The 72,089-nt window shown below is 42.4% G+C and overlaps 3 protein-coding genes across 5 annotated transcripts in view; 2 read left to right on the top strand and 1 right to left on the bottom strand.

Moving 5' to 3' along the window:
• Positions 1–3,507, top strand: part of LOC121968292 (uncharacterized calcium-binding protein At1g02270-like) — a 3,771-nt gene extending 264 nt beyond the window's left edge. The window contains exons 2-10 of one of the 2 annotated variants that reach the window (XM_042518729.1): positions 11–109; positions 187–292; positions 1,814–2,034; positions 2,126–2,202; positions 2,271–2,385; positions 2,490–2,615; positions 2,775–2,885; positions 2,962–3,069; positions 3,184–3,507. In XM_042518729.1, the coding sequence (XP_042374663.1) occupies positions 11–109; positions 187–292; positions 1,814–2,034; positions 2,126–2,202; positions 2,271–2,385; positions 2,490–2,615; positions 2,775–2,885; positions 2,962–3,069; positions 3,184–3,405 (1,185 nt within the window). In that variant the 3' untranslated portion in view covers positions 3,406–3,507. Of the gene's footprint in view, positions 1–4; positions 110–186; positions 293–1,813; positions 2,035–2,125; positions 2,203–2,270; positions 2,386–2,489; positions 2,616–2,774; positions 2,886–2,961; positions 3,070–3,183 lie in introns of both variants that reach the window. The other variant, XM_042518728.1, reaches the window with a different exon arrangement.
• Positions 3,508–31,291: 27,784 nt separating this feature from the next.
• LOC122056488 (60S ribosomal protein L21-2) lies at positions 31,292–33,227 on the top strand. Its single transcript, XM_042618465.1, has 2 exons — positions 31,292–31,614; positions 32,791–33,227. Exons 1-2 carry the CDS (start codon positions 31,378–31,380, stop codon positions 33,046–33,048), a joined length of 495 nt encoding a protein of 164 aa, XP_042474399.1. The 5' UTR covers positions 31,292–31,377; the 3' UTR covers positions 33,049–33,227.
• A 2,418-nt stretch (positions 33,228–35,645) lies between these two features.
• On the bottom strand, positions 35,646–59,786 carry LOC122056487 (ras-related protein RABC1-like). 2 transcript variants are annotated; one of them, XM_042618463.1, is made up of 7 exons: positions 59,658–59,786; positions 59,325–59,548; positions 59,138–59,206; positions 56,283–56,348; positions 48,208–48,329; positions 36,490–36,618; positions 35,646–36,016 (listed from the first exon to the last, which is right to left on the bottom strand). In XM_042618463.1, the coding sequence occupies exons 2-7, from the start codon at positions 59,467–59,469 to the stop codon at positions 35,903–35,905; spliced, it is 645 nt and encodes a 214-aa protein (XP_042474397.1). In that variant the 5' UTR covers positions 59,470–59,548; positions 59,658–59,786; the 3' UTR covers positions 35,646–35,902. The 2 variants fall into 2 exon arrangements, with proteins under 2 accessions (XP_042474397.1, XP_042474398.1); XM_042618464.1 differs by lacking the exon at positions 56,283–56,348.
• Between the last annotated feature and the right edge of the window lie 12,303 nt (positions 59,787–72,089).

The raw sequence follows: 72,089 nt of genomic DNA, 5'->3' as shown, positions 1-72,089 counted from the left end.
TTAGGATCAGGGTTGCCGGGAGAGCCAGTACAGGAGCTACTGGCTGAGCCGGAACGAGAGCATCATCGACCGCCTCTTGGGAGATCGGTCCTCCATCATTTGCCTTCAGGTGAAAATACCTGTTCCTTTCCGACGTTTAGGGTTTTCGTCTCGTAACTCGCCCATTGGTTGATCGGTATTGTTTAGGAGGTTTGGTTGGATAACGAGGAGCTGGTGAATCTATACGAAAAGAGGCTTGGAGATGCAGGGTATGTCAATTTCAAGCTTGCTCGGACGAACAATCGCGGGGATGGTGCGTGAGCTTCTCGTCGTCGTCTTCTTGTTGCTTTTCCCCCCTTTTTTTGTTTTTTTTATCCCCTTCAGGTGTTTCATTACGCTTCTTTATTCTATCGATGTTCTCAATTGGACAGAAATAAATAGGCTCCTTAGTCATCAACTGATTCTTTAATTATCTGCACGTAAGCCTCTACGTTTTATTTCCAGGGGCTAGTAAACTTCTAAGATCAAACTCCTCCCAAATATGGATTTGAATTTTCTACTTTTGACAGAACAGTAATCCACTTTGCTGCTGTATTTTACTGACTTTTTTTACTTTGCCCCTCAAAATTTAAGAAATTGCAGTTTACCCATAAGAGTTTGTCAAACTGTATCGTTTTGCCCTTCTGATTTAGACTCTGTCAAGTATATATGTTTGTCAACATTAACTTCGTGTTCATGGAGAGTCAGTGTTAACTGTTAAGTTTGTGAGATTATTTTGTCTTTAAATTTGACCAAGATGTTGATCAATGCTACAACAGATTCGAAAATTCTAGGTGATAAACTGATATTTTGAATATTCTAATGATGGAATGATAAATTTTGGATCTAAAAGTGAAATTTTCTCTAATTCTATGTTTGAACATTCTATAAAAGTTTTACTGAGTACATTCAATGTCAAAAGTTTCAAATACTATAGCCAGTCCCTTTTAAAGATCTGATAATAATTTTAAAATATGAATTTAATATTTTTGGCATATAGTCAACCACTTTTGGGTTCCATTTCCTTTTATTTTGTTTATTTAAAGCCTTCTTCCCCATTCTAAAGTATCACTCAATCATCATCATGAGGTAAGAAGTTCAGATCACACTGGACCAAGCCTCAGTAAGCTTGAACTAGACTCTAACTAGGATGACTGGATGAAAATAATAATAATAAAAAAAAAGTGCTCATTGCTAGCTGAGAATGATCATGGATCCAATATATAATTTTGAAAAGGTGAACCAAGAGCAGTTGAAGCTCCGGAACAAGCGAGTAAGCCTTTAGTTTCTCATGTTTATCTGGAACAAGAGAGTATGCTCTGGAAAAGTGCTTAATGTTACCATGTTTAATAGCATGTATGAAATAGGTTTAGGTGAATGCATGAGTGTCTTCGTATAAAACATCAACTTACCTCCTATGCAAACGTTGTAAGATATAAATATGAAACATTTGAGAGAATCTTTTTGGTTGCAAACATTGCCTTTGCTATGTTTCTTGGACTCAATACAAGTATCAGAAAAACATATGAATCTTAGTGTCGACAAAAATTGTTTCCATGAACTATCTATACATATTCAATAATGATCTATGTGTTTGACTTCATAACATTTGTATTTTCTAAAGTTTGATGCTTCACCTTCAAAGATGGGCACACGTTGATATATAAATGTATAATTGGAGAATAAAGATTCATTTTCATAAGGCTATTAGTTTCATTGGAATTTATCTTTAGATTTTACTGATTCAACTTGATGTTGCATCACTACTCACATCCAACTCATGTTTTTATTACAGGTCTCCTCACTGCTGTGCATAGTGAATATTTTAGGATTATAGACTACCAGAAGATGCTCTTTAATGATTTGGGAGATCGTGTTGCACAGCTACTACGTGTTGAATCAGTTGTTCCTTTATGTCAAGGGTGTACTAGTAGCATAAATTTACAAATCATTATTGTGAATACACATTTATTATTTCCACATGATGCTAGTCTTTGTATAGTTCGGTTGCAACAGGTACTATATCCTTGTTTCTGATTTTCTTGGCTTTTGAATTCAAGTTCTTAAAATTCTTATGGAAACCTCATCATGTTGTTGTAATTGTTAGGTATACAAAATACTTCAGTGCATAGAAACATATCAGAATGACAACAATCTTAGTTCTATTCCGATTGTACTTTCTGGGTAAGTATTTCTGTTTTTTAGTTTTTTTAGTTAAATCTTATCTTCACTAATCCCTTCATCCGATACAGAGATTGGAATGGAAGCAAACGAGGCCATGTCTATAAGTTTCTTAGGTCACAGGGATTTGTATCATCATATGATATTGCTCACCACTACACTGACAGTGATGCAGATTGCCACAAGGTAATCTTCATAAGTTTAGAAATGAATTATGTTAGTCTGATGTAAGTGCTTCAATTTACATGCTTGTAGGTTTTCTTTCCTCTTTCTATATCTCATTTTTTTAGTGGGTTAGCCACCGCAATCACCGAGGGAACATTTGTGGAGTTGATTTTATATGGCTTTTGAATCCAAACAAGTTTAGGAAGCCCCTTCGAATCAGCTGGAAAGAAGCAGTCTTTGGCATTATTAAGGTGAATACTTGTTGCCAATTTCCTGAAAAATTAGGATGGAATTCTTGAGTCATTATTTGGACATAAATTTGTTTAATTTTGAATTATGGTTTAACCTTATATTGTCTTGAAATTTAAAATCATTTAACCGAGCTAATTATTTGCTCTTTGTTGCTTCAGTATCTCTTGCATTCAGCTTCTCTTTCAAAAGAAAATGCCTTTGCTTTCCTTAAAGTGGATAGTCCTGGCGACTATATTCATTACACCGGGTTTTGTCAAGCTCTCCGTCAGGTAGTCCTGTTTTAGAAGATTGGGATACTTTTTAGCAACATTGAAATGAATGTTCTCATAGCTTCGACTAATGCAGTGGGGTTTAATTGGCCAACGCGATGGCCTTTGTCATGAAGATGTAAAATATTTGTGGGCTCAAGCTGATATTGAAGGAGACGGTGTAGTGGATTTTGAAGAATTTCAGGTAAACTGCATGTCACTAAGCACTTTCCTCAACATCATTGGGTGCTATATAGTGAAAACACTTCCAAACGCTCAATGACTTACAATTTGCTTCATTTAATGGTATCATTTCCAGCGATGCATTTGGAGCCCGAGATGGTCTGAGCATCCTGACGAGAGCTCAGAAGAATGGACAGAACTAGGATCAGGCACAGAGACACGCATGACCTTTGGTTTCAGCGTAAAGGACGCAGTTCTTTTTCCTCCAGAAGTTGAGAGAGGGATGTGGCCAGAGAATTATTCTCTTTCTGATCATGCACCATTAACCGTAGTGTTTTCACCTGTGAAGTTATCGTAACTTCCGGCGAATTACTTGAGCTCATGGGAGCCAATTTTACGAGCGACTATGACTGCTACGTAGTTTAGCATTATGCAAATAAAGCATAAGAAATTTTGATTTTATCTTTTTACCGTCATGCAAGTCTCTTGTATTTATTCGGGTAATTATGTCTCTTGAGTCTTGAATATGCAACTTTTGTCACATCCCAATTTAGCAATTCAAGCATGCAATAAGTTGATCACAGTGACAAGTAAAGATAGACAAACACCACTTAAAAAAAATTGATTCTTATTGATAATTCTCCCTGCCAGAAAATATTAGAGAAATCTTAGAAAAAGAATCTAAAAATTAAGGCACACAAATACTAAAATGTACAACAACAATATAGTAAAAGTTATACGCTAAGGTTGTTGATCGAGGTTGAAGCCCAGAGTTGCAGCACGTCATCGCAGCAGATTGAAAAGCACAGACCACAACAAGCACAGTGAGTACGAGTAGAAAGACTAGTAGCAAGATGAAGAGTTGTTTGAAAGCTCTACCTCAAGGCTCCTTATATAGAGCTTATTCGATTGTTGATATGGCATACTTCCAGTTGACTCAAACCTTTCTACTTGATTGGAAGCTGCTGACATGGTTACAATATTTATAGATAAATAATATCGCCTGCGGTCTTCGATCGATTGGAAGCCCTTTGGTCACTTGGAGCTAGGTCAAGATCTTGACCGACTCACCGGATCGCTGGATCTCATCACTATTGGTCTCTTGGAAGCCATTTGATTGCCTCAAAGCTACGATCGATTACTCCTTGCTTTTCTTTCCTGGTACCTCAGTACTCTGTCAGTCGAAAGTTATCCCTAACCAGTCGCTTGGACTCCCTTATGGTCTCCTACGATCGTTGAACTTTTCTTCCCTGCATTTGTTACGTGTAATGATTATGATATAAAATCTAAAGTTACTCGCACTTTCCTTAACAAGATATTCAGCTCCCCAACTGACTCATCTAGTGTGAGTTGCCAAGATTTAGCTTCCAACATACTCTACTTAGACTTATTTGCGAAGATTTCAACTTCCAACCGATTCTACTTGGACTTGATTCACCTAGTTTCTAACTAAAATTTACTTATTCTCAACTAAAATTTAACTTCTACCTGATTCCCAATCAAGATATTAGTTGCTTAGTCTCACTAGGACTTATCTAATGTCTGATTTTCAATCAAGACTTCTTCATCTATCAAGTAACCTGCTCCTACATTCTTAACATAAACTCATTAAATCTACCAAATCTAACTTTTAGTTTAGTTATACATCAAAACCTTGGGTTCAATGTGATGCTACCAGAGCCCACATTAAGTTCATTTATCTTATGTAAAATGTGAAATTTGATGTTTGAAACTTCACTTATTTAGTTGAAAGGAGCACTAGCATAATTAAAACTTATATAAAATATATATTGATATCCATGCAAATCCGATCCATATGGAGCAGACTCGATAGCCCGGTTATAACTTGGGAGCAACCTCTATAAAAAGGACAGTAAGACTACGGTAAAGGAGAGTTGTCACTATTCTTTTCTTCTTTCATTTTTTCCATCTCCATTCAGCTCAGTGTCATCTTGATCATCGGAGGGATTATGCCAGCTATGTCATTGATGGATGTTGACATGCAGATACAAAAGCTTCTTCATTTTTTTTTTGTGGAAAGGTCACACAGGACTGCAACTTTGCACACTTTGAAAATATCCCCAACCATAAATATCCCCACATTATTTATTCATTTTGGGAATATCCTTGAAAAAGGTCATATAGAATTTCAGTCATGCATATTGATCCGGTTGTAAGAACATAGAACCCCTGTCCGGTGGAGTCAACGTCACATGGAAGTCAAAGTGGCAGGAGTCTGGCCGGAGAGGGGTGGGTCCGACTAGCCGGCCGGTCGGCCGGTGTCTGGTTGATGGTTAAAGGCGCCGTCGAAAAACAGGGTTCCGGCGCTCAGTGGACAAGATCGCAGGGCCGAGCGGACTGCACGCTTGGCCAAAGTCATAAGGTAGCATACTGCTAATAGTCTCCACAAATCGTGTGATTAAGAATCTCCTCGAGTAAATCACCGCATACGTCTGGCCGGATGTCGCGGAAGCTGGCCGGTCGGACGCCAGATCGGGAGCAAAGGGGAAAAGGACAAAGGACATCTTTCCCTGACAGCGGGTATGTTCCACATGTAGGTCATACTCCGAATCTTATGACAGGGGGTTCCGCTGTCCCATCGAGGACATGCTTGGACTGTAGCAGTATGGGTCAGGTAAGCTCACTGACAAGCCCTTACTAGGGTATGGGCCGCGGACATGTGTACACTCGCTTCTCCGCTGCCCTATATAAAAGCCCTCATCCTTCGCCGGAGGTACGCGTTCAACACCTTTGGAGCCACTTTTTTCACTGCTTGCTTGCCTGACTTGAGCGTCGGAGGGTCGCCGCCGGGAACCCCTTCCCGGCCCGACTTTTGTGCAGGTTCGCCGGAGCGCCGTCCGATCGGTCGAAGAGCTATGTCAACAACGAGGAGAGCGCCACGTGCCCAGCGTCCGTTGATTCAGCATTCGGACAGGATCAATTTGGCGCCGTCTGTGGGAACTCTCCTGCATCCGAGCGGAAACAATGGACGAGGCTGGACGATAACATACGGTGACGCTCTCCACGGATAAACTCGACGCTCTGATCGAGTTAAGGGCCGCCAAGCTTGTGGAGCAAAAACAGAAAGCAAAAGCCGAGCGGCCGGAGCAGCAAGCAACGTCCGCGTCCGGTGGCCGAGCGGAGGCACCGCAGGCCACCGTTGCATTTCATCGGGCCTTATTACGCACTCCTGAAGCCGCAGCAACTAATCGGGATCGGGGATCTTCTTCGGATGAAAGGCCAAGACGAGAAGACAGAAAAGGGAAAGCCCCCCGAGCGGACGCATCGCCCGAGCGGATTAATCGCCAATTCTCAGAAGCCATCTTGAAGGATCCTCTGCCAAAGCACTACGTGCCCCCGACGATCGGCGAATACAATGGGACCACCGATCCGGATGATCATCTGGGTAAATTCGACAACACTGCTACCCTTCACCAATATACGGATGGGATGAAGTGTCGAGTTTTTCTAATCACCCTCTCTGGATCGGCTCAACGATGGTTTCGGAGGCTGCCGGACGGGTCCATCACAAACTTTAAGGATTTCCGAACGGCCTTCCTCCATCATTTTGCAAGCAGTCGGCGCTACCAGAAAACGAGCGTGAGCCTGTTCGCCATCAAACAAGAAGCCCGTGAATCGCTCTGATCTTACATCCAGCGGTTCAACAAAGTGGCCATGGACATTCCAACGGCCACCTCGGAGACCATGATGAATGCCTTCACACAAGGCCTAGTGGATGGGGATTTTTTCCGATCGCTCATTCGAAAGCCGCCCCGAGACTACGACCACATGCTTCATCGGGCCAACGAATACATCAACGTGGAGGAAGCCCAAGCAGCCCGAAAAAAAGAAACTCCAACCGAGCGGGCTCCTACCGCCGAGCGGAAGTAGCACGCTGCTCACCCACCCAGAGGACCAAGAGCCGAAGCAATCCGCTCCCCCCATGCCAGGTCCCAAGTGCAGGAGGTAGCTGTCGCCCGGCCCAAACCCAAGAAGAAATGGACCCCGATGTTCTGCTCCTTCCACCAGACGGATACGCACAACACAAGGGATTGTCAAAGTCTTCCCTTGATTGCTCATCCCGTTCCTCGGAATGATGGTCGAAGATCTCCATCTGATAGGCGACAGAGACCACATGAAGCCGAGCGAACGCAATCTGATAGGCGACAACATCAGACTCCCGATCGGCATCGTTCTCCGAGGCAGGAGAATCGCCACATGTCAAGGGAACGGTCTCGACCGTCCGCTCGGGAAGAAGAAAATAGAAGTAATACTTCCAGAGGCGAGATAAACATCATAGCTGGTGGTCCGACCGGAGGAGATTCCAACCGAGCAAGGAAGGCGAGCGTCCGATAGCTCCAGATCCATGCGGTCGGCTGCAGTCAGGAAAGGGCGAGCGGACCCGAGATAAGCTTCGGGCCCAAAGACTTTGAAGGAGTCGAAGTGCCGCATGACGACACTCTCCTCATCAAAGCGGTAATAGCGAATTATACTATCCACCGCGTTTTTATTGACACAGGGAGCTCGGTCAACATCATCTTCAAAAAGGCATTTGACCAACTACAAATTGATCGAGCCGAGCTGCTGCCCATGACAACCCCCCTCTATGGGTTTACGGGTAATGAAGTCTTGCCGGTCGGACAAATCCGTCTGGCCATATCTCTGGGAGAGGAGCCGCTCAGAAGGACTCGCACAGCAAACTTCGTCGTGGTGGACTCTCCGTCGGCCTACAACGTCATATTGGGGCGACCAGCCCTTAGCGAATTTCGAGCGGCCGTCTCCACCTTCCACCAGAAGATCAAGTTCCCCGTGGATGACAAAGTGGGAGAAGTACGGGGAGATCAACTGGCCGCTCGACGATGCTACATCAAGATGGTCCGAGCAGAAGCCAATTCCGCTCGGAAGACGCCCCGGATCGAGGTAAACGCCATCACTGATAAGCCTCCCTCTTTAGTTTACTAAGAAAAAGAGGAAGTGCAGATACACCCGACCCGATCGGAGGCTACGACCTTCATCGCGTCCGATCTGGAGGCGAATCAAAAAGAGGAGGTGATCCAATGTCTCCGAAGGAATCACGGTGTCTTCGTCTGGTCGACACATGAGCTGCCCGAAATTTCACCGAGTATAGCACGGCATGAGCTCCATGTCCGACCGGACGCTAGGCCAGTAAAGCAAAGAAAAAGGGACTTCAGCGCCGAGCAAAATGTCATCATCCGGACGGAAGTGGAGAAGCTTCTGGAGGCCGGCCATATATGGGAGGTGCAGTTCCCGAGCTGGTTGGCTAACGTAGTATTAGTCTCCAAGCCAGGCAACAAGTGGAGAGTGTGCATAGATTTTCGGGATCTCAACAAAGCTTGCCCGAAAGATTTTTATCCTCTGCCCCGAATAGATCAGTTGGTGGACTCTACGGCCGGCTACGAATTAATATGTATGCTGGACGCTTACCAAGGCTATCATCAAGTGCCGCTCGCTCGAGAAGATCAAGAAAAAGTTAGCTTCGTTACAGCCGACGGCACCTACTACTATAATGTGATGCCGTTCGGATTGAAGAACGCGGGAGCCACTTACCAACGCCTGATGAACAAAGTATTCAAGGAGCAGATCGGGCGAATCTGGAAGTGTACGTGGACGACATTCTCATCAAGTCCGTCCGAGCGGCCGATCTCTTGGAAGACATGCAGGAGACTTTCCGAACGCTAAGAAGGTATGGAGTTAAACTAAATCCCCTGAAATGTCTGTTCGAAGCAAAAGGAGGGCGTTTCCTGGGTTACATAGTGACCGAGCAGGGTATCGAAGCAAATCCCAGCAAAGTGAAAGCCTTACAAGATATGCCGCCCCCAAGAAATTTGAGGGAAGTGCAGCGCTTGACCGGTCGGATAATGGCTCTGTCCAGATTCATCTCAAAGACCGCCGACCGGAGCCTTCCTTTTTTCAAAATCTTGCTCAAAGCCACCAAGTTTTACTGGGACGGAGAATGCGATCGGGCGTTTGAAGATTTGAAGACGTATTTGAACTCCCTCCCGGTACTAGCCAAGCCTGTTGTGGGTGAGCCGCTCTGCATCTACTTATCTTCTACTGAACAAGCCGTCGGCTCAGCATTAGTAAGGCCGAGCGGAGAAGAGCCAGTGTATTTTCTGAGCCATATTTTAAAAGATGCCGAATCTCGCTACACCGGGCTCGAGAAACTTGCTTTCGCTTTGGTCCTCTCCGCTCGGCGCCTCCGTCCTTATTTCTTGGCTCATACTATCATCGTCCGGACGAATAGCCCATTGGGAAGAGTGCTGTTGAATCCCGAAGCGTCCGGACGGCTCATCAAATGGACAACGGAGTTGAGCGAGTTCGACATTCAATTCCAGTCCCGGTCGGCGATAAAGGCGCAGTCCTTGGCGGATTTCGTCACCGAGGTATAAAGGCCAGAGCCTGAAGCCGTGTGGAAGGTATTTGTAGACGGATCGTCCACGGGGCTCGGGAGCGGTATTGGTGTATTATTGTTGTCTCCCCAAGAAGAAAAGATGCATTTATCCGTCCGGCTGGATTATAGAGCTACGAATAATGAGGCAGAGTATGAAGCCCTTATAGCTAGCTTACAGGCCGCCCGACATGTAGGGGTCGGACGAGTAACGCTCCATTCAGACTCTAAATTGGTCGCTCAGCAGCTGACAGGTACTTTTGAAATCAACAACGCTCGGCTCAAGCTTTACGCTCAAGCCTTCGAGAAACTCAAGGCCGACTTCAAAGAAGTTATTATCCAGAAGATACCCCGAGCGGAGAACCAAGCGGCTGATGAGTTAGCCAAACTTGCAAGTTCAATAACGCCGATCGCCATCCAGCAGCCAATTGAACAAGTATCTTTGGTGGCACACGTCGACTGGATGGAGGGCCTCACATCTCCGAGCGACTGGCGGACACCCATCATGGAGTTTCTCCGCTCAGGTGCTACATCGTCCGATCGGGATGAGGCCCCGCTACTGAGGAGGAGAGCCGGTCGATTCACACTTATTGGAGATCAACTCTACAAGAAGGCTTTCTCCCGCCCGTTACTGAAATGCGTGAGCTCGGAAGATGCGGCGTACATCCTCCAAGAAGTGCATCAAGGATCCTGCGGTGGGCATCCGGGCGGACGATCGCTAGCTAAGAAGATCCTGCTGGCCGGATACTTCTGGCCAACCTTACAAGCAGACGCCGCTCGGACCGTGTCGATGTGCCTATCCTGCCAGAAATATCACAATGTCTCCCACCGACCGGCGAAGGAAATGAAGGCCGCTACTGTCTCTTGTCCGTTCGATCAATGGGGAATGGACATTGTGGGTCCATTTCCTATGGCGACCGGACAGCGAAAATTTTTACTTGTGGAAGTTGATTATTTTTCCAAATGGGTGGAGGCCGAGCCGCTAGCCAAGATCACCGAGCAGATGGTCAAGAAATTTATTTGGCAGAACATCATCTGTCGGTTCGGCATCCCCCGTCGACTTATTTCCGACAACGGGCGGCAGTTCACAGGAAAATTGCTTGAAGATTGGTGCAAAAGCTTCGGCATTGAGCAACACTTCACATCTGTAGCCTACCCCCAAAGCAACGGTCAAGCCGAAGTAGCCAATCGGGAAATTCTTCGTATTCTGCGCGCTCGGCTCGACCATTTGGGAGGAAGCTGGGTGGATGAAGTGTCAGGCGTCCTATGGGCCATCCGAACGACTCCAAAGGAAGGAACGGGCGTCACGCCTTTTCATCTGGTATATGGCGACGAAGCGGTGATTCCCGTCGAAGTCGGTGTCGAATCCGTTCGGATCCAGAGTTACGATGAAGGCAACGCCGAGCGGAGGAACATGGAGCTGGATTTGGTTGATGAAGAGAGAGCCAAGGCGTCCGTCCGGCTTATGGCGTTCCGGCAACGGATGAAGCAAAACTACAACAGGCGCGTGATCCCCAGATCGTTCCAGGTCGACGACCTTGTCTGGAAGAAAGTCAAGCCGGCCGGCGACGTCGGCAAGCTGGAAGCTCCCTGGGCAGGCCCCTTCAAGGATATCGAAAAGCTCCGCTCGGGCGCTTACTATTTGGAGGATGAAGACGGACGGCAACTGGATCGGCCATGGAGTGCGAATCATCTCCAGCCTTATCGTGCCGGATGAAAGGTGCACTGGTGTAACTCATATTTGTGTATATTCTAGTCGCCCATGTCCTTGTAATGCAGGAAGCAGAAATGAAGCAGAAATGAGATTAAAGGATGGCTAATGTGTTTGCCGAGCGGAAGACCGTCGAGCTCCGACGTTAAATATCGAGAGACGAGCCGGCGTCTATAAATCATCCGAGCGGAAGACCGTCGAGCTCCGACGTTAAAGATCGAGAGACAAGCCGGTGTCTATAAATCATCCGAGCGGAAGGCCGTCGAGCTCCGACGTTAAATATCGAGAGACGAGCCGGCGTCTATAAATCATCCGAGCGGAAGACCGTCGAGCTCCGACGTTAAATATCGAGAGACGAGCCGGCGTCTATAAATCATTCGAGCGGAAGACCGTCGAGCTCCGACGTTAAAGATCGAGACGGCCGGCGTCTAAATCATCCGAGCGGAAGGCCGTCGAGCTCCGACGTTAAATATCGAGACGAGTCGGCGTCTAAACGTCCGAGCGGAAGACCGCCGAGCTCCGACGTTATCGAGAGACGAGCCGCGTCTATAAATCGTCGAAGCGGAAGGCCGTCGAGCTCCGACGTTAAATATCGAGACGAGCCGGCGCCTATAAATCATCCGAGCGGAAGACCGTCGAGCTCCGGCGTTAAAGATCGAGAGAGCCGGCGTCTATAAATCATCCGAGCGAAGGCCGCCGAGCTCCGACGTTAAATATCAAGAGACGAGCCGGCGTCTATAAACCCTCCGAGCGGAAGACCGTCGAGCTCCGACGTTAAATATCGAGAGACGAGCCGGCGTCTATAAACGTCCGAGCGGAAGACCGTCGAGCTCCGACGTTAAATATCGAGAGACGAGCCGGCGTCTATAAACGTCCGAGCGGAAGACCGTCGAGCTCCGACGTTAAATATCGAGAGACGAGCCGGCGTCTATAAATCATCCGAGCGGAAGGCCGTCGAGCTCCGACGTTAAATATCGAGAGACGAGCCGGCGTCTATAAATCATCCGAGCGGAAGGCCGTCAAGCTCCGACGTTAAATATCGAGAGACGAGCCGGCGTCTATAAACGTCCGAGCGGAAGACCGTCGAGCTTCGACGTTAAATATCGAGAGACGAGCCGGCGTCTATAAACGTCCGAGCGGAAGGCCGTCGAGCTCCGACGTTAAATATCGAGAGACGAGCCGGCGTTTATAAACCCTCCGAGCGGAAGATGCCCATAAAAGGGATGCAGTTGCCCCAGAAACTCGCCTTCAATATTGTTAGATTGTCTCTATGGTCCGCTCGGCCCAGCACCCATGGGTACTTCATCGGTATCTAGCGTACGATTTTAGCTATCAGAGGGAATATTAAATAGTCGAAATGTTACATATTTAGCCGAGCGGAAGGGCGATGCCAAATACTTAGTTAAAAGCCCTTTCGCATACCAAGGGGGTGATAATTGGCGAGTAGGCAACATACATATTCACTAGCAAAGACAGTACGTGAAAGGAAAGCATTACATTAAGATTAGAACTTAAGGCCGAGTGGCCTAAGTACAAAAAAAGGATTCATTTTTTGGCCGATCGGCCTAGTTACATATAAAGACAGTCTACTCAATGTAATCATAAAGGTCCTTGGGGATGTTTTCCAGGAGCACTACTTGGTCGCCGGCCGGAATGGTAGTGGACTCCGGAAGAAGACCCTTAGACTTCAGATATGTAGTGGTGGCGGTCATAGCCATGTCAAAGGTTGTGTACATCCGCTCGCAAATTTTCTCTGAGAATTCAGGCGACCGGATGTAGCTCTATCTCAAGGCAGCGACCCGACTCGGCTCGGCCTCCTGATATTCCTTGAAAGCCGCCTGGGAGCTAGTAAGGGCCTCGTTCAGATTCTGAAGCTTGTCCGCGTCGGCCGAGCGGCCCGCCTTCTCCCTGTCGAGCTGCTCCATCAGCTCCTTTACCTTCAGCTCTAGGCCCCGAGCCTCCACGTTCTTTTTCTCCAGATCGGAGATGGCCGTATTTTTCCGAGTGGTGGCCAGGGTTAATTTTGTGTCCAGCGACTTGACTTGTCGCTCGGACTCGGCCAGGGCATGAGCCTGATCGGCCGCTTTCCTCTGCTCAGCCGCCAGCAGATCCTGAGCCTTCTTCAGCTCCTTCTACAGCTCGGCATACGAAGGGCCCTGAGAGCCGGACGGACCGCTAGCCGCCTTCAGCTGCCTTAACTCCTCGTCCACCATGGCTAGGCGGTTAGAGACTACGATCTCCTCCACCCATCTCTGGCAAAAGAAAATTGTTAGCAGCCGATCGGAAAAATGCAGGCAGAACTTCAGAGAAAACGATCTTACCCCCGTGGCCTCCTGCATGTGGCTATTGGCCAGGTTGCGGAGGGGGATCAGCGCGACGCGCTCCCGAGCGTCGGCCCACATCTCGGCTAGGGGCCCCTTCAAAGTGATGGTGTGCTCGGGCACGGTCGGGCGGTCGGCCTCGGGCAGCAACTCTTCAGTCGGGAGATGAAGAGAGACTCGTATAGTGCGGCCGTGGCCGGGGATCGTCCGACCGGCGGTTGGAAGGGGATCAGAAGCCGGCGCAGAAAACTGGGAATGAATGGTTGAACGTTGGACGGAATGACGAGCGGGCGAAAGGGTGCTCACCGGAGTAGCCTCAATTGGAGCAGCCGGCTCATCCCATTCAGAAGGCGTCCGGTCAGACGAAATGGCTTCGACCTCTGGCGCCTTGCCCCGAGCAGTCGCGGTGACCCGCTCGGATGGTTGGACCGCGGAGGTAGCCGACCGAAGGGGAGTCTCCATTCGACGTCTCTTTTGTAGAGGTTGCTCCTCCTCCCGAGCGGAACCTTCCTCGGGGACAGTTGGTTCCCCAGGGGGAGTGGCTACACGGGCCACGTTCTGTTGAGAAGCCGGAGCGGTTGACTCAGCCTGAGTCCCGCTTTCTCCTTCATGGGATCCGACCGGCTGGATACCGAGCGATTCCATTTCTTTGGCCGCCGCGGCCTCCAGAGCTGCCGCCTTTCTCTTCAGAATGCCGGCCATTACCGACTCCATGACGATGTCCGCTGCAAAGGAAAGGAGAGAAATCAGTTAGCAATTAAAATAAAGGACCAAGTAAAATGCTTACCAAAGCCGCTCGGAAGGGGAGTCCGCATTGGACTCAGGCCGAAAATGTACATCACTCCTTCGTGAAGAAGCTTATTGATGTCAAGCCGCAACCCGGCTAGCATATTTGCCGCAAAGAGGTAGTCCGGTCGAGTCTTGAATTTCTTCAGCTCGGGAGTGGGAGGCAAGCCGACCTGCCACTTGGTCGGGAAGTTGGCCTGATCGGGCATACGGATGTAGAAGAAATAATCCTTCCAATGTTTATTGGAAGTTGGCAGTTTGTTGAAGAAGACCAAGCCGGGCCGAGCTTGGAACATGAAAGTGCCCGGCTCAGCTTGCTTGGGGTAATAGAAATAAAAGAAGACTTCCGGTCGGAGGGGGATGTTGTGAATCTTGAACAAAACTACAACACCACAGAGGAGACGAAAGGTGTTGGGTATCAGACTGCCGAGCGGCACACCGAAAAAATTACAAACATCTATGATGAAAGGATGTACGGGGAAACGCAGACCAGCGGTAAACTGGTCGCGGAAAACACAGAACGCTCCGCGCGGCGGCCTGTGCGGCCGAGCGGAAGGACCGGCTAAAAGAAGTTCAAAATCTTCGGGGATTTCGAAATTGTCGGTCAGAACATCAAAATCGCGCTGGTCGAATCGGGATTGCATGGTGGTGTACCAAGTGTCACGCCCCGGAGGAGTCTCTGTCCGAAGAAATTTCGGCAGCATCTCCCCTGTACGGCGGACAATCTGAAACTTTTCTACAAGCACTATATACCTCAGCCACATGCGGCTGGAATAATAACAATAAAAGAAAACAAACACCACGCAGTTAATATCAAATTCAGCCTCTGGCTGACATAACCACGCAGTTAAAAATAAAGCAGCCCACTCGGCTGTACCAAAACCAAAACACAAAACTGCTAGCCGGCTAGACTTACACAACCAATAACATAAATACAAAATACCACATAACAACGTCAACACTCCAAAAATAAAACCAGAGTACAGAGCTAAACAAACTGACACGTAAAACAAACAAAACATACGTGAAACCGATAAGTCTTCTGATGTGACGTGGGGACCAGCAGACAGGATGCTCCAAGCGACACCATAAATAACCTGGTACCTGAAAAAGATAATATCAACGGGGGTGAGTTCAACAACTCAGCGAATACCAATGGACATGAGTAGTAAGATATATCTAATAGCAATAAAATAAAACTTCCTAATCATATATAGGAATATGCAAACCGAAAGGTAACGAGGAAGTCAGACTCACCAGAACTCCTATCCGCATAAAAGGGTCACAAACCGAAGTGTCAATAATCCCGTATGCAGTCAAAAGTATGCATCCAACCAAAATGCAACAACCAAAGCAAACACAATCACAATAATATAAATACATCAATGCATATGATGCTAATGATGCGTCTGGTCACCCCAGTCCTCTCACACACAAATGGCGAGACCGAGTGGGTAGGGCTATGACAACTGCACTCTGCGTCACCGCTCCCGATGAGTGACCGAGTGGACGGATGCTGTCGGAGTACTCCTCCTGTGACCCCAAATCATGAATGGGGAGCTCAATGCTCATCTCCCAGACATGACGGGGAGGAAATCTCTGCCGGCTACCACGCTGAGTCACCTGACCAACGGAGCCAAACAGAGTCCACCGTCTGCCGGCTACTACGCTGCTACACTAAATGCCAGCGGAGCCAAACAGAGCGGAACTGACTGCCGGCTACCACGCTGAGTCCTCAGACCAACGGAGCCAAACAGCAGAACCGCCACACACCTGTCTGATATACCACTAATCCATGAGTGGTGGTGTGTGCAGTACATGTAACTGGCGATGTGCTCAACCATAGTAGAGCCGACAATCGCGCAGCATGCAATCATGATGCATGACACTAAGCATGTCATAAACTGATCAACATAACCATATCCATACATACAAAATGAGTACTGTAAAAGCGATGGTCACATACCAAGATCTAGAGTACACAGGTCAGATAGAATATCAAAAACCCTATGTCCTGAACATAATAAGTATGGAATATCCTGATCAGCATAGAAAAATCCATATATACATAATATGGGTACCACAGTATCAGTAAGCCAAATCCACGGATCTAGGGTATACAAGTCCTCTAAGGTATAACAACCTAGACCCAAATCATATCCCTCTTCCATAGCATATGTACCAACAATATACACAGATCAAAGAATCAGGGTCTAAACACCCGAATCATATATGATATACAAATAGAGGTACACAAATCTGATATGGCACAAAAACCTAAGTATTAGATAATCTAGATACACAGGCCAGAAACAACAATCCAAATCCTAGTCCTAACCTCAGTAAGCATGGTATGTCACTCTAGAAACTAAGATACTCATGGTAACAAGATAATCATGGTAACAAATCACGAGATATAAGCACGGATACATCACAGGTGACAAATCTAACATGCTACGGATATCAAACAGTAACATACCAAAGGCAAACATGTTCATTGCATGTAGTTATAAAATACTATGCATATCCAATGACAATATCATAAAAGATAAGTCAAGAGGTACCCGCCTCCGATAAGAAGATCGTATCCGGTCCAATCCAATGTCGAGATGCTCGTCTCGCGTCGAAGTCCTATGCCAACAATATATATACATTTTTATTTAGCTAAAATTCAATAAATAGCTAAATAAAATCCCTACAACTAATTTAGAGTAAAACCCTAATCACATCATACATATAAACAACTAATTATACATTAATCATTTCATTACCCTACTTCTTACCTTAATCTCACAGCCACTAATACTGATCCACCGCCAGGTAGGGTATTGCCGGATAGTGTAGCTGCTGTTGGAAAACCAAGAAAACACCTTAGCTTGTGATAAAACAACCGGATACCCCACTAATCCACAACCACAAGGCACAACCTCACCTGCCGGAATCACCACACTCTTCCTCTTCAATTACAGGTGCTGATCCCAAATCTAGCGATGTAAACGTCCAGCCCATAGTGTTGTGGTCGCTGAAATCAAACAACCCTTCTCCAAGATTACTGCTACCATCATCAACCAAAGAAAGAAAAGATGAATCAGCACTAGGGTTAGGCACCAAGTCAAAGAAAAATCAAGAGAAGGAGGTTTGGTCGAAGCTAGCTTACCCCCTGAGCCTTAAATGTCCACCCTCGCCGGCGATCGGTTGGTAGCCGCGGAACCAGGTCAGCGCTAGAACAGAGGAAATCGCGGTCGGTGAACAGGTGCTTCGGATCTAGGTCTTCCTCGTGGCCGGCGATCGGTTGGCGTCGCTGCGCTGGGTCGTGCAGGAAAAACCTCGGCCGGCGGCAAAAATCTAGGGCACACGGAAGAAGTGGCCGGAGAAGGTAGCGGCAGTGTGTGGAGAAGAGAAGAAAAGGAGAGGAGAAATCACAGCTTTATGCTCGGGGAAGGAGAAAGGAAACTGACGTGTGCGGTTAGGGCTCGGGTTCGGCAGGGGAAGAAGAAAGGCACGGGCATGCGGGAGAAGGAAAGGATCGGAGGAAAAAGAAAAGAAAAATAAAGAAAAAGAAATAGAGAAGGAAAAAGAATTTAGAAATTAAACATTTCCTCACAAAAACGGGGTATCCTAAACAGGCTTTCCCGAACCCCGTTTTTATCCCCGCAAACTCATCCATATGAGCTCCGAAAAATTCCCGAAAAATTTCCAAAAATTCCGAAAAATTCCCTTATTAATATTCGCCTATTTTCGGTATTTTACATTCTCCCACACTAATAAAAATTTGGTCCCCAAATTTTCGTTATCTACCATCAGCTAGTACTAACAACAGATATATAGTATAAATGCTGAACGGTAAATAAATCACATACCTCAAGTGAAAAGATGGGGATATCGAGCTCGGATCGTATCCTCGAGCTCCCAAGTAGCCTCCTCATTCGAATGATGCTGCCATCCGACTTTAATCAGCCGGACAGTCTTGTTCCGCAACTGACGCTCCTTCCGGTCCAAAATCCGTACCGGAATATCCTCATAAGTAGCATCAGGCTGAAGGGAAACTGGAATATCTGTCAGTACATGTGTCGGGTCATGTACGTATCTCCTCAGCATCGATACGTGGAATACATCATGTACGCCTGACAGGGACGGTGGTAGTGCTAACCGGTAAGCTACCGCTCCGATCCTCTCCAAGGTCTCAAAAGGACCAATGTATCGCGGAGCTAGCTTACCTCTGAGGTCAAATCTCTTCACCCCTTTCGTGGGTGGAACTCGCAGAAATACATGGTCGCCAATAGAGAACGCTAGGGGTCTGCGTCTCTGATCAGCATAACACTTCTGGCGATCCTGCGCCTCTAACATCCTCCGTCTGATAATACGGACCAACTCTGCCTCATACCGAGCTCTATGAGGTCCTAATAACTGGGCCTCCTCAACCTCAACCCAGAGGATGGATGTCCGACAAGGCCTACCTTACAACGCTTCAACGGTGGCATTTGGATAGCCGAATGCAAACCGTTGTTGTAGACGAACTCTACCAATGGCAAATGGTCCTCCCAACTACCTCCAAAATCCAACACACACAATCTCAGCAAGTTCTCTAGAGTCTGAATGGTCCGCTTTAACTATCCATCTGTCTGAGGATGGAAAGCTGTACTGAAACATAGCTGCGTGCCCAAGGCCTACTGCAGACTCTGTCAAACGAGACGTGAACCAGGGGTCTCTATCCGAAATAATAGTCAACGGGACACCACGTGATCTGATGATCTCCTGGCAAAATAGATCCACCAATCGATCCAGGAAATCAGTCTTCCGGATCGCTAACGAGTGCACGGATTTGGTTAATCGATCAACGATTACCCAAATCGCGTCATGGCCTCGTCGTGTCCTAGATAGACTCACCACAAAGTCTATGGTAATATGTTCCCATTTCCACTCAGGAATAGCAATCCGCTGAAGTAAGCCGGCAGATCTCTGATGCTCGGCCTTCACTTGCTGACCGACAAAACATCTAGCTACACAATCCACGATGTCTTCCTTCATGTCGTTCCACCAATAAACACACCTCAAATCTTGGTACACACGGGTACCGCCTGGGTGGACAGCAAATCATGAGCGATGAGCCTCCGGAAGTAACTCCTATAAGACCGGATGAGACTGAAGTACGCATAATCTGCCTCGGAAGTGAATAACACCCTCCTTGTCTCGTGTGAACTCGGTCTGCTACCCGGAAGCTATCTGGCTGCAAATAAACTGCAAATACTGATCAGCAGCCTAGGGCTCTCGTATCCTCGTCCTGATCAACGATTGAGCAACCATGGTAACCAGTCTGTGACCACAACTCGGTGGCAAGCCAAAGTCACTCTAGACTTCCAGCTAAGCGCGTCAACAACCACATTAGCTTTTCCTAGGTGATAGCTAAAGGTACAATCAAAATCCCTCAGGAACTCCACCCATCTCCTCTGTCAGAGATTAGGTTCCTTCTAAGTAAAACAGATATTTGAGACTCTTATGGTCAGTGAGAATCTCAAATGTAACGTCATATAAATAATGTCGTCAAATCTTCATGGCAGCTTCAGATCATGTACAGGGTAGTTCTTCTCATGCTTCTTCAACCGACGAGAAGCATAGGAGACTACTCTATCGTGCTGCATCAAAACAGCGTCCAAACCCAGTAGAGATGCGTCGGTATAGAGCACAAATTCGTCCTCTCCAGAAGGTACAACCAAAAATCGGAGCCGACACTAAACTCCGCTTCAGCTCCTAAAGGCTGGTCTTGCAAACCTCAGTCCAAGTGAACTTCACGCCTTTCCTGATCAGGCGTGTAAGTAGCATAGCAATCCGTGAGAAACCCTCAACGTATCTCCGGAAATATCAAGCCAAACAAAGGAAGTTGCGAGCCTCTTCTATAGACTCCGTCTACTCCCAACGGTAATAACCTCGATCTCCTGTGGAACCACGGTATACTCCTACTGGTGACCGTGTGTCTCAAACATCTCACAGAAGACAACCAAATCAGCACTACTGATAATCACATATACATGTTCTCGTCGAAACATCTTTAGATCTAAGCAAAGGTGGTGTACGTGACTCACCGCGGATCCGAAATAGATCACAACATCGTCAACAAAGACAATGGAAACCGATCCAAACATTCTAGGGATACCCAAATCATCGAGTCCATAATAACATCTAGGGCACCGCAAGCACTAATGGTAAAACCAAGACACAGAATGTCCGTATCACAGACATTCCTAACAATAAGATCCCCAACAATAAACAGATCTAATCACCAACGATATATAATCACCAAAGAATAGAACATCCAGTGTGAGAGCAATGATCTATCACACGAAATATCACATATGTGGGAGCAACGCTCTACCACAAGAAATCCTCCATATGTGGGAGCAACGCTCCACCACAAATAATCCAAAATATGTATCCACAATAAATATGGGAGCAATGCTCCGCTACAAACAATCCGCAATATGTAGGAGCAACGCTCCGCTACAAAATAATCCCTAAATATGTGGGAATCCAGAATATGTGGAAGCTACGCTCTACCACAAACGATCTATAACATATGGGAGCTACGCTCTACCACAACTATACATAAGTGCCCAAAGCACCTAACTATCTAGCTAGAGACTGCACGAGATCTCTCTACCACAAATCACTGTGGGTAGCCTAGGGTATAACAACCCAGTAAGCAAATCAAATCCATAGTCAACTTTATCATCCTCCTAGTGGGTCGGTCACCCACAAATGGAAGAATTAGTTGACAGGGTAAAACAACCAATATCATAATGTAGACATTTTACATTCTACTTTAAACATAGGTAGAATCATCATGATGCTACCAACCATACATCTGACACACGTGCACACACAACATATGTATGATCGACATAATCCTCCAATTAGTACACACCAAAAATACTCACATCATAGGTATAATTCACCATGATACCTCCAAAAATGTATACCGAACCCGTGTGCACATATCATGACACAGATTTAAATCGATAAAATACCTCCAACATGTCAATCAGGCACGTACGGCTAACTAAATAGTTATAATCCACAAGGAACCTACAATAACCACATCAAGATGGGAATACCCACACTATCTGCAAATGAACTATCCATCATAGAATTCCTTCAACTCATAACAATCATATCTACACACCACATAAATATGCATAATCAACATATTTTAAATCCAATTTACCACACAAACCCTACGCCACCTTCTAAGTTATCCTACAAGATACATACAGTCTAAATTTAAGGTACCCATGGAATAGGATAAATCAATCCTCTAAAGACTGACCAAAATCGACAATGATATACGATCAACTCAGTCTTTTCCACGTCAGTACAAAACATGTACTCAAATGTGCTCTAGCTACCAAACTAAGCATAAACAACCCAAAGATCAGCATCTCCATAAAATAGGGTATGATTGTCCTCTACTGATCGGTCCAACAAAACTAAATCGGTCACCTATCAACTGATCAAGATTACATTAATCCTCCATAAGCATTTAAGGTAAATACATTCACGACCACTAAATCAACATGTGTAAATCAGTTTTCTATTGACCGATCTAACCAGAGTACATTAATCATCTACCGACGAAAACTAATTAAAGTATATCTGTATTCTACTGGCTGGGTCATCTAGAATATATAATTACTAGTCACTACCTAGCTAATAATAGCAGAGGCTGGTATGTGCCTCAATCTGCTAACCAACTAGTAATAACAGAAACTAAAACTACTGGTGTATGATATGAAAAATCACCAGAAATTGTAGCCCTTAATCTCTATCAAGGTCTACCCTAATCAGTGATTTACCTAACACATAAAGTATATGCTATATCAACTAGACAGGTACTAGTAAAGAGTGCTAATACATGTCATAAACTATAATAATGAACAGGGCATAAACTAATCAAAAAGGTAGGATAACATATACCAACATACCTCCTATAGCTTGGAGATGTCCTGCTTCTGCCAAGTCCCAAGATCCAAAAAGTCACATCGAGAAGACTAAAACATGAAATCCGAAACACGAGAAATAAAACTCGTAAGCCGATCTCTGATACCAAATAATTTGGTATCAGATAAATCTCAAAAAATCCAGAACACATAGCAAGTATCGTATACCTGCTCTGATACCACTAAATTGTCACGCCCCGGAGGAGTCTCTGTCCGAAGAAATTTCGGCAGCATCTCCCCTGTACGGCGGACAATCTGAAACTTTTCTACAAGCACTATATACCTCAGCTACATGCGGCTGGAATAATAACAATAAAAGAAAACAAACACCACGCAGTTAATATCAAATTCAGCCTCTGGCTGACATAACCACGCAGTTAAAAATAAAGCAGCCCACTCGGCTGTACCAAAACCAAAACACAAAACTGCTAGCCGGCTAGACTTACACAACCAATAACATAAATACAAAATACCACATAACAACGTCAACACTCCAAAAATAAAACCAGAGTACAGAGCTAAACAAACTGACACATAAAACAAACAAAACATACGTGAAACCGATAAGTCTTCTGATGTGACGTGGGGACCAGCAGACAGGATGCTCCAAGCGACACCATAAATAACCTGGTACCTGAAAAAGATAATATCAACGGGGGTGAGTTCAACAACTCAATAATACCAATGGACATGAGTAGTAAGATATATCTAATAACAATAAAATAAAACTTCCTAATCATATATAGGAATATGCAAACCGAAAGGTAATCGAGGAAGTCAGACTCACCAGAACTCCTATCCGCATAAAAGGGTCACAAACCGAAGTGTCAATAATCCTGTATGCAGTCAAAAGTATGCATCCAACCAAAATGCAACAACCAAATGCAACAAACACAATCACAATAATATAAATACATCAATGCATATGATGCTAATGATGCGTCCTGGTCACCCCAGTCCTCTCACACACAAATGGTGAGACCGAGTGGGTAGGGCTATGACAACTGCGCACTCTTCACTGCTCCCGATGAGTGACCGAGTGGACGGATGCTGTCGGAGTACTCCTGCCCCGTGACCCCAAATCATAAATGGGGAGCTCAATGCTCTCATCTCCAGTACACGATGACGGGAGGAAATCCGGCTACCACGCTGAGTCACCGACCAACGGAGCCAAACAGTCCACCGTCACGGCCACTACGCTACACTAAATGCCACTGAGCCAAACAGAAGGAACGATCGGCTACCACGCCGAGTCCTCGCACCAACGGAGCTAAACAGAACCGCCACACACCGTCGATATACCACTAATCCATGAGTGGTGGTGTGTGCAGTACATGTAACTGGCGATGTGCTCAACCATAGTAGAGCCGACAATCGCGCAGCATGCAATCATGATGCATGACACTAAGCAGGGTCATAAACTGATCAACATAACCATATCCATATATATAAAATGAGTACAGTAAAATCAATGGTCACATACCAAGATCTAGAGTACACAGGTCAGATAGAATATCAAAAACCTATGTCCTGAACATAATAAGTATGGAATATCCTGATCAGCATAGAAAAATCCATATATACATAATATGGGTACCACAGTATCAGTAAGCCAAATCCACGGATCTAGGGTATACAAGTCCTCTAAGGTATAACAACCTAGACCCAAATCATATCCCTCTTCCATAGCATATGTACCAACAATATACACAGATCAAAGAATCAGGGTCTAAACACCCGAATCATATATGTAGCAATCACCCTTCTTACTACTACTCTCTAAGGGCGGCCGTTACCTGACTACTACTCTATTTACTAGTGCCACTGACGCTATTGTTAGAGTCAGTTAGATTTTATCCCAGTTCAGAGGAATTCCCACCGAAAAATTTCGACATAGTCTCCCCTGTACCGGTGACCAAATCTATAATACACAAGATATATACACAGCCACATGCGGCTGGATCACATTTATTCACAACCACGCAGTAATAAATTCATATTTTAACCAAAAGACTAGTCTAATAATAAGAACTAAACACAATCTCCCAGAATGGAACATAATAAGCTACAATGCAATCAAACTCAATCATAAACTCATAAACTTCATAACGGAAGTTAAAGAAAGGAACTAGAGTATAAATTCCAATTAACTAAGTCCTGCAGGCTTGCTATCAGCCTCTGGATCTCTCCATAGTCCAGTCACCACACACATTCATCATCACCACCACCCTGTCGCCTCCCTTCATATCTTAGCTTTTCCTTTATCTGCGGTAGGAGGAAAAAAAAAGAAAAGATCTATAAGCGAAAACGCTTAGAAAGTACTAATCTATCTCACAAAACTCGAAATGCATAAATGTAATGCAATAATACTGAAACTGAAATGCTAAAGCAAATCTGCATGTGCTCATGGTATACAGAAAATGAAACTGAATACTAAACATGCTCACTATCTAACAGGATAATAAGAAATGAACACTGTAAGCTTAGAATTAAAGAAACTAACTTTTTATTTATTCTAAGCATAAAACTTATTATATTTTCTTATATCCTTGTAATAGAAATTAATCTTTTAATTTCTATCTTTTACTTTCTTCTTCTTTCTTTCTTTCTTTTGGTTTTCTTTTCTTTGGTTTTCTTTTCTTGGGCCCAGGCTTAGTACCATCTCATGCGCGTTCCCTAATAGGTTGGGGTTGCGAGCCACCAATCCTAAAAGAGCAGACCTCGGTCTACCAGGGCCAAGACCTCGGAAATGGTCACCTGGATTTGTTTAACGACAAGCTCTTGGATGTCGGGTACTAGCCTCTTGCTTTACTTACTTATTATCTTTCTTATTCTGGAAATTAAAAAGAAAATGCCTTGACATTTAATTAAGCTCTTAATGTGCTTATAATCCAAAATTACTTTCCAAAATGGTTCAGAATTTCTAAAACATGGTAGTAGCATGGAAAAGTCTAATTCTGCATGCTTAAATTAAGTGGCACATAAATCTCAAGCTACATACTTTAAGATAGTATGCATATAAATTCTTCATGCACAAAAATACGCTAAATCTGTACACATGCTTATCATCACTAAAACTTACTGAAGCTTAAAATCTGTATAAACTTGTTGTAAAGAAAACTCATACTTTCACAAGGCAACAGAAATCAAAACTTGTTGCAACTATCTGTAGTGCCACGGCAGTAACTAAAGCTCTAAACAAAACAATCTAATAAAATTGTTCTTATTCCTCATATAGCAATGAAATTGAATCTAAAATCACATGCTCAGTTCTGTACATGTTTGTATATAAATTCTTCACGCTAAATCATTAAATTTGCTACTAGAAACTAAAGAGGTAATAACAACATATCTTCATGCTCTCCATCTGCTATGGAAGAAAACCAAAAATTCCAGCAAACTCCAAAGGAGAAAACTTTGGAATTAAACATTCCTTAAACATTCTTTACAGTAGCAATGAACTAGAAAGGAACCTATATTTCTAGCAACTATATCCGGTTACAGCAGGTTCCAAAGCAAGGAACTAAAATCCCTAACCTATACCATCTTTCCTTTCTTTGTTCCCATTTGAGGTTCACGACAACAACCTCAAAACCAAATCCGAACTGCAATGGAAGCAAAGAAAACCAATCGAAGCTCGGAACTACTCGGCACGGCAAAAACCGAAGCAAGGAAAACAAATCGAAGCTCGGAGCAACTCCTACCGCAGGTGAGTAGTACTTACCGACGATTCTTGGACTTACAACCGACGGAGGAAGAAAGGGGAAGACTTTTAGGGCTCGGCGGCTTGCAAAATTTTGGCTTCCTCTTGTACCCGCGAGCTCCTCTCCGTCGGGATCACCACCCACGGTGAAGGATGACTGGAATAAGGCTTCGCCGGCGCCGGAGACACAAAACCTAGCTTCCTCTTGATTTCTGCCGAGAGAGAAGGCGCCGTCGCGAGGGAGAAGGAGAAGAAAGATTTCGGGAGAAAATGTTAGGTTTTTGGAAAATCCAAAACCTAATTCCCTTTTATATATAAGGGTTTTATTCCAAACTATACTATATCCTTAATTCTTTCTATATAGGGTTAACAAAAATCTCCTAGCTTAGTTGGTCAGGCTGGTTTTGGCTTGGGTCAGTCTAACCCGAGGTCCCGGGTTCAAACCTCGCTTCCAACGCTTTTTGCCTAAACTTCTTTGGTTTTGTAAAAATACTAAACGACCTCCAGAAATTACGCAAAAAAATACTCTAAAAATTTCTAAAAATCTCTAGAATATTTTAAAAGCATTTTCAAATATCTTTATGGACATTTGAAACTCAGAATAAGGAAAATTGGGTCGTTACAATATATGATATACAAATAGAGGTACACAAATCTGATATGGCACAAAAACCTAAGTATTAGATAATCTAGATACACAGGCCAGAAACAACAATCCAAATCCTAGTCCTAACCTCAGTAAGCATGGTATGTCACTCTAGAAACTAAGATACTCATGGTAACAAGATAATCATGGTAACAAATCACGAGATATAAGCACGGATACATCACAGGTGACAAATCTAACATGCTACGGATATCAAACAGTGACATACCAAAGGCAAACATGTTCATTGCATGTAGTTATAAAATACTATGCATATCCAATGACAATATCATAAAAGATAAGTCAAGAGGTACCCGCCTCCGATAAGAAGATCGTATCCGGTCCAATCCAATGTCGAGATGCTCGTCTCGCGTCGAAGTCCTATGCCACCAATATATATACATTTTTATTTAGCTAAAATTCAATAAATAGCTAAATAAAATCCCTACAACTAATTTAGAGTAAAACCCTAATCACATCATACATATAAACAACTAATTATACATTAATCATTTCATTACCCTACTTCTTACCTTAATCTCACAGCCACTAATACTGATCCACCGCCAGGTAGGGTATTGCCGGATAGTGTAGCTGCTGTTGGAAAACCAAGAAAACACCTCAGCTTGTGATAAAACAACCGGATATCCCACTAATCCACAACCACAAGGCACAACCTCACCTGCCGGAATCACCACACTCTTCCTCTTCAATTACAGGTGCTGATCCCAAATCTAGCGATGTAAACGTCCAGCCCATAGTGTTGTGGTCGCTGAAATCAAACAACCCTTCTCCAAGATTACTGCTACCATCATCAACCAAAGAAAGAAAAGATGAATCAGCACTAGGGTTAGGCACCAAGTCAAAGAAAAATCAAGAGAAGGAGGTTTGGTCGAAGCTAGCTTACCCCCTGAGCCTTAAATGTCCACCCTCGCCGGCGATCGGTTGGTAGCCGCGGAACCAGGTCAGCGCTAGAACAGAGGAAATCGCGGTCGGTGAACAGGTGCTTCGGATCTAGGTCTTCCTCGTGGCCGGCGATCGGTTGGCGTCGCTGCGCTGGGTCGTGCAGGAAAAACCTCGGCCGGCGGCAAAAATCTAGGGCACACGGAAGAAGTGGCCGGAGAAGGTAGCGGCAGTGTGTGGAGAAGAGAAGAAAAGGAGAGGAGAAATCACAGCTTTATGCTCGGGGAAGGAGAAAGGAAACCGACGTGTGCGGTTAGGGCTCGGGTTCGGCAGGGGAAGAAGAAAGGCGCGGGCATGCGGGAGAAGGAAAGGATCGGAGGAAAAAGAAAAGAAAAATAAAGAAAAAGAAATAGAGAAGGAAAAAGAATTTAGAAATTAAACATTTCCTCACAAAAACGGGGTATCCTAAACAGGCTTTCCCGAACCCCGTTTTTATCCCCGCAAACTCATCCATATGAGCTCCGAAAAATTTCCGAAAAATTTCCAAAAATTTCAGAAAATTCCCTTATTAATATTCGCCTATTTTCGGTATTTTACACCAAGGGCCGAGGGACTGTTCTTCGGGATGGGAAGAGCTAGCCATGGGTCGATCGGAAGGAGTTAAAAAGGCAAAAAGGCAGGAGAAAAACAGCGGCAAACGAAAAGAGGTTTCAAGGATTGGAACTAGGGAAAGAAATGCGGATGAGACACCGGAAATGAGGAAGAAAAGTTATAAAGCCTTACAGAGAGGAAAGGGATCAAGGAAGAGGCGCCGGAGAGCGTCGGAAAGCATCGGAGAGCAGAAACGGTATCGTCGGAGCTCCAAAGCGCTGGGGGCAGGGGTTGAAATCGCGGAGGCAAATGAGAGAGAGAAGGAAACGAAGGATTTATAGGGTGGAGGCCGGGCGGCCTCCACCGTTGGATCCAGGTCACGGGAGTCAAAGTGCACATCGCGCCGTCCATTTCGAACCGCCTCGATCCCATCAAAGCCCCACGCCGCCTCCACCGTACGATGACGACAGTGCACCACGTGACATTCAGCCATTCGAGGCATTTAATGAGCGCATGCTCAGCCTTAATGTCGAGGATTGACGCAGGTTACGAGGGGATTCGGTGAATGCCATGGTTGATTCACTTTTAAGGCCATCTCTGCGGTAGGCCGATCGGAGGATACTAGCACGGAGGAGCCGCCCGGCTAGATTCGCAGTCCAGTCAGTCGGACAAATCGCCTCCTTCGACTAGACATGAAGGGGAGGCAAGTGATCCGGTTGTAAGAACAGGGGACCCCCGTCCGGTGGAGTCAACGCCACGTGGAAGTCAAAGTGGCAGGAGTCCGGCCGGAGAGGGGTGGGTCCGACCAGCCGGCCGGCCGGCCGGTGTCTGGTTGATGGTTAAAGGCGCCGTCGAAAAACAGGGTTCCGGCGCTCAGTGGACAAGATCGCAGGGCCGAGCGGACTGCACGCTTGGCCAAAGCCATAAGGTAGCATACTGCTAATAGTTTCCACAAATCGTGTGATTGAGAATCTCCTCGAGTAAACCACCGCATACGTCCGGCCGGATGTCGCGGAAGCTGGCCGGCCGGACGCCAGATCGGGAGCAAAGGGGAAAAGGACAAAGGACATCTTTCCCTGACAGCGGATATGTTCCACATGTAGGCCATACTCCGAATCTTATGACAGGGGGTTCCGCTGTCCCATCGAGGACATGCTTGGACTGTAGCAGTATGGGTCAGGTAAGCTCACTGACAAGCCCTTACTAGGGTATGGGCCGCGGATACGTGTACACCTCGGTATGTGTACACTCGCTTCTCCGCTGCTCTATATAAAGACCCTCATCCTTCGCCGGAGGTACGCGTTCAACACCTTTGGAGCCACTTTTTTCACTGCTTGCTTGCCTGACTTGAGCGTCGGAGGGTCGCCGCTGGGAACCCCTTCCCGGCCCGACTTTTGTGCAGGTTCGTCGGATTGTGCAAGTTCGCCGGAGCGCCGTCCGATCGGTCGAAGAGCTACGTCAGCAACGAGGAGAGCGCCACGTGCCCAGCGTCCATTGATTCAGCATTCGGACAGGATCACATATTATGGGAACATCCCAACCAAGAACATCCCTCAACCCCCTCCATTCTTATTCTCCCCCTAACCATAGCAGGATCAAACTTTTCTCCGTAATAGGCATGAGTTTGGCCTGATTTTGGTTTTTGGGTTGATTTTCTTATTCTTCTCTGACTTTAAAGGGATTGAGTTGCTCTCTTTGGTTGGCATGGGGTCTGTTGTTCAAATGGGTTTTCTTGTTCTCCCCCAACTTCAATGAAATCAAACTTTTCTCACATATCAGTATGGGTTTGTGTTTGGATGAGTTTTCTTATTCTCCTCACGACCTTAGTGGAATCGATCTTCTCTCACCAGTTGGTGTCAGATTGATGTTCTTTCTCTTGGCATAGGACTGGTTTTCTTGGTCTCCCCATAATCTCATTGGGATCGAGCTTCTCTCCCTGGTTGGCACTAGATTATTATTATTATTTCTACGATTTCAATGAGATCAAGTTTCTCTCCCTAATTAGTGCAAAATTGGATTTCTAATTATCGAGATTGAACTTTTCTCCCTAATTAGTGTAGGCTTCTAACTTGACTTTCCAAGTCCCTCCAGTGATTGACAGCTCTAGTCTCCATCAAACTTAGTGACAGCTCCTCCATTGCATCTCCTAGATCACATCTATAGCTCAACAACTTGGACACCACACGCTTCCTAAATCGAACATCATTCGATTTAGCTCGTCAGTCTCGGAGGAAACCCTCACAGATCCAATCCACATGGAACGGACCTGAATGCCTATTATGATTTGGGGACGCCCTTTATAAATAGGATAGTAAAAGAACGGGGAAGGGGGAAGCTAAGGGCTGGCAGTATTCGTCTTCTAATTTTTTTTCCATCTCAATTCAGCTCAACGTACACTTGACTATCGAAGAGGTCACGTCGACTACACCCACACTCACTGATGGATGGAAATGGAATTAAGCTCTACCAAATTCGAACGAGTTGTCCGAATAGAATTAAACTCAACCAGATTCGAACTCGTGGAAAGAAGCAATGGAGTTTTGGCCGACTTCATCACATATATTATGTTTTTACTTTTTGGAAAAGATGTTTAATAATTTGTGATATACAACATGGATTCCAATAATCCATGGTAATTTATGGAGTTGGATTCTCATATCGATTTGAATGAATCAATCTTTTTATAGAGATAAATCTTTGTTTGTTAGACCAGAGGATAATAAGTTAAAAGGACATGCATTTTTATTATTATGAAATTAATATTTTTATAACTATAAAATTAATAAATGAAAATAAAATACCTTTATCTTTTGTTTCTATTTCTAAGAAAAGGAATTTGTTCATTTTCTTTTTTGAGGTTTATTATTTTTTTAAAAAAAATATATATATGAAATGGGTGTGTGTGTTTTCCCTTGCAACCAAGCCCGTATTGCCTTAACTCGACACACGGTTCAGGTTGAATCCCGGCCGAGTTTTAATGGGTCTATCCAGGTACGACTCAGGTTACGCCCGGACCGAACCAGACCGGTTGAGGATAAACTGGAGCTATACCATAATATATCTACCAATTAATTAATCCTTTTGGAAAGAGGCAATTTGATAAAATTTGGGCTCTAAATTCTAATTGGGCCGGTTCGCACACCATTGAGGCCGCTCATTCGAACTACGATAAATACTCGGCCATTGAAACCCTAGCGCTGTCCCGTGGTTACTCATTCCTTGGCATCCATAGCAGGCGGCGGAGCAAAGGAAGGAGGCAGTGAAACAAAATGCCGGCTGGTCACGGGCTGCGCTCCAGGACGAGGGATCTCTTTTCGCGGCCATTCCGCAAGAAGGGATACATTCCCCTGACAACCTACCTGCGCACCTACAAGATCGGTGACTACGTCGACGTCAAGGTGAACGGCGCCGTCCATAAGGGTATGCCCCATAAGTTCTACCACGGCCGCACTGGCAGAGTCTGGAACGTTACCAAGCGTGCAATCGGTGTCGAGATCAACAAACAGGTCTGAGTTCTCTCGATTTTTTTATGCTGCATGTGAATCTGTAGTTTGCTTGCAGGTTGTTTTCGATTGTTGAAATTTTCATAGAGACGTAAATGCAGCATTTTTTTTTTTAACCAAAGGATGTTTATTGCCTGTTTCTCCAGTTGCTTAGTTTTGTCAGGCACTATAAAGGTTTACGATTTATGTAATTTTTCTAGAATCCGTGAAAGCTTGAGTATTCATTGTGCTAAAGGGTATCTGTGCAGTAGTCCCGCGCGGCCATTTGAGGAACAATTGGCATGGACACCTATGGTCTTGAATTTCAAGAGAAATTACATTCTTCTACTCTACCTGCTGTTAACTCGTGGAGTTTCAATAGAAGATGAACCTCTTGATTGACCATCCTGTTTGATGAAGACTATTGTATCAAGAACCTCATCTCTTGATCATTATGACATTTTAGATGCCTGATTCATTATAAGGATTCGTCAGTATATCTTTAATAATCTGATAACCGCTTTTCCACGATGGAAATGTGCACGGGGACTACTAAATTCATTCAACAGACGAAATGAAAAGACCTTTTATGATTCATTTTTATTAATCTGCTGTCGTTTTTATGATGTTTTATTCCATGATGTTTCAAATTAATTTGCCCCAAGATTAGCGTATGCTGATTCATTTAGATTAGTGCCTAGGAGCTTTATGTTTAGATCATCTGATAAAAAATTTATGGTCGAAAATGATTGTTGTTATGGATTGTTTTTTTCTGCAAATAATTTTTAAATTAGTTTGGTGCTGATTCTACTAAAATATAAAAATAAATAAATTGCAATAAAATCTAATTACAGTATTTTATCGATGAATGTTGGTGTTAATACTTTTTATGTCATTTCAAAACTTAATTGAGTGATACGATGATAATTTGGAACTTTATAGTCTTCTTGGCCCTTTTAGTTCTTTTTATTTGTGCTGAAGTATGCCAAAATATGGTTCAACTAGTTTTTTGTTTTGTTTTTATTTTAAATAATTAACTGAAATTGAACAAGATTGGTTTCACTTATAGTCCTTGATCAACTGGTTGAAAACTGTGGTTCTCTCCCTCGGCTTATTGTACGTCATGCAATGAGCTGTTTATCAAGTATAGTGACTTTCAGTTTATATTCACTGATGATCTACCAACTCTTTCAACTTCAGGTTGGTAATCGTATCATCAGGAAGAGGATTCATGTTCGTGTAGAGCACGTCCTGCCTTCTAGATGCCAGGAAGATTTTCGTGCGAGAGTGAAGAAAAATGACCAATTGAAGAGTGATGCGAAGGCACGCGGTGAGATCATCAGCACTAAGAGGCAACCTGAAGGCCCTAAGCCTGGCTTCATGGTGGAAGGTGCCACATTGGAGACTGTCACACCCATTCCATATGATGTTGTCAATGATCTTAAGGGTGGTTATTAGTCTTTATACTTCCATTTTGATTCTATTGGTTTTGCGCAAAACTTTATATATTCATCTAAAATAGTTGTGTTGGCTGAACTAGTATTGTCAACTTTTATGTAGTCTGAGAGACCTCGTTGTGTTCTTTTCATCCTTAAGAGTTTGAGACAAACCTATGGTGGTGTGCTCTTTCCCTTTCAGCTTGCATTACTCAAGCTTTGATGTTTGCTGTGATTCTGTTGATGCCTATCTCTCATAGAGAATGAAATTCCTGAATATAATTTCTATGTCGTTGGATATTGCTTGCTCATGTTTCTTTATCTGGCTTTGAATAATTTGGAAAATATGCATTTTGTGTGAAGACTGAATTTATATTAATTATGAATGCTATAGTTTAAATTATAATTATGGATAATTGAGTTTAATATTTTGGATCAATTTCACGCTTTATTTTGTGAAAATTTTGTTACATGGAATTCATTAAGAAAAGGAAGAGGTGGTAATCAAGAATTCACTTTCAAAAAAGTGTGGATGAATTAGCTATTGAAGAGACATTAACAAATTCTATCTCAATAATTTATTCAGTCAAAAGTTCTATAATGAGATTCTTATAAACCAACCTAGTCAAATTCAGGAAGAAAAAAAAAAGAGTAAATGATTTAACTAAACCTGTTCTGCGTTGGTTTGCTCAAATAACCATGTAAGAGGACCTTTACCAATGTTAAAACCCTATGAAATTGCTCAAGTGCTGATTGTCACTTTTTTTTCTTTGAATTTTATGGTCAAAGAGATTGGAGAGTCAATTGATCCAAAACCAAAAGTTAAAGTTGCATCAATATGTCTTCATTTTCTTGATAAATAAAATATAATATTTATAACATTTAAGATATTCAAAATATTGCATCAAGACCTTAAGTATTTTTTTCAAGATAAATTCAAACTAAATCTCATGTGAAAGCCATTGATTTAAATTGTTTACTAGCAAATAGCAATCTCTCTATCATTCATTTTACTTAATAATGCACTCAGAAATTTGCTCATATATATATATATATATATATATATATATATATATATATATATATATATATATATTTTGATGTGGTAATGATGGGGGGTCCCATCCTGTTGCCACGGTAGAGGCCAAGGTCAAGAGGGTCAATGAGTGGACGGTGTAGGTCGATCGGGCGAGTCATACGCCGATCGGGGATGAAGCACCAATCCACCATCTTCGGCACAGGGAGTAATCAAACGCTCAAAGGGCGCGTAGAAGTTGATCCGAGCGACTTCTCCGCTTGGACTAGCAGCAGACTCAACATCAGCTGAGCACGTAGACGGTGACCTACCCACCGAGCGGCTATCCCGCTCGGCCCATCAATCGAGCATATGGACAGTGGGCTTTCGGCCGAGCGGCTATCCCGCTCGGCCCGGCAACGGACGACACTTGGATACCGGACTTTCAGCCAAGCGGCTATCTCGCTCGACGTGACAGTGGACTTTCAGCCGAGCGGCTATCCCGCTCGACGAGACAATAGACAGCGCAGGGACAGTAGAATTCCGACCGAGTGACCATTCCACTCGGCCAAGCAACAGACATAGCAGGATATCTTTCGACATCCTAATATATATATATATATATATATATTATTGTAGCATTATCCACTCAACTATTTTCTGTTTGACATCATTTCTGGTTGATTTCGACTACTCAATCAACTAATAAATATTTTGTTCAACTTCAGCTCATTCTATATGAACTAGTCAACTATACTATTCCTAATCAACTAATAACAATACCGGTCAACTGTTAGAGTGAATGATTGAGCTAGAGGAACATGAATAACGATTATAAACCAACTAATGTGATTCTCAACTAATTTTGCTATCGATAGTAAGGTCATATAAATAATTAGCGTAGTGAAAATGAAATAAACATATACTTACACTCCCAATCGGCTAACACGTGTCATTTAACGTCGTTATAATTGGTCAAACTCTTATTCCATGGCTTATGATCTACCAGTGGATCATTATTGAAAAGCTATTATTTTTCTCACAAGATTAATTCAGAAAGATGGAGAAATTTCTTACAATTCTAAGTCATTAGGATTTACATTAAAAGCTATAACACAATAGAGAAACTCTAATAAAACTTGATCAATCTTATTTTCAATAGCCTACAATGAGCTCTCCTTTTATAATCTTCAATATCTTTTGTTGTTTATTGTCCAACTATTGTCATCAGTTGATTGCTCAATCAAAATTTGATTACTGCAGCACAGTGACAACTCCTTTGTGTTTTCCACATTAGCAAACAGTCTTATTAGCAGTTGACTATTGGCATTAGTCGACTACCCAACCGACTCAACCACAAACAGAACAATTCTATTCGCAAGATCATTAGACCTAATCAATTGATTTTCATATCAATCGAGACTGCACGAACCACAAAGCTCGAATGTGTTTTGTTCATAGGATCTTTAGAGACCCAATCAACTGATTTTCGTATGTTGCTCAAACCATAAATCTTGAAACACTTCAAGATATTAGGTTTTCCAGCGGATTTGAATTAAAAACAGACTCGAAGTTGTCAGTATTTGAGAAAAATTGCAAAGTAGTTTGCAACAAAATACCCTCATTCAACTTTTATTTACAGAATCTAAACCACCTTCTTGAGTAGAGGCATCTACAGGATTCATTATCTCGGCGCATTTGACTTGTCCATAAGCTTCTACACCACCTCCATTTTAACTACACATTCCATTACATTACATCATCTCAAGACACCTCTATTTTAAACACTTTTGATCAGTAGGAACAGCAACCCTCATTTATTCCCGGGACAACATATCTAAGACCAAGAAGTTCCGCTAATTTATCCGCAGCAACTTGCCCCTGAGGAAGGAACAAAGTCGGGGGGACCAGGAATTCCCTGCATGTCGTGCAGCATCTTCATCACATTTGCTGGTTCGTCCATAACTCCCAGAACCTAAGACCAATTATGCAGTTAGATACACTAAAATGTCCTTGGCTACAAAGCACCTGCATCAATAAGTTTAAACTAGATTACAAGTCCAAAAGTCCCTCCTTTGAATTGTTTTTTTCCCTTTTTTGATAATTCAAGTGTTCAAGCATTGCCCAATTAATTCTATGCTCACTAAGTGGTGCATAAGTTGTTTCTGTATTATATCCAATCTAGGGAAGACCTCAATCTTTTAATTGGAGTAAAGGATTATGGCAATCAAACTAAAGAAACAGGCCTCCAAAGACATGGAAACTTAGCAATTCCTCACTATTGAAAGTTAATATTCAATTAACAATAAAATTAGACAATAGAAATAGGCATTTAAACAAAGAGTAGACAGTGTAATAGTTGTGACAGATACAACTCAATAATTCAAAGATTAGTCAGAACTTCACGTTTTTTTCCAAAGATATCACAACTAGTGAGCTATATGGTACCTTTAGTAGAAGCCCTTCAAAACACTTCGCCACATTTTCTCCTGTTTTCGCACTGCTCTCATAAAACAAAAAGCCATGTTGATTTGCAAATGCAATCCCTTCTTCTCTTGTAACCATCCTAGAACTCTCCTAATGCATGTAAATTTAACTGATAAAAAATCATAGAGAATATATCTAATATAATCTGTACATGTATACTATGAAGTTTTGATAACAGGAGAAAAGTTATATCTTTTCACTACATACACCATGTTAAAATGTTTAAGAAAACTAAGATGTATGAACTAATATAAGAGAGAACACTTCCTTTCCGAAAGAATGCTTCTCTAGAATTGAGGCATTTTAACAAAAGGATACTTTATGAAAGATATAACTATAATCATCACTGACTTGGCAGCTTAGTCACTTAGGGAATTGATATTTGCACAAGCAACTTATTACCTGTTTAAATTGTTTAATGACTTGAGTTTCTTTACAATATTAACAAGAGACAACTTTCCCAACCAGTGGAAAGCAGAGCTGTAGTCGACGTGCCCAGCAAATCTGAACCATGCACATCAACCAAAGCAGCCAAATTTATTATGTCCTTTTGCATAAAAGGATAGGATTAACGGAAAGTTATATTTGGTGGCTTCCCTTCACCCATAAAGATAGGTCTTCTCTTTAATTGTTCAAATCATTCCAACTAATGTTGTGATCCCTCCTCCTGAACTCTTCTCCTCCTCTGCTCCTCTCTCAAAGTTCCAAGGTTTTGAAAGTTTATCAGAACTCAATTTTGGGTGCTCTTATATCAAGTCAAAGGTCTTTGTATTTTGGAAGAGGATTATTGATAAACCATAAGCATCTAGTGGGGTAATATTGTCTTAAGAGAAAAGGTATAAGTTTACTATTCCAGCCAAATACCGTGGACAGTCAAACCACCGGTCAACGAACGAGCTAACGCGCACGCTCTCCATAGATTATTGGTAAGAAGGATGAAAGGACTTGAAAAACACTCCAAAATTGAGTTAGAATGCCACCGGGGATGGATCCTAGCAGGCCACTCCGGTGCTCAAGTTAGGGTTCGCTTGAGGTGGTTGAATTGGCTAAGGAGAAGTAGGGTTCTTGTGTGCGCATACTTGCGCCCACAGGAGCGGATGACCTTCTAAAGGGTTGTAAAAGTGCATGTTCCGCAAGATGTGCGCTTCTATTTACCACGTGTTCCGAGATGCTTGCTGTTGTTCTCCACGTCTTCCAGGAGAAACAGTCTAATTAATGAGGCGGTTACGATGGTTACATAGCCTCTTTATCCACACGCCTTCTCTGCGTTTTCAGCCGGCCATGTAGGGTGTGGGCCAGGACAGATAAGGAAGGAGGTTGATGTTGAGTGACCTTAAGGATAGACGAAGTCGGTGGCTAAGGCCAAGTTCAGGATGATGTCGGCAACTGAGGCTGAATCCTGGATGATGTTGGCCATCGAGGCCGAGTTCAGGATGATGTTTGCAACGGAGGCCGAGTCCAAGATGATGTCGGTGATGGAGACAGAGTCCGAGATGATGTCAGGAACTAAAACTGAATCCGGGATGATGTCGGCGACCGAGACAGAATCAGGGGCGATGTAAGCGATCGAGGCTGAGCTAGGGACGACATCGACAACTAAATGATATCGGCGACCGAGGCAGAGCCAGGGATGATGTCGACGACTTAGGCCGAGTTGTAATAGTTGACTTATCTCCGAGTAAACTCCATTCCTTGGGATGAGTGTACTGAGTAGGTTCGATCAGACTTAAGTCCCATCTAGGCCAAGTCTGATCCCCTTTTTATCACGTCTGACCCGCCTTGACTTTGACTCAGCATGACTCTTGACCACATGAGAAATGTGGGAGCTATAGCTTCTGCCATATCATTTCCTATAAGGGTGAGTTCACATCCAAAGGGGTGACTAGACAACCAAAGAATATTAAGTGAAGATGGTAACAAAAAGGGTGAGTCTACCAACTTAGAAGGGGTATTTTAACAACTAATGGTAGAGTCATCAATAACAATCATCCTAAGGGTTCAATCAATTCAAAAAAAAAAGGTGCCTCAACAACCAAAGAATGCCAAATTTAAAGTGATGCAATCCATGCTGTCATATTGATGCCTCATTGGCTTAAGTGATCAAATTATCAACAAGTAGTGCAAAAGGTGATAACACTCACCCCAGATGCCTAATATCATCATCCCCCGGCTAGATACAGGTAGGTAAATCACGGGGGATATTTTGCCTTAGCATGACTCTTTGCAAGGAGAGGTCAAACACCCAACGAAACATTTTTCACCCAACAAGTAATCTGATTGGACCTAAACCAATTGGATTAATTTTGATAGATTTCATTCAAAAATTACTTATAAAAGAGCCTAGGTAACCCTCTTCTACCTATATGTAGTTATTAATGATATAGGACTATTTAGGCCCCTACATTACATATATTTACATTGACTTAATGAATCCATAACACTTTCCCTCGAGCAGATTTGGATACATTATATAAATAAAGCTACAAATATATTCAAGTATAGACTCTTTAAGGACTTGATCAATAAATCTATTAACCGGTTGTTAGAACTATCAAAAAGTGATATCTTATTAAATTGCATTCTCTCTAAGATCATAACTCCATATTCTATCTCCACTCTTGACCTTCTACTATTTTGTATCTATAGGGGAACTTGAGAGTATCTCACGAGCTGAAGATAGTCAAACATCTTTCCTTGAAGCATTTTTCAAGTAATGTAGGGTTCTCATAGTTGTTGCCTAATGAAATGACAAAGACTTTTTAAAAAAATATATAATATACCAAAAGCAAATAAGATGTTAGGACTGCAGACTGTGAGATAATGTAGTTAGTTTTCCTACTAGTTTTTTTGTATTTTACTAGTACAAGTAGAGGCTCAATTGTGATGTACTAATCTGATATTAGAATCCATGAGAGTATCTAGTAAAGTAAAATATTATGAATTTTCCTGTAATTAAATTCTCAGGTGCTACAATTCTTCAAGAGTTTGTAATGCAAGTTGAAGGGTTCATTCAATAAGTCCTTACGTAATCTCCTCTCCTTAGCTGTTCATTTAATTTCCATTTGATGGGAGAGTTACTTTATACTCATCTTAAGTGTTGGATTGTTAGAGGCTTGCTCCATTGGCTCTTGTAAAAGAGTGATCCATAGTAGATTGATCGAGAGTAACTCACCTAACAATTTATAAACCTGGAGTAGGAGCAAAGTGTCCAAACCATGTTAACAATATATTAAAAAACTTAATTTTGTTGTTTCATTATATATACAACTTCACACAATTAATCAAACTCACATGCAAGTTCTCATGCAAGACTAACAATTAAGTTGTTTTTTGTTTTCAATAAATTTTTATTTTAGGGTTACGCATATTCATTGCCTCCCCTTTAACCAGTGCACCCTGCCATTTCACATCAAACCTATAATCTACAACACACTTAGTCAAGAGTTGAGCTGAACTTCCCAAACCAAGCTCTTGAAGAATTTTTAGATAGTCGAGTGACCTTTTCAGCTTCCCTAAGAAACAAATAAAGGAGATTGCTCCATATAAACTCCTCAAATTGCTCGCCATAAAAGAAGGCATTCTTGATGTCAAATTGTTGAAAAGGTTAGTGGAAGATAATAGATAGAGATGGAAAGAGAGGGATGGAAGCAAACTTGGTGACTATAGAAAGGTATCAATATAGTCAATACCATAAATTTAAGTGTAATGCTTTGCAATGCAATAAGTTTTGAAGTGGTTAACAATGAATGAACATTTAATCGAGAAGACCCCATCTACAACCCAGAGTGAACTTCCCTAGAGGAAGAGAAATCCACTTTCATGTGTCATTGTGGAAAGTTTCCATCTCATTGATTGTAACCTAGGATCTGTTAGGATGTATACTAAAAGCCTAGCTTTTGGTATAAACATTTACCTAGAAATAAGAATCACATTGGTCAAATGTCTACATTTATGATAAATGTAGTTGTTCAATTAATTTATATTGTAGATAACATGGTGTGTGGTGTCACACACAGAGGATCATGTTATCAGTACCTTATAAATTATAAACAGTAGCTCATGACCAAGATGGAAAGGAACAAACCATTGGAAGGTCGTAGTGTAATTAGGTATTAGTTTATCTTAACTATATAATTACACTAGTACACTTAGAGTGTATTGAGTAGGACCATTAGAGGTCGTTTCTTTTATACTGACTTTATAAAGGAACAAAGACCTCAGTTATTATGGAAGTGTGTGCTCTTAATCCTAATATAATAACAAGCACATATATTTGATATTTATTTCTTTAATTTATCAATGGGTGAGATTTAGTTCGATAAATCAATAAGCCCGATAAGTTGGGAAATGATATCACTTATAGTGTGTGTTGTTGATTATAGAAGGAAACTGTGTCCTAGTAATCTAGGTTGAGAATGTCCCCAAGAGGAGCTCATAAGGATTGTCATGTTAAACCCTGCAGGTGGACTTAGTTCGACATGACGATAAGGTTGAGTGGTACTACTCTTGGACTAAGATATTAATTAAATGAGTTGTCAGTAACTCACTTAATTAGTGGGCGACATCTTAAACACAGGGAGACTAACACACTCATAATAAGAAGGAGCCCAAAATGTAATTTGGGATTGGTGCGGTAGTTCAATAATAGTTCTCTAGTGGAATGAATTATTATTGATAAAAGTAAGTTGTGTGTTCGGGGCGAACACGGGATGCTTAATTTTATCGGGAGACCAAAACCAATTCCTCCTCTCGGTCCCTATCGTAACCTCTTGTATATAGAGATTTATACCCACCACATATCCACCTTCTTACCCATCCAATGGGGCCGGCCAAGCTAGCTTGGAACCCAAGCTAGGGCCGGCCAAGATCAAGTGGATGAGCCAAGTTGGTGGCCGGCCAAAGCTTGGGTCCCAAGCTTAGGTGGCCGGCCACTAGAATATTAAAAAGGATTTTTATTAAAATTATTTCTTATGTGGATATCATGATTTTAAAAGAGAGTTTAAAATTAAAAATTTCCTTTTATAGCTTTCTACAAAAGATTAAGAGAAGAGATTAATCTCTTTCCTTATTTGTAGATTAAAAGGATGGTTTTAATTTTTGGTAAAAACTTTCCTTATTTGTTAATCATCTACATGTTTAAAAGAGAGTTTAAAATTTGAAATCTTTCCTTATTTGTTGATTAAAAAGTGGATTTTAAATTTTAAGAAAACTTTCCTTTTTAACAATGTTCATGATTTAAAAGAGAGTTTAAAAATTAAATATTCTCTTTTATAAGTTTCTACAAAAGATTAAGAAAAGATTTGATATCTTTTCTTATTTGTAGATTAAAAGAGATTTTAATTTTTAGAAATAACTTTCTTTTTATCCACATGTTTAAAAGAAATATTTTAATTTATTAAATTTCCTTTTTATAAACCAATCATGAAGGGATAAAAATTATTGGAGAAATTTTTATAAATTTCTGAAAACAAATTAGGAAGTTTTAATTCTTGTTTAATTAAAACTCTCCTTGATTTGGGGAAATAAGTGGCCGGCCATGTTATAATGAAAAGAAAAATTATTTTTAATTAAATAAATTTTTCCTTTTCATGGCAAAAGAATTAAGGAAGTTTTTATTTAAATTTCCTTATTTGCCAAGATCAAGGATTATAAAAGAGGGGGTAGAGGAGGCTTTATTGTGAACGACTCTATTATTCTTTTCCTCCCTCTTTTCCTTGGTGGCCGGCCTCGTCCTCTTCTCTCTTCTCCTTCTTGTGGCCGAACCATCTTGTTCTCTTGGAGTCTTTGTGGTGGCCGGATCTAGCTTGGAGAAAAGGAGAGAAAGGAGGCTTCGCTCTTGCATCCCTTGGAGCTTGGTGGTGGTGGCCGAACCTCATCCTTTCTTGGAGTCATGTGGTGGCCGAACCTTGCAAAAAAGAAGAAGGTGCCTTGGTGGTTCTCGTCTCGGAAGATCGTTGCCCACATAACGTCCGGGATTAGAAGAGGAATACGGTAGAAGATCAAGAGGTCATTATCTACTAAGTAAGGTATAACTAATATAGTTTTTCGCATCATGTTAGTTTTATCTCCATGTAAAAATACCAAATACAAGAGACATGCGATTCTAGTATTTCGAATTAGTTTTCGATGTTGTGTTCTTTTATTTTTCTTTTTCTTGTGATTTGATTGTTCTTTTCGGTTGACCTAAAGTTATTTAAGGAAATTAAATATTAGCTTTCCTTAAAAGGCTTTGCGCGGTGGTGGTTGTTCCCATATCCAAGAAGGTCATGTACCTCGCCATGCAGTCCTGGAAGCCAATTCTGGAAATTAATATTTAATGAAATTAATAACCTAAGTGATTTGGATCGAACGTGTTAAGTTCCGCAGGAGATCCAAGTCTAAACCTAAAAGAACAAGTAAATTAAACTCTGGATCAAACGTGTTAAGTTCCGCAGGCGATCCAAATTTAATTTAAAAGAACACATGGTAGCTAGGAAAGGTTGAGACCTTTGTACAAAAATTTTTGTACAGTGGAACCATTAGGTTTTCCGAGTAGCAACCAACAGGATCACCCTAGATCCAAAGGTTCCTTTCAAATATTCCTAAGAATTGTCTGTGAGGGTAAAAAAGAGACAAAGTTAGAGTATTTGGCCGACAAAGATATATAGGATATAAAATGAGGAAGTATATAGGATGTGGAACACTTATCAGTACCTTTTGTGAATGAAAACGGAAATGCCTAAATTAGAAGGGGATCTAGGGTGACAATTGACAAATAAAGAATGGGAGAGTCTTGGGGGCTGCTTGAGTATTGTCATGGTGCGATCACCAACTTTACTTGCACAATGGAGGTGCCTCAGGTGGTAGATTAGCAATGCTAGAGATGAGTGAGGGGAGACCCACATTGGTGATTTAAAAAATAATCAGACCGATTTAAATGGGGGCTATCTTGGGTTATGCCCCAGCCCTATTGCCTAACCCAAACATTTTTTTTAAGGGGATAAATCCAATTTTAACGTATTATGTTCTGTTTACGTATCTAGCTCCATATATCTTTCTAAAGACATCTTCAATGACGAGAACAAGCGGACAGTGAATTTGGTAACCCTAAGGCTTAATCTTTTTCTTCTTCTCTTTTCTGTCATCCTGTCCGCATCCGCAACTTGTTGAAATCAAGTCGCATGATGCTTTGGCTGCGCACATGACCAACTCGTGTGACTGCAGCCATGGCCTCTACTACATGACCAAAGCATCGTGCAGCTGTTGGCGCTGCTACCAAAGCATCGTTCGACCGCTGCAGTGGTCGTCGTCGTGCGGCCAAAGCATCGCACGACCGCCACCTTGGTTTTTTGTGTTAATCACTTGATTTTGTTGGATCTATGACTTGATTTTGTCTATTTTATTCTCAGTTTGAAAAATGTATTCAGTAAGTTATTCTATTGTACTTGGGTTTGAAAGACAGAGATGTTGCAAAGGCTGGAAAGAAGAAGTTAGCTAAATTGAAAAAATTTCTCAAATAGACATTGTTGTTGCACTCTAGGCCCTCACCCACGAAGGTGTAGTCGTCGATATGGTTGCCCTTGATAGTAGTTTCATGACTAGATCGACGTATCCTCCATGCCAACGTACCCTTATGAGTTATGTCGACGCCGAAGGCAAGCAACTATGGATTGAGGTCCTACGCAAGATGCTTGGCACGACCTTATGCCGCGCTCGTGATTCACTACGTCTACCTCATCGTCAGCGGCATGCTCTCTGACGCAAATGTCAACTGCAAGGCCTTCCGCCATGACCCCCAAATTTTCAATGTCTATGAATTAGATATCATTACCGGTACATTAACTTAACAATTTCATAAATAATGAAAAAAATACATTCAATAAAAATTTAAAATTCGGTGAAATATAGGAAAATATAAGATGGTAATGAGCTAGCGCGAAGTGAACTCGGACCTCTTTTACAGCGTCCTCAACGGACTCGATCAACTCAGAATCAACCCAACCCTCTAATTCTTGGATACGTCCCTGAGAATAATAATGTAGGAATAGAAAGAACTTCTTGCAAGTTAGATTGAGAGGTATAGAGAGAAAGGAGTGGATTCGTGAAAAATTGCATCAATAGTTGATAAATGACGAAATACCCCTTAACCCTATGGAGACGTTATTTATAAGGAAAATACTTTGATACCATATTAAGGGAATATTATTCATCATAAAGCCCTAGGCACCCCCAACTTATAAATAGATATTATTAAGGTTATAAAATATTATAAATACACCCTTATATTACATATGTTTACACATGAACCCAATTAACCTTAAAAACAATTTATCTTTCCGGTTATCCATTAAAGCAATTTCATAGTTCAAAATTTGTTAAATTACAAGATGACCTCTACTCCCTTCTACTTTAGGATTGTTAAATGTGCAATTCATTTCAAGATTCAATTTATTCTGATAAATATTGCTCTATAGAACATAAGGGCATAAAGCAAACATAAAAATTGCAACAATAACAAAACAAACATTTTCTATAGATAAAATTCTCTAATTCCGTTAACAAAAGTTTCAAAATACTTTCAAGGGTAGCCTAGTGCATGAAGCTCCCACCAGTGCAGGGTCTCGGGCAAGGGTCTATTGTACGCAACCTTATCTTTCTTTGCAAGAGACTGTTTCCGAGACTCGAACAAGTGCCCTCTAGGTCACATGACAGCAACTTTACCATTGCGCCAAGGATGCCCTTCAAAGATCCTCTTACTATCAATAAAATTCTCTTAACAATAAACATAAGTTTATTCTTTGGTGTCAATGTCAAGCAGATAATCTCTTTTCCTTTAGTAATCACAATCTAAAAAATGATCACTACATAGATTCTATGATCATGCATAATTATTAAAGAGTTGTCGAATCTATCATCTTGTACTCATGTTAGAATGAATATATATATATATATACATATACCCAAAAGACGTATTATTCTTTGAAATTTACTAAAGGATGCACATGTTTCCCAAAATTCACTTCGTCCAATCTCCAAAACTATTAATCGACTAGAAGTGGTTCCAGTCAACTTTGACTAGATGTGATTCCATGTGTTTCCAGTTGGCTAGTTGTCATCAAACACCTCTAGCCAAAAGTGTTTGATGACCCTAGAGGTCTTCAATTCATGCCAAATAGTAATATTTGCATTCCTTAGCTTCCTCTAAGACTATCCATGTTCATTTTTCTAGATTTTGAACCTTATAAAGCAATCAAGCACTTTTTATCAAAAGTGTTTGACGACAAGTTTCAGGTTAGTACTAAATGAGAATTGTTGCACTCCTGGGATTTCCTTAAGTTTGCTCCTATTAATATTTCAAATTTTGAGCTTATAGAACCATCAAGTACTCTTTTTCAAATGTGTTTGATACCTATCACTCAACTTGTTAGTTGATTGGAAATGACTTCAGTCAATGGATTTGATTCTAATTTATTGGTCACCATTGAACACTTTTGGCCAGATGTGCTTGACAACAATAGAGGTCTTGAACACTTTTATGCTAACTTTACATTGTTATGTTCTCGGTGTTCCCCTATATTTGTCTATATTTGCTTTTTTTTCTAGATTGTAAACCATCTAGGCCATTAAGCACTTTTGTCAAAAGTGTTTGTTTGATAATCTTAAAGTTCTTAGATTTGTGTCAAATGAGCATTATTGCACTCCTATTAACCAATTTTTGTCAAAAATGCTTGATGGCCTTGCAGGCCTCAAATTAGTGTTAAATGAATAGCATTGCACTTCAGGGGTTCACCTAAGTCGATCCATACTCATTTTTCCAATTTTGAGTCCTCTTCAGATTGATGTCAATTGGGGATTAAGAAGTCCCCTTATTCATTCCATATTTGTTTTTGATGATTTTGACTTCTACATAATCATCAAACATTTTTCAAAGGTGTTTCACGACTACCAGTCAAATGTAAGTGACTTTAATAAACTAGATGTGATTAGAGTTGATTGGTCATTGTCAAACAATTTTGTGTAAAAATGTTTAACAAACCCTAGAGCCCTTGGATTCATAGCAAATGGGTATTGTTGCACTTTAAGGGCTCTATTCAGTTTGTTCTTATTCAAAAAAATTTTTCTACATGGCCATTAAGCACTTTTGATAAAAAAAAAATGTAAAGGCTCTAAATTTGTGTCAAATGAGCATGATTGCACATTTAAAATTTCTTAAGTGTCCATATTTATTTTCAAGATTTTGAGAGATTTATTGTCATTAAACACTTTGTAGGAAGTGTTTATTAACCCTAGAGGCCTTAGATTCATGCTAAATGAGCATAGTTGCACTCCTACTATTCCTTTTAAGACCATATCCATTTTCCCTAATTCCGAGTCCTACAATCCCTTAAGTTTATCCATTTTTTTATTTTAAACTCTATATGGGTCGTTAAGCAGTTTTTTGCCAAAAGTATTTGATGACCCTAAAAACCTCAAATTCATGTCAAATGAGCATGATTACACTCGCTCTTGGATTCTCTTAAATCTTGTCCATGTTTTTTATTTTTTTTATTTTGAGGCCTATATGATATTATAACATTAAACACTTTTTACTAAAGGATTTTGACAGTGACAGGTCAACTAGAATCACATCTAGGCGATTAATATCACTCATATTACATCACTTCTAATTAACTAGCTAGTTGTTTGACACACTTCTAGTTGACTGCTAGCCGATGTTCTAAATGGCGGTCAAGGAGGACATCTAAGAGGGAGGCAGGCATCAACCACACCACCTCGGGCTAAGGTGGTGCTTTACGCGGTAACTTATCTTCTTCCACTACTGCTGCACCTGGAGTCGTCGTTGCTGTCATTCGCCACCGCGTCACGTTCGGATGCATGCCTTAGGCTTGAGGATGAGTTCGGATGTGTTGCGCAAGCTCGGACGCGGTGTCTAGGTCCTACGATGCGTTCAAACATGTAGTGCAAGCCCGAATGCGTCGCTCGAGCTCGGAGACGGACTCGGAGGCATCGCTCGGGCCCGACAATAGGCCTCGACACATTGCTCATACCAGTGACGCGTCCGAACTCATCGCGTGATCCCGGCGATGTGTCAAACTTGTCGCCTGACTGAAACAAAGTACGCAGGTAAGTTGTAAGTTAGGGTTTAATTAAATTACTTTATGTTAATAATTTAACTCCTAACTATGTTAGGGATAATTTAAATAGACTTAATTAAAATCTAATAAAATTATCCTATTAATTTAATATATATATATATATATATATTATTTTTATTTTTAAATATTTAATTTTTAATTAATATATTTGATTAAAAATAAATATTATAAAGAATAATGATTATTTATAATATTATGTCTAAAAAGTGTAAAAAATATTCGACCGCCCTCACTTCCAATCAAATGATGGTTTGGGTGGTAACAAGTCCAATGTAGCAGCTTGGACAAAGGGACACTTTAGGAAACAAGTGCTTCCTTTGGTAAATTTCAAAGTATGATAAACCCTTTTGTTATTTTGAAAACTTAGGTGCACCTTATGGTAAATTATTGCTCAAACTTCTGGGTTTGAAAATTGTTAATGGAATATTCACACCCTTTTTAAGACATTCCTAGATTTATAAAATCCATGGTTTGACACAATGACCAGTAGAATTTAGAACAATGAGGAAGAAGGAAAGGCGGTCATAACAAAATAAAAACTTACTAGATCCAATTTATTTCCAACGAGCACTTTAACAGAGTCATGATATGCTGAATATAGCTTCAATTCCTCGATCCATTTGTTAGCCAAACTCGTGAATGTATCTTTCCTAGTCACATCATAAACTAACAAGTGAACGGAAGTTAGTGTATTATGCAACAGTATTTATCCCAAAAAACAAATTATTATAGAACATAAAAGTAAATGTAAAGGTGCAATAACTAGATATGGCTAAAAAAAATTTGGCTAACAATATAGGCCAAGAACCATATAGACTATAATTGGCCCCTCTATATTGTAGAATTACCAAAGTGAGTGATTAGCCATTCAATTGTATTCCACACCATACAAAAAAGCATCACAGAGGTTAAGAAAACATACTAGACTTTTTCTTTTTGAAAATTCTAAGATCTTATATTCCAACAGGAAATCCCAACTAGTCATAGATTAAGAACTATGCCAACAACTTGTCTTTTGCATGATTGTTTTAATCACTTCTCCAAAATTTTGCAAAGGAACTAGAGAGCATAGTAAGAGAAAAAGTATAATTCAACGTCTTGCAACAAGAAGTGAAACATCCCGTGCGATGATAAAGACAAAATGTATAGATGAAAAGGACAACGAGATAGAATTGTATCTTAAAGCAATAAAATGCACACTAGTGGCATTTTGTTAGATTGCAGAATAAGGATGAAGACAATTTTTCACTCTCCTCACTACTTACTAAATGAGGGAGAGGCATGAGTCTCGTCAGAGTTCCTACTAGTCTTCTAGCTCCTACAGCCCACATGGTTCCTCCTTTATTTTTAATGGCAACTTAGGGAGTGAATGTTGTAGGTATGTGAGTGTAGTGGCTTCATCTCCACTAACTCGCTCATCCCCTCTAGGTTCTCATAGGAGCTTCGGGGTCTAGTGGCCAATATGAGTGATGAAGCCATCGACATTGCCTAGATGCTTGAGGTGCCTAAGCTAAGGCCATTTTGGTAGCTTTGTATATATATGAAAAGTCCTCCTGTTGTTGCAAGTGTTCAGGTGAGAGGCATTGATTATCTTCGTGCAGTGAGGTGAAGTGCCATATTCCATGTTTGGACACTATGCTTCAGTAGGCCAAGGCCTTCGGATGCTCTTACGTCCTCCCCTTCACTACCCCACCTCAAACCTTCCCAACCTTTTAGATAAGCTTTTGCTATTTTATCGCCAGAATCTCTAGCCATCAACTTCCTGACTACTCCACTTTTCTTCGAATTGAAGATATTGTGTTGCTCTCTTCTTGAAGGAGCTCATTGAGGTTCAACCAAGTTAGCTCAATAGTTTTGGTCTATAAATGGGGCTAGATTTGGAAGGTTATTAGGTCGAAGAGAGAGACTTCTTTCATATAAAAAATTGTGGCATGTCAATATTTTGCCATCAAATGGAGACACTGACCACCATAAGACTTGGACATGACAAAAATTTTGTTGGGGCATCTAGCGCATCCCATGTTGATTCTCACGGCTCTCCTCCATTTAAGAAACAACACCCTACCTTCCAAGAAGATCTGATATGCACTTCTTTGATTGCTTCGCCGTAGCTACAATACGGACTCGTTACCCTTCAAGTTCAAACAAGTATTTGACAAGAAGCTATGTCAGGTTCACTTAGCACCCAGCAATTCTAGATCCACTTAGACGTGTATATTAGGCACCCCCCACATGTCAGATAAAGCTCGCAATAGTAATGGGTCAAAATGAAAAGCAATTATAATCCTTAAAAGTGCAAAAGAAAGGCCAAAGAATCTCTCAATTTTAAATAAAAAAATTAATTTAGAAATACTTTAATTATTTACTTGATAATATCCTTTTAATTCTTTTTTTTTGTTAAATAATTTATTTTATAATTGTTTTTGTTAGAATAAGTAAAAGGGTATTTGAGTCTTTTGGTGTATATCTTCTTTTCTATATAAAGGGCCTAACTCGTGGGGTTCCTATAACACGAGATTTTAAGTTTTGCTTTGAACATGGTATCAGAGCCAAAACCCTAATTTCTTTTTCTCTTCCCCGCGCCGAATTCCTGTTCTCTCGCGCCGCCTCCTTCCTCCTTCCCTTTTTTTTTTTCTGCCGCGCGACGGGCCTCTCTCCAGCAGCGAGCGCCGCTCGAGTTCTCTCCAGCAGCGAGCGCTGCGCGAGTTCTCACCGACGCCGACTTGCCAAGCTTCAATCCGGACGTTGTTCTTTCATCCCTGGTCGCGAATACTCGCCGGAAGCCAAGCACACGAGCTACCTCTTCACCGTGCCCTAGCCGTCATTCTTCCTCTCCCCGAGTCCACTTCGTCCCAGGCACAGATTCATCGCCGCTCTTTGCCGGAGTCGCTTCAATCGAAGCCACCAGGCACATCAGGCTCTCGATCCGCCATCGCCGACAGCCGAGCGGTGTTCTCTGTACCTCTCGGTGCTGAGCCCTCACGATTCCACCGCACGTTGACGTCGCTACCGATCTTGTGTCGATTTCCACTCTACCTCATTCTTCTCTGCCGACTTCATTGCTGCAAGCTCTGCTTGGTTGTGCCCTAGCTTTGGTTAACTCCAGCGGCGCCGTCTCTTTCTGCCGCGGCCTTTCTCCAGCGACGTCTCTGTCATCAGCAGCCAAGAACCTTCACCTCTGCCTCTGCTCTATCAGTCAACAAGCCTGACGCCAGAAGAAGCACTTCTGACAGAAGCAAGCGCAGTCCGGTTCATAGTTCTATTCATGGCTACATCTGGCGCTCCAAAGCAAGATACCTCAATCTTTACCAACCATATTACTGCACCCCTCTCTTCCGAGCAGTTGGATGGTAAAAATTATATCTCCTGGGCATCTCACATTGAACTTTGGCTTGTTGGACAGGGGTATGAGACACATCTCACTCAAACTGAAGAAGACGTTCAAAACGTCGATCGTCCTCTGTGGAAGAAGGTTGACGCTCAGTTGTGTTGTATTATCCGAGCCACCATCCATTCATCTCTTAGGAATGTCTTCCGTACTCACAAAACCTGCAAAGCTGTTTGGACACAAGCCCAACAACTCTTTACAAACACCTCTCGGTGACTCTATCAAGTTTGTGAAGATCTCATGACTATCCTCAACGCCAATCAGATTAAGGATTCAATGTCAACTTATCTGGGTTCAGTTTCTAGCCTTCTTTGTGACTTCAATGAACTGCTCCCACCTGCGGCTGATCCTGTTGAAGAGCTTGAAAATCGGAAGAAATTTTTTATGTCTTTGGCTTTATATGGTCTGCCCACAGATTATTCTCATGTCCGTGACCAGATCCTGGGCAGCCCCACAGAAGCTACCATGGAAAATACCTGGGCGACTCTTCTCCGTGTCCCGGCCAAAGTCTTGACGATGCCTTCTTCTGTTCCTGTCGACTCGTCAGCTTTGGTCTCTCGACACAAAGGACCTCCACCTCGCAAGGGTGGCAAAGGACACCCTTGGTGTGATCATTGTCACCGACCGGGACACATGATTGATAAATGCTAGCGTCTACATGGTCGTCCTCCTCATGCTGCTCAGATTGTTCAGAGTTCTGTTGCTCCTTCAGCTTCCACTTCACAGTTAACACCTGATTCGACTTCAACACCTTCGTATACTGACTTTCTGAAATGGTTTGAGGATCGACAGGCTTCTGGTTCCACTGCTACCATTGCAGACGCTGGTACTTCCTTTGCTGGCATATCTCGTTCTTCGGGTCCTTCGGTTCTTGATTCGGGGGCCACCGATCATATCACTGGTAATAAATCCCTTTTTTCCTCTCTCGCTACTTCTGATAATTTACCAATGGTCACCATGGACAATGGTTCCCAAACTCAATCCCAGGGTATTGGTATTGTTCATCCTTCTTCATCTCTTTCAATTCATAATGTTCTTTATGTTCCCGGCGCTCCTTTTAATTTATTGTCGATAAGTCAACTTACTCGATCTCTTGATTGTGTCATTTCTTTTACTAAGACGTCTGTTTCCTTACAGGACCGGAGTACGGGGAGGATGATTGGCTTCGGATATGAATCTCATGGCCTATATCGGCTTCAACAACCCTCTTTTGTTGGTTCGGCGGCGGCATATCCACTTCTTATTCATGCTCAGTTGGGACATCCAGGTCTTAATAAGTTGAAACAGTTACATCCTAGTCTTTATCTTGTGCGTCGTGTCAATTAGGTAAGCATGTCCGCAGTTCTTTTTCTCCTCGTATTGAGAGTCGGGCTATGTCTCCTTTTGCTTTGGTTCATTCTGATGTTTGGGGTCCGAGTCGTGTTTCTTCTACAATAGGGTCAAGGTATTTTGTTACTTTTATAGACGATTTTTCCCGTTGTACATGGCTATATCTAATGAAGGATCGTTCAGAATTGTTTTCTATTTTTGAATCCTTTTTCCTTGAAATAAAAACTTAATTTGGTACTTCCCTTCGAACTTTACAAAGTGATAATGCACGCGAGTATTTGTCTACTCAGTTTCGTACCTTCTTGACATCTCATGGTGTGATGCATCGCACGTCTTGCCCTCATACCCCTCAACAGAATGGGGTTGCAGAACGCAAGAATCGTCATCTCCTTGAAACCACTCGGACCCTTCTTCTCCATTCTCATGTCCCTCATCAGTTTTGGGGTGATGCCGTACTTACTGCGTGTTATCTCATCAATCGCATGCCTTCATCAACTCTCCAAGGTAAAATACCTCATCAGATACTTTATCCACATCAGTCCCTTCATCCTCTACCACCTCGGGTCTTTGGTTCTATTTGTTTTGTTCATGCTCTTGATCCCGGCATTGACAAACTATCTCCTCGGTCTTATAAGTGTGTCTTCCTTGGGTACCCGCGGTCTCAGAAAAGGTACAAGTGTTATTCCCCTACTCTTCGTCGGTACTTCATCTCTGCTGATGTCACATTCTTTGAGTCGGTTTTTTTTTTGGTCCTTCCGCTTCACAGGCCGAGGTTTCTCCCTCTCCACCTGCACCAGTGACTATCTTTTATCCTCCGGAGGCGCCTCTATCTCCTCCAGCCTCGTCTCCTCCTTTGCAGGTTTATCAGCGTCGTCCTCGTTCTGCTTTACCGCCGACCAACACTGACACTGCTGTGGGCACATCTTTGGAGCCAAGTCCTTCGTCGTTTCCTCCGGTCCCATCTCCTGACTCTGATGTTCCTATTGCACTTCGAAAGGGTATGCGTTCCACTCGTAATCCTTCTCCTCACTATGTTTCTTTAAGCTATCATCGTCTTTCCCCATTCTATTATTATTGTCTGTCTTCCTTGTCGTCTGTTTCTGTTCCGAACACTGCAGGTGATGCCTTTGCCCATCCAGGATGGAAACAGGCTATGCTTCATGAAATGAGTGCCCTACAAAGCAGTGAGACTTGGGACCTCGTTCCTCTACCTCCTGGGAAGTCAGTGGTTGGTTGTCGATGGGTGTTTACGGTGAAGGTTGGTGTAGACGGCACGGTTGATCGGCTTAAGGCTCGTCTTGTCGCTAAAGGCTATACTCAGGTATTTGGATTGGATTATGGCGACACCTTTTCTCCTGTTGCCAAGATGTCTTCTGTGCGTCTTTTTCTGTCTATTGCTGTAATTCGCCATTGGCCCCTTCATCAGTTGGACATCAAAAATGCATTCTTACATGGTGACCTGCTCGAGGAAGTCTACATGGAGCAACCTCCGTGTTTTGTTGCTCAGGGGGAGTCTTCTGGTCTTGTATGTCGCTTGCGGAAATCTTTATATGGTCTCAAGCAGTCACCCAGAGCATGGTTCAGTAGATTTAGTACCATAATTCAACAGTTTGGCATGACTCGAAGCGAGGCTGATCATTCTGTTTTTTATCGCCACTCATCTACTGGTTGCATCTATGTAGTGATTTATGTTGATGATATTGTCATCACAGGTAATGATCATCTTGGGATTTCACAAGTAAAACAACATCTTTTTAAACATTTCCAGACAAAAGATCTCGGCAAACTCAAATATTTTCTAGGGATAGAAGTGGCACAGTCTAAAGATGGGATCATTATATACCAAAGGAAGTATGCAATGGATATTCTGGAAGAAACAGGAATGTTAAACTCAAAGACAGTCGACAATCCCATGGATCCTAATGTCAAGCTCCTACCAAATCAGGGGGAGCCTCTTTCAGATCCTGAACGGTATAGGCGATTGGTAGGGAAACTAAGCTACCTTACTGTCACTCGTCCGGATATCTCATTTGCAGTAAGTGTAGTAAGTCAGTTTCTTAGCTCTCCATGCAAAGAACATTGGGATGCAGTAACTCGCATTGTTCGATATATTAGAGGTGCACCAGGAAATGGTCTTTTATATGAAGACAAAGGACATACTCAAGTCGTAGGGTATTCTGATGCAGATTGGGCAGGATCTCTCTCTGATAGAAGGTCCACTTCTGGATTTTGTATATTTGTCGGAGGTAACCTTATTTCTTGGAAAAGCAAAAAACAGAATGTTGTGGCAAGATCTAGTGCAGAGGCAGAATATCGAGCTATGACTATTGCTAGTCAAGAACTTATATGGTTAAAACAGTTGCTTCAGGAACTAAGGTTTAGAGAGGTTACACAAATGACACTCATATGTGACAACCAAGCCGCCATGCATATTGCCTCAAATCCAGTCTTTCATGAGAGAACAAAGCATATTGAAGTTGACTGTCACTTTGTCAGAGAGAAAGTCATATTTGGAGAAATATCTACTAGCTTTGTCAACTCAAATGATCAGCTAGCAGATATATTCACTAAATCAATTAGAGGTCCCCGGTTTGACTACATATGTAACAAGCTTGGTGTATATAATCTATATTCTCAAGCTTGAGGGGGAGTGTTAGAATAAGTAAAAGAGTATTTGAGTCTTTTGGTGTATATCTTCTTTTCTATATAAAGGGCCTAACTCGTGGGGTTCCTATAACACGAGATTTTAAGTTTTGCTTTGAACAGTTTTCAATTTAATCCTTTGTAATTTCTCACTTAAACAATGCTGACATTGTAAGAATGTCATTACCTCAACAATGTTTCTCTTCACGTCAAGATAATTTTAATTTTAAATTTTTATTGATGCATTAAATTTATTAACAACTATTTTTTATTATATAAATAATAATTAAATTTTTAATATTTATATTAGGATATAGTAAAGTTTTTAGTTGTCAGTTTAAAAATGTTAAATCCTCTTAGATTTATGAGTAGAATTCTTAACATATTCTGTATCTATATGTACTTAAGGGCCTAACAAACTTCACCATTAGGTGTGAAGTTTTCTCTAGGAAATCGTGCTCTGAAGGAGTTTTCTCAAGAGGAATCTTCAGCAAGGGGGGTTATTCAATTGGGTGGTCTATTTTCTGGACATATCTAGAGACCTTCCAGAAGTCCTCCTAGTCAATTCTCTCTCTCTCGATCTTTGTTAGTGATCTCTCTTCGCAGAATAAACTAGTTTTCACGAATGCTTATGGACCTTGCTATGATGTAGAGAGATAGGAGTTCTTTACAAAATTACATTATATTTATAGCTTGATAGATGATCCTCGGATAGTGGGAGGACTTGTACATTCAGCCAGAGGAGAAGTTAAATTACATTCAAGCTCTCTTGTGGAACTAGTTGGCTGAACAAGAAGTTATTAATATCTTTATTTACAATAAAGAGTATACATGACATCAGTGTAACAGGAGTTACCTAATGTGCTAAGTTTGATTGGCTTTGTATGAATGCCCAAGCTTATATTCTCGCTTTGACATAAGACTTATTAGGCTCTTTCTTCTAGTTTATTTGACTGTTCCCCCTTATTCCTCCACAGTGAGATTCTCTAACCTTCATAAGGTCTTTAGGTTTGAGAACAAATAGTTATTTGAGCCAGAATTCTACTTTCATGTATAGAAATACTAGTAACATGCCCTTCTTCAGAAATTCAAGGGGCTTAGGGTTGCTTAACCTCGAGACTTTCAATATGGCACTTCATTGCCTGTGGTGGCGGTTATGTAAATGCAATTTCGTAGCATCATGGAAACTAATTCTGGATGTAACTTACAAGCCACATAGTTAACTGGATGCTTGCTATTCCCTCTCATAAACTACTCACCCATAAGTATTCCATGAGCTCCTCTGTAGAAAGAACTAGTGAGTGTCCTGAACCTTTCCTGCCCAGCTGCAAAATAAGGAAGGATAGGTTTAAAGCAACAACAGTGAAAACTCAGAAAAATCATGTGGAGATATAAACTTACAACCATTATACATACCATATTACATTACGGATGTATGTTTACATGGATTTTAAAGAACTTATTTTTTATCAGAAGATGCTAGTGGCAATGTCAGATTTAAATAAGAGATACATTAAGCTATGAAGGTTCATGATTGGAATCTACTTCACCACATTTCTAGATCAAAAATTTCTATAATACCAGTTAACGCTAAAAATGTTGTTGGGATTTATGAACTAGCTATGATTGAATGGTGAGCCTATCATCCAGTCGACATCTCAGTCCATGGAGTCATCAATATAGTGGCATTGGGCTACAATTAGTGAAGCTGGGACGCTATGTCACGAACCATTGCACTTCCTGGATTTACTGGCTGGCCGGAATGTGGGGTCAGACTATCTATCTCAGAATTAGTCGGATTGTAAGATCTGGATACCTGTGTAAAAAAAATGACTACAATTAGTACTTAGCCAACATAAACCCTTTTGGGTTAGCCAACAAACCACCCATTCAAGCATAATCATCGACAAACCCTCTCAGTAAGTAGTAGGTCAAGGCAAGGGTTGAGAATATAGTCCAATAGACCGAAACAATACAAATAGCTATTGCGAACCAACAACAAAGTTGATTAGAATAAATCTCCAATTGAGAGGAAGCGAATATGGTGGGCTAGAAATCAAAGTGGGTCACGGTTAACTACACACCTGATAATGGAAAAAGTGCAAACAAGTAAAGGGGAATAGAATGTTTGGCAATGGAGAAGTCCTGGTAGGTCAAGGTTGACTGGATGTTAGAGATGAGATAGGAAGTCCTAGCAAGTTAAGGTTCATCAGATGCTTGACAACGGTGAAGTTCCGATAGGTCAAGGTTGACCGGATGTTAGACATGATACGGAAAGTCCTAGCAGGTTAAGATTAATCGTATGCTAGACAATGGTGAAGTTCCGATGGTATACTACATAATAGTGGAGTCTCGGTAGGATCCCAACAACTTAAGTTGATTGAGTATTAGCAAAAGAATTCCTGGTAAGTTGAAGTCAATTAGATATTAGGTAGAGTGAGAATTTAGCCTTGGTTAAGCTGAAACAGAGGTATCAATTGACTGCTATAGACTAGTAATCGACTAATAAACCCTAAAACCTTGAGTTTAAAGTTTAAGGTGGTTTGCAGGTTAATCAATCAGCTAATGAGATTCATCAGTCGATTGATAACACTATTGGAGTAAAGAAAATATCTGAAACTTGACTGATCCACTTGACTAACCATTATTAATCGATTAATGGAGATGACTAATGACACTACTAGAGCAAAACAAAGAATTTTTGAGTTGGTTCGAGGACTTGACTGTTGATGCAATAGTAGTCGATTATTGTGGTCAATGTTGAGTTAGAAGAGCCATTTTGTAGGTACAACATTCGAATTCTAGAAGAAAATAGACAGATGGTGACAAGTAATTGATTGTTAGGTAGTTTCCCATCACGACTATTAAAGAGGGTTTCATGGAGGATTTTGGATGTCGATTCTTGGAGGTTTTGGAGGAGAGTGTTACTGCATTTCCAGACCTTCAAGAGGCAATCCAAAGAAACTACAAAGCGAGTAGAGTGAGATTCATTTGTAAAGTTGTTTCATTTGCGTTGTATTTATTTGCATTTGTATCTTTTGTTTTTTTTGTTCATGTTGCATATAAAGAACAAAGATTGTAAGAGATTTCTCTGCCTCCAAAATGTATCCGAGAAGGAGAAAACATAATGGTGATACCGCTAAGACGCTAGGCCATAGAGTAGGAACTAAGGATTCGGAACCACCATGTAAAATTATGGTGTCTTTGTTCTTGTGCTTTTTTTATGTATTATATTATGTTTCCCACAATATATTAACATATTATAGACGAGCCCACGATCGACAAGCGACGAATCGCTAGTCACCCCCCTCTAGTGACGTCATCAATCCCAACACAATGAACGCAAGGTGGTCCCAACTTGGTGTGACAGTGAATGTGAGGTACCCCCTCTAGCTTGGCATGACAGTGAACAGGAGTCAATCCCTCCAACTCAAGGTAAAAGTGGATGCAAGGTGGTTCCCCTAGCTCGGCACAATAATGAATGAGAAACATGCCACTCCTGCTTCACTTGTATTGCTTGTGTGACTCAACAAAACAATCAATTGAGTTGCTAATTGAATGGTTTAGTCAAGTATTGACCAACACCGCTATGAAATACTTGATTTAATTGAGATTAAAAAAATATATTTCTTTAATTAGCAATTAAATTTTGGAAATTTTGACATTCTAATTTTTTAGTCAATTTAGCATCTCTTATTGGTCTCATGAGAACTAGCACCCCATGCTGGAGTTATCGTTTCTTAATTTGCTTCCATAAAATCAAATCGGGTTAATCACTCGGGTCACTCAATTAGTTTTGGATATTAATGTTTTATTCATCCAATCTGTTTACAATGGTTTACACTTCTGAAATAGTCTAGTCTTACACCTATTTGATTAATTGGTTACTAAAAATAAATTTCTGAAACTTATAGTAGATTATAATAGAGATAAACATAGCCATGAAGGAAGAAGAAAAAAACTACAGTAAATTCATACCATAGTTGGAGATTTAATTAAACTGATGCCAGCTCGATGATTAAATCTCCTTGCTTATTTAAATAACATTGATTACAAATCAAGAAAGATTTAAGTGAGAGAAATTAATGCTGATAGTTCACTTCAGATAACTAACCAGTGTCCCATATTGTAATCTTTACTTTCTTGTCACCCAATGTAAGAATCTTGGTCTTGAAATCAACCCCTACGAGTTCCAAATGAAATCATCAAAAGAATGCGACTAAGTTATCCATATCAAACAAGAACACGGAGCTACCTCATGGATTTCAGGAAAAGAGTTAAGGAGGAAGGGGTATACGCACCGACTGTTGGGGACGGAAGGTGGTCACCTTTATTATCGGAGGTGTAGTTGAGGATGATGCTACTCTTACCCACCCCGGAATCCCCTATCAGCACTATTTTGAACGTGTAATCATAGCCTTTCTCTTGAGCAGAAGATGAATTCATTTCCAGTCTGTGCTGCTGCTACAAGAAGAAAAAAGGGTTTTTTTTTTCCCTTCCAAGTGTCCCTCGATCTCTTGATATGCTGGTAACAATGGTGGCGGTGAGAGATTTAAAGAAAACGAGAAGAGAAAAAAGAAAAGACTTGGGAATCCTCTTTCAATCAGATTGTAGAGAGGAAGAAGAGTGGATACCCTGCCGAGAATCGATGCGATGCATTGCTTTCCCTTTCCCCTCTCTTATTCTAAGTCATCTCGCTCCGTTGCGTTATTTTGTGCTTCATGGGATAGATTCTGCTTTAAGAGTTCTTTCCAATATTCCTTGAATGGATAAGCCCGACGTCTTTTGCTTCCTAAGCTTCATCGACCGTAACGCGGCGGGGGCGGCTTCCGCGGCGGCAGCGAAATTTGGAATGATTTTTTAGTTAAGGATTAATATGGAATTTAATTTTAATTTCATCAAATAAGATAAAAGTAAATAATACTTATTTTACGTGTGATTTAGATAGGGAATTCAATTCTCTATATTATATCTATTGTGCTCTCATTCTCTCTTCTTTGTAAAAAAAGAAAAGAAAAAAGAGAAAGATAAAATAGTAAAACATAAGAATTCCATAACTTAAGTTGCAATTCATTCCAAACATGAGAATTGAATTCAATTCCTTATGAAATTCAATTCATAATGGAATTCAATTCAATTACATGACTTAAGTTATTTCTAAACAGGGTGTTAAGCTAATTTCGTCCGCAAAGAAATCTTATAATGACGTTAATTCTGGGTTCCGCCCAAACTTACAACATTGGATATATTGTCCTACATCAATTTACATAATCAACCTCTTTTATTTTTTTAATATAAAAAATTTAAATAAAATATAACTCCTCCTAACTACCATATATTTAAATTAAAAATTAATATATTTTATATTAAATTAGGTACAATTTTTTTCTTTATATTCAATCATAGTTCAATTGATATTAAATAAAGTATATCAATTAATTGATTAGGTAAAAAAGGAATATCCTCAATTTAATAGAAAATATATTATTTTTATTTAAATGTGTTAAATTTTTATAAAAAAAAATTATTTTGAATTTTTTATACCTAAGAAAATAAGGACAATTGAATAAATGGATGTGTATTATAGAGTTGAAAGAAAATTAAAGTAAAGAAAAATTTAAGTGAGAATAAATTATTTACATAGAAGAGGAAATTGTTTTCTGTTTAAATTTTCATATTATACTTAAAACAATGCGTAAAATTACCAAATTAATTAATTAACTCATTAAGAGTTTATTTAAGATTCCATTAAAATTATAGTTTAATGCACGTAATCTGATTATTTTCACCAATTAAACTATGATTCACTTAGTTATTTTTCTAAATATTTTACCATTACACGTAATTTGTTATTAAGTATGGAGCATATTTAATATGGTGCATGACCGTGGGTCAGAGAAATGATGTGGTCAGAAGTTAAGATAGCGGGATGGTCAAAAGTCAGGCTCACGTGGCGGTTAGAAGTTTGGCTTACGTGGTGGTCAAAAGTTTGGCCTATGTGGAGGTCAAAAATTCGGTCTACGTGTAGTTCAAAGGGCCTGACCACAAGAGGGGATGGGTCAGGCACAAGTGGTGTTCCGGCGCTAGGCCTACCTGTCAAGTAGACACTCTCGAAGGCCAGAGCACAGGATGCAGGGAAAAATGTACAGGTCGGGATGTGCCAGCCAAGGATGCAGGTCAGGACTTACAGCCTTGCGGCACAGGTCACATGGATCAAAGCGTACAGGTCGGGATGTGTCAGCCAAGGATACAAGGCAGGACTTATAGCCCTATGGCACAGGACATAGGGACTCAAAGCGTACAGGTCGAAATATGCGAGCCATGGATTATAGGACAGGTCGGGATGTGCCAACCAAGAATACAGGGCAGGACTTATAGCCCTGTGGCATAGGTCACATGGATCAAAGTGTACAGGTCAGGATATGCCAGCCAAGGATACAGGTCAGGACTTACAACCTTGCGACACAAGTCACATGGATCAAAGTGTACAGATCGGGATGTGCCAGCCAAGGATACAGGTCAGGACTTACAGCCTTGCGGCATAGGTCACATGGATAAAAGCGTACAGGTCGGGATGTGTCAGCCAACGATACAGGGCAGGACTTATAGCCCTATGGCATAGGACATAGGGACTCAAAGCGTACAGGTCGGAATATGCGAGCCATAGATTATAGGACAGGTCGGGATGTGCCAACCAAGAATACAGGGCAGGACTTATAGCCCTGTGGCACAGGTCACATGGATCAAAGCGTACATGTCAGAATGTACCAACCAAGGATACAGGTCGGGACTTATAGTCTTACGGCTTAAGTAGGACACATAGACCAAAGCGTACAGGACGAGACTCAGGATAGGCAGAAGTAGACTGACAAGTCGGGACTCAGGATAAGCGAAAACAGATGGAGATGTGTAGGTCAGGACTCAGGTTAAGCGGAAGCAGACTGACAGATCGGGACTCAGGATAAGCGAAAATAGACGAAGACGCGCAGGTCAGGACTCAGGATAAGCGGAAACAGACGAAGACGCGCAGGTCAGGATTCAGGATAAGTAGAATCATATTAAAGCTTAACGGGTCGCGACTTACAACATAAGGCAGGTCGGGAGTTCACAGAATAGTTCACACATGACAGGGATAGACACACATGGAGTTGTGAAGCGGAAAATGCAGGTCAGGAAAGGTAGGTCTACATCCATAGGTCAAGGCCGCCAGATACAGAGACCCGGTCTAGGGTTAACAAGTCGGGGCAGGCATACACTACACGACAAGCAAGCCAGGGAATCGTAACAGCTTGTCAGGGAATAATCACTGTTTGTCAGAGAAGATGCTAACTGTATGATGCTCCCTGCCTGATGATTCCTTCCTAGACTTATGGAAGGACACCACGTATCACTCACCGCCAGACAAAGCCTGACATTCGACATTCCTTGACACTCGTCAAACTCCAGAAGCATCAGTTGTAGTATAAAAAGGAAGCTTTGTCCCTTACGCAGGTACGCATACGCTCACGCTTACTCGTCATTTCATACTCGTCTTCTACTTTTCGTCCTTTCTCTATGTTTTTGGGGAAAAAGTACCTGACTTGAGTGTCGGAGGGCCTGACTTGGGGACTTTTTCCCTAGTTTTTGGTCTCTAATGACTCGTGAGCTCGTTTGAGTGTGCGCAGAGTCCTTGCTTCACCGTCTTCGTCATAACCCCCCTGTCATCCTCTGGCATAAGCTTTTCCAGCGGGTGCCAGATCGACCAGGCTTCGTAGCGATTTCCCGTCAACACCGACTCCATGTGAGATCTCGAAAAATTTAATTATTAGGGTTATTTGAGAAATAACCTTATAGAATTTTTCCGGAATTTTTAGAAATTTTCTGGAAATTTTTCGGAGCTTGTAAGATGAGTTTTGAAGGGATCAATTTCGGGTACGGATAAAGTCTGTTTGGGATACCCGTTTAAGTGAGGAAATGTCTTATTTATATAATTCCTTTTCTTCCTTTTCTTTTATTCCTTTCTCACTTAAAATGCCGATCCCTCACCCGAAACCTCCTTCCTTCCCCTCTGCTTGAAGCCGACCTCCCCTCTTCCTCTATTATCTCTTGCGGACGAAGCAAAGCCGACGGTTCCGGCGGCTGTCGACCTCGACGGAAACCAGTGGAGTCACCGGAGCTTGCTAGAGCACGACGAGACTAGTGGAGTACAGATCTCCTTCGGTCGAGGGGTTGCGGTTTGGTGGATTCAGCGACCGATCGTCGGCGATACGACAACTAGGGCACGGCGGGAGGCTTGATTCGTGTCGTCTCCTAGCCAATCGACCTTCCCTTTCCTCTTCTCGCATTGCTCACAGTGCGATCCACCCCTTCATTGTCCGGATTTGGATTAAGCGGCGCCACCGAGGAGTGATCTTGGAGGTAAGGCTTCGTCGGATCATTATCGATTAAAGGTTAGCTAGATTAGGATTATTCTCAGCGTTTACTCTTCTTGATTCTTCTTCCCTTTTTCTTCTCGGTTTCATGGATGCCGGTTGTATTTGATTGACGCCATCCAGGGCCGGAGCTGCCGGTTGTGCCCTAGTTGTGACCCTTGAGGCAAGGATCAATTCCTTGTTGTCCGTTCTTGCTCTTCTTCCTTGTTGCTGGCTAATCTATTGAGGTAAGATTAGGGTGTGTGATCTTTGATTTCCATTGTTTGATCTCTTATTTGATCTGTGATCTCTTGATCTTTCTTGATCCGATCCAGTGAGGATTTGCGAAGGTGATCTTGGTTTCCAGCAACTTCATTGGTTTCGGCAGAACCTACAAACCAGCAACATCTCCTTCTGGTAGCAATATTACTTGGTGCTGTGGATCAACAGGACAGTAGCTGGGAATTGAGGTAAGGTGTAGGGTAATTGTTTCATGTGTTGACGAATTAGGTTTATGTGTAGATTTAGGTATGATTTGGATTAATCCATGATTAGTTGATACATGATGTGTAGATTTGAATTAGGGTTATGTTGATTTTGATTAGATTTAAATTGCTTAGATTAAATTAATGGAATGATTAGGGTTAAGACAATTAACCCTAGTCAACTATTGGATTTAATCTAAGATTATATTTCTAATCTAATTGGTGATTAGGGATTAGGTAACTAACCCTAATTGACCGTTAGATTAATTAGGTAGGTTGTGATCGATGTGATTAGGGTTTTGCCCTAATTTAGTTTTAGGAATTTTATTTAGCTATTCATTTGGATTTAGCTAAATAAAATATATATATTGTTTGACACAGGACTCTGATTCGAGACAGACGTCTCGATATTGGATTTGGCGTGATACTACCTGCTATTTGAGGCAGGTACCCTTTGACTTATCTTTTGATAATGTCTTCTGATATGTGTAGTTTATATATAATTACTAGTGGTAGATGGTAGATTATCTCTTCCCTGGTCTTAGCTTAGTTGATACCTATCACATGCTTCTTCTGTGAGTTGCTTTACTTTAGAACTGAATACTTTTATCTTTTGCCATGTGTATATATGTTCATAGAGATGGATATTTATGATGCTTATCTACACCTGATTAGTCGCTGGAGATACTTGTTATATGTTGTTGGATTTGCATTGCTTATATCATTGTTATACATATGCGTTTGTTTTATTGGCACCTACGTATATGGAGGAGGATATGTTCAGGTATGACATACTGTAGCCACACGCACCATATTGCATGATTGCATGCTGGGTGATTGACGACTCCATTATTGTTGAGCTCGTCAGCCGGCTACATGAGGGCCTGCACACAGCGTGGCCACTGCATGGGTAGTGGCACAGCACTCAGGGTGTGTATGGCAGGTTACTCGGTGGTGCACCGCCGGGGTGCTCATGGGTAGCACGATACAGCGGGGTTGCAGCCGGGATCCCTCCCCTTCATCGCGTACCGGGAGATGAGAGCATTGCGCTCCCTCACTATGTCTGAGGTAGGAGGATAGGTGTACTTCGACAGCATCCCATCCACTCGGTCACTCATCAGGGGTAGTGACGGCAGAGTGCACGGTGTCACAGCCCTACCCACTCGGTCTCGCCATCGCGTGTGAGACGGCTGACTGGCGTCAGGGGTGACCATGTCATATTGCATCATGTGCACGGATTGCATTCTTTATGATTGATGCATTTTGGTGAGTGCATATGATTGACATGCATACAGGATACATGCTTTTGCTCTGACTATTTTTATCTCTGTATGTTGACAGTCAGTTGCCCAAGCCTCGCAGGTGAGTACAGTTTATTTCAGTTATGCATTTTTCTTATTATTCTTGCTATAGACTGTACTTTATGCCTATTGCTGGTCATTACAGTTTATTTCAGCTATGCATATCTGTTATACTGTTAGGAGACTGTACTGTAGGCCCTATGGTTTAGTGTACTGTACCATAGGATGTTACTGGTGGTTATATGTTGCTGTACATATCTATTGGATTACCTGCTGAGTTCTTTGAACTCACCCCGTTGTTACTATTTTTCAGGTTGAGGCCGTCGGGAGATATTCCAGTCGCTAGCCCTTTATCGCGAGGATTTCCTGTTATCGGGATTTGTTTTGCTTTTGCATCTTATATACTTGTGATGTGGGTTTTGTATTGTGGACTTTATAACGAACACTTGGGTTTACTACTTTTGGTTTTCCGCTGTGGATATATTTTCATTACTTCGTGGATTTTGTCTTTCTTCGTCGTAGTGGAGTAGGATGTTTACATATATCTTCGAGGATTCTATATCGTTCTTTCTTTATATAACTGCATGGATTGTTCATATTATATCTGTGTGGAAATGTTGAATATAACTGCGTGGATGTTTCTTATTTGTATTGTATTATTCCGGCCGTGTGTGGCCGAGGTATAGAGATATATGTATTCTGGATTCATATTGTCACTCGTACAGGGTAGATGCTGCCGAAATTTCTTCGGACAGGGACTACCTGGGGCGTGACAATTTATTTGGTATCAGAGCGACTTTCTGATACTTGTTTCTCGTGTTCTGGAGTTTACGAGTTATTTGGGTGTTTTCGGATTTGTACGGATTTTCGTCGACTTACTCGTTTCAGAATTTCGAGTTATTTTGACGAGGTTTTATTGGTTCTATTTGGGGCTAAGCAGCTACAGGATATCTCCAGACGACAAATAGGTAAACTAGGTAACTTTATAGTTTTATACCTGTAGTGATATCTGGGTAACATTTTGTTTACAGATATGACACCTACGCGTGTTCCGGTACCGAGACATGGGCGACCACGTAAGAGGCCGATAGATTCTCCTGAGACAGAGTCTTCAGAGAGGTCTGCTAGGGCAGAGCTTGTCCGCCAAGGGCAGACTCCTCAGGTCATTGTGGGTACGTCTGCGTATCAAATCCCGATAGTTCCGGCGTCAGAGGTACCTACCTCGACTGTACCACCAGTGGTACCACCGTCGACATATTCAGCACCTCCCCCATCAGCTGTACCCACAGAGTACCCGACACCCTCTCTAGCTGTGCCTGCTACCGCGTACTCGGCACCGCAGACACATTACTACATATTCGGCACCACTACCGGCAGCACCGGCTGTTTCTTACTCGGTACCACCCACCGTACCTTCAGTGGCCCCTACATATGTCTATTCAGTAGTTTCGCCATTAGTACTACCCATAGGAGCAGTCCCAGTGGTTCTGCCCAGTGCTGCAGCGATTCCCACTGACATAGTTACAGCACGTGCACGGATCCCAGCCTTAGCAGAGTCGGCGAAGAGTCGATTCACATTATTCCGCGGGGAGACTGATCCGAGCATAGCTCAGTCCTGGATTGAGACTATGGAGCGGACATTCTTTTACATGGCCTGCTCCGAGTGGGAGAAGGCCGAACTGGCTGCTTATCACCTGCGAGATGGGGCAGAGATCTGGTGGGACACACAACGTTCTATTATAGGCGACCAGCATATTACCTGGACGAGATTTAGGGAGGCATTTGAGAGTCAGTATTTTCCCCGAGCATATCAGATGACTCTTCGGCAGGATTTTCTTAGTCTGCGGCAGAATAACCGCTCAGTGATGGAGTATAATGCTGAATTTAATCAGTTGGCCAGATTCTGTCCTGAGTTAGTTGCCGATGACAGATCTCGTATGCTTTAGTTTGTCCAGGGACTGGACGGGCACCTTCAGTTGAAGATTTCTGGTTTTAGTACTTCATCATACACCGAGACACTGGATAGAGCTCTCATGATTGAGTCTACTCATCGGAGAGTGAATGCAGATAAGAAGAGGATGCAGACTGATCGGACTTCCGGACAGAGCCAGCAGCCACAGACTACTGGACAGCAGCAGAGCAGTCGCACTCAGACGGGTCAGAGTACTTCTGGGTCATCTGGCCGACCCCAGAAGTCAGGACGATCTTCATCTAGACCTTCCCGGTCTGCTCAGCAGAACCAGAAATAGTCCGTCGGTGACCCTCACTGTATCCGATGCGGATCCCGAGAGCACTTCACCTCTACATGCACCCTGGGCCAGTCAGTTTGCTACTATTGCAAACTGCCTGGGCACGTGAGCCGAGACTGTTCGTTGAAGGCTCAGCATGTAGCCTCCGGGGTTTCTGTTCCGGGAGGACAGTTTGGTCAGTCCGGGACTCAGCGAGGCGGGCCAAAAGCCCAATCTTCACACCGTCAGCAGAGGACAGCTCCCCCTGCGACAGCTGCATATGACATGCACGGTCAGGAGCATTCCAGTGTTCTGATGGAGTCCCAGGGTTCTATTTCTGGACCTCAGTATCTGACTCAGCCATCGGCGCAGTATCAGTTACAGCCCCAGCCACCAGTTCAGTACATACTGCAGCCCATAGCCCCAGCTCTAACTCAGTATCCAGTACCGACTCAGTGGCAGGCTCGGACTCCGACACAGCAGCCTTTGGCAGTGCTACCGCCTCTACCACCGTAAGATACTAGACGAGTTCACGCGGTCACCCGAGAGGATGCACAGCGGGCCGACGGATCCGTTTTCCGTGGTACGATTTTACTTTATGCATTTTCTGCTGACATGCTAATTGATACAGGTAGTTCACATTCTTTTATATCTTGTGCATTTATGAGAGAGATTGGTAGACTACCTTCTCATAGACCGCGATGACTGACCGTCTCCTTACCATCTGGTGATACCTTGGATGTCACTCAGGAGGTCAGAGGTTGTCCGTTAGATTTTGGTAGCATTATACTCACTGTAGATTTGTTAGTACTGGAGATGGTCGAGTTCGATATTATCCTGGGTATGGATTGGCTGTCTGCTTATCATGCCACAGTTGATTGCCAGAAGAGGGTGGTTACGTTTCGACCTCCGAACCAACCCTCTTGGGATTTCACTGGCATCAGAGACGATGGGATATCGACCATTTCTGCGATACAGGCGCAGAAACTGCTATCACATGGATGTCAGGGATTTCTATTATCTTTGATTAATACTGACGACAGCAGTAGCCCTCAGCTCTCAGACGTTCCAGTGGTCCGAGAGTATCCAGACGTATTTCCAGACGAGCTTCCAGGTTTGCCTCCTCGAAGGCAAGTGGAGTTTGCTATTGAGCTGATTCTAGGGACTGCACCAGCATCGAAAGCTCCGTATCGTATGGCACCGAAAGAGTTGGACGAACTGAAGGTTCAACTCCAGGAGTTATTAGATAGGGGATTTATTCGCCCTAGTGTATCTCCGTGGGGTTCTCCTGTACTATTCGTCAAGAAGAAGGATGGTACTCTGAGGTTGTGCATCGATTACAGGCAGCTGAATGCAGTGACTATCAGAAATAAGTACCCCTTGCCACGGATTGAGGATTTATTTGATCAACTCAGAGATACATCAGTGTATTCTAAGATTGATCTGCGGTCTGGATATCATCAGCTGAGAGTTAGAGATTCTGATATTCAGAAGATAGCATTTCGCACTAGATACGGACATTATGAGTTTTTAGTAATGCCATTTGGGCTTACCAATGCTCCTGCAGTATTTATGGATCTGATGAACCATATCTTTTTGGAGTATCTGGATCAGTTTGTGATTGTATTTATCGATGACATATTGATCTATTCACGAGGAACATGCACATCACCTTCGCATAGTCTTGGAGACTCTTCGACGACATCATCTGTATGCGAAGTTCAGCAAATGTGCATTTTGGCTATCCTTAGTTGGTTTTCTGGGACATGTGGTGTCTAGCCGAGGTATTTCTGTAGATCCTCAGAAGATCGAGGCTATCACTAGCTGGGAGCAGCCGAAGTCAGTCCAGGAGATCCGTAGTTTCTTGGGCTTGGCTGGATATTACCGACGATTCGTTGAGGGTTTCTCCAGCATTGCTATGTCGTTGACACGTCTGACCCGAAAAGGCGTGAAGTTCACGTGGTCCGAGGCTTGTGAGACCAGCTTCCAGGAGCTGAAGCGGAGATTGGTATCAGCACCGGTTTTGGTTTTACCTTCTGGTGATGACGGATTCGTACTTTACACAGACGCATCTCTTCAGGGCTTGGGCGCTGTTTTGATGCAATACGGTAGGGTAGTCTCCTATGCTTCTCGTCAGTTGAAGGAGCATGAGAAGAACTACCCAGTACATGATTTAGAGCTAGCTGCTATTATTTTTGCTTTGAAGATTTGGCGACATCATCTTTATGGTATTACTTTTGAGATTCTTACTGATCATAAGAGTCTCAAATATATTTTCACCCAGAAGGAACTCAATCTCCGACAGAGGAGATGGATGGAGTTCCTGAAGGATTATGATTATACTATTAGCTACCATCCGGGTAAAGTTAATGTGGTTGCTGATGCACTTAGCAGGAAGTCCAGAGGGACTTTAGCTTGTCATCGAGTTTTAGTCACGGATTTGATTCAGGGATTCTCCGAGTTGGGCCTTGAGGAGCAGGGACGGACAGAGCAGGGTATTCTTGGTACCATGGTTGCTCAGTCGTCGATCAGGATGAGGATTCGAGAGGCCCAGGCCGGAGATCAGCATTTACAGTTCATTAGCAGTTTGTTAATGATACAGCAGACCGAGTTTACACGAGATGATGAGGGGATTGTTTATTTCCGAGGTAGATTATGTGTACCTCAGTCTCACCCGGTCATGGAGGAGTTACTTCAGGATGCTCATCGTTCTAGATTTGCTATCCACCCAGGTGGGACCCGTATGTATCGTGATTTGAGGTGTTCCTATTGGTGAAACGACATGAAGAAAGACATCGCAGAGTTTGTAGCTAGATGTCTTGTCTGTTAGCAGGTGAAGGCCGAGCACCAGAGACCTGCTGGTTTACTTAAGAGGATCCCTATTCCCGAGTGGAAATGGGAGCACATTACTATGGATTTCGTGGTTGGTTTGCCTAGGACTCGTCGAGGCCATGATGCGATTTGGGTAATCGTTGACCGATTAACCAAATCCACACATTTTATAGTGATCTGGAAGACTGATTCTCTGGATCGATTAGCAGAGTTATACTGTCGAGAGATTATCAGGTTGCATGGTGTTCCTTTGAGCATCATATCGGATAGAGACCCACGGTTCACGTCCCGATTCTGGCAGAGTCTGCAGCAGGCCTTGGGCACACAGCTTCATTTTAGTACGGCATTCCATCCGTAGATAGATGGACAGTCAGAGCGGACCATTCAGACTTTGGAGGACTTGCTGAGGTCTTGTGTCATGGACTTCGGAGGCAGTTGGGAGGACTACCTGCCCTTGGTGGAGTTCGCCTACAACAACAGCTATCATTCGGCTATCCAGATGGCACTGTTTGAGGTGTTGTATGGTAGGCCTTGTCGGACACCCATCCTCTGGGAAGAGGTTGGGGAGGCCCAGTTGGTAGGACCTCAGAGAGCTTAGCAGGATGCAGAGTTAGTTCGCACTATCAGACGGAGGATGTCAGAGGCTCAGGACCGTCAGAAGAGTTATGCTGATCAGAGACGGAGACCCCTGGAGTTCTCCATTGGTGATCATGTATTTCTTAGAGTTTCACCCATGAAAGGGGTGAAGAGATTTGGTCTCTGAGGTAAGCTAGCTCCGCGATACATTGGCCCTTTCCAGATCTTGGAGAGGATTGGAGCAGTAGCTTACCGGCTGGCACTACCACCGTCCCTAGTAGGCGTCCACGATGTATTCCACGTATCTATGCTGAGGAGATACGTATCCGATCCGGCACATGTTCTGTCAGATATATCTGTTCCTATTCAGCCTGATGTTACTTACGAGGAGGTTCCGGTGCGGATTCTGGACCATAGAGAGCGTCAGCTGCGGAACAAGACTGTCCGACTGGTTAAAGTCGGATGGCAGCATCATTCTGACGAGGAGGCTACTTGGGAGCAGGAGGATACGATCCAAGCTCGATACCCTCATCTTTTTACTTGAGGTATGTGGGTTGGAGTTTCTTTCAGCATTTATACTGTTTGGTTATATTCTAGTGTTTGCTGTTGGTTATAGCGAAATTTGGGGATCAAATTTTTATTAGTAGGGGAGGATGTGAGATCTCAGAAAATTTAATTATTAGGGTTATTTGAGAAATAACCTTATAGAATTTTTCTAGAATTTTTAAAAATTTTCTGGAAATTTTTCGGAGCTCGTAAGACGGGTTTTGAAGGGATCAATTTCGGGTACGGATAAAGCCTGTTTGGGATACCCGTTTAAGTGAGGAAATGTCTTATTTATATAATTCCTTTTCTTCCTTTTCTTTTATTCCTTTCACACTTAAAACGCCGATCCCTCACCCGAAACCTCCTTCCTTCCCCTCTGCTTGAAGCTGACCTCCCCTCTTCCTCTATTCTCTCTTGCGGACGAAGCAAAGCCGACGGTTCCGGCGGCTGTCGACCTCGACGGAAACCAGTGGAGTCACCGGAGCTTGCTGGAGCACGATGAGACTGGTGGAGTACAGATCTCCTTCGGTCGAGGGGTTGCGGTTCGGTGGATTCAGCGACCGATCGTCGGCGATACGACAACTAGGGCACGGCGGGAGGCTTGATTCGTGTCGTCTCCTAGCCAATCGACCTTCCCTTTCCTCTTCTCGCATTGCTCACAGTGCGATCCACCCCTTCATTGGTCGGATTTGGATCAAGCGGCGCCAC

Source organism: Zingiber officinale, chromosome 3B (genome assembly GCF_018446385.1).
Source record: "Zingiber officinale cultivar Zhangliang chromosome 3B, Zo_v1.1, whole genome shotgun sequence".
In the NCBI taxonomy this organism is placed as follows: Eukaryota; Viridiplantae; Streptophyta; class Magnoliopsida; order Zingiberales; family Zingiberaceae; genus Zingiber; species Zingiber officinale.
Note: the sequence above shows the minus strand (reverse complement) of the source record. Positions and strands in the feature narration are given on the sequence as shown.

Excerpts from the sequence above, each read along its gene's own strand:
- LOC122056488 (XM_042618465.1), top strand. The coding sequence starts at position 31,378 with ATGCCGGCTGGTCACGGGCTGCGCTCCAGGACGAGGGATCTCTTTTCG. Across the intron at positions 31,615-32,790 it reads GTGTCGAGATCAACAAACAG|GTTGGTAATCGTATCATCAG; the intron begins GTCTGAGTTCTC and ends TTTCAACTTCAG.
- LOC122056487 (XM_042618463.1), bottom strand. The coding sequence starts at position 59,469 with ATGAATTCATCTTCTGCTCAAGAGAAAGGCTATGATTACACGTTCAAA. Across the intron at positions 56,349-59,137 it reads GATTACAATATGGGACACTG|CTGGGCAGGAAAGGTTCAGG; the intron begins GTTAGTTATCTG and ends CTTATTTTGCAG. Across the intron at positions 48,330-56,282 it reads AGCTCATGGAATACTTATGG|TTTATGATGTGACTAGGAAA; the intron begins GTGAGTAGTTTA and ends TTCACTTGTTAG.